Below are 72089 nucleotides of genomic sequence, written 5' to 3'. Positions count from 1 at the left end.
TTACCGACTGTACAAAGCAACAAGTTGTTTAAGGGGTTACCAGAAAAAATGTCTTCAGTGTCATCAAACAACATGTGTAGGTATGTTTAGTTTGCTAAATATTACTGGAATATCCTGCAGTGGGAGGAAGACAATAGGCATTAAGTGACAGTGTCAACCCCTGGCTCACACTGTAATTTCCTTTAGACTAGTTCTGAAGTTGTCATTTAAAATCAAAAACTTAAATCTTTCATTTATAATCAAAAACTTAAATATATCATTTATCTAAGTTGCCACACACATGTGCATGGAAGACAACTTCAGGACTAGTCTAAAGGAAATTACACTGTGAGATAGAGGGTGACGCTGTCACTTGATGCCCTTTTTTCTTCCTCCCACTGTAAATTGGATGATTGACAGGCAGACCACCAACAATGTCACGTCTATCTTTTAGCCTCCTGATCCAGCTCTTCCGCCTCATTTTCCTGAAAACCAGCTCAATCACAATCTTAAACTCAATCTCACAATGACTTGCATCTGAACAAGACGTCTGTATATATATTGTATGGAAGAGAAAAATGTATATATTAGCAAAAATAGCATATTAGCATAAATAGCCATAAAAAGTAATTAAAAGCTTCTGAAACATTAGATTAAGCATAAATTAGAATGTCAACCAAATAACATACTGTAAGTCAAGCAAATGGTTAACTAAAAAATCAGTCATTTTGCATTATTTTTTAAAGCTTGAGGCAGAATTGCCAGTGTGGGAAAGGACAGGACAGGACAGAACAGGAATGACGCACAGAAACTGCCCGTGCACCTGTGTGGACAAGATAGGAATCTAAGAACAAGGTGGCCTTGGTAGACATGTGAGAAACCAGCTGAATTGGTGAATCAGCAAAAAGACAGCAAAAGGCTTTTGCTATAAACAAAGTCACAAAGATGTAACGTATGAAAGTAAAATTAGTATATTCAGACACTAGCATAAATAAATATAGAAGAATATATTAGAAATTAACTTTAGCGCAGAAATTAAGGCAAGTCAAGCATGCCGAGAAAATGATTAAATAAAGGCATATGCCATATTTCTTTTTAATTAAAGCTTTTAACTGGCTCGAAAGTCAGAGAAATAGGAAGTGATGAGAGGAAAGCCCATAAATGGAAGAAGAACGTCTGTACTGGCCTTGGCCAGTAAAAGAAATAAGCAAAAACAGAAACTAAAAAATGGACAATAGACAGTGAAATAACAGAAGCCAGCTGCAGGGAAAGTCAGGAGATAATGATGGTTCCCATGAAAACTTGAGAAATTGGCCGGACAGGTGTAGAAGGGAGTCAGAGAAAAACAGTAAATGAGCTAATTGAGTGAGGTCGGAGTGATAAGAAATTGTTATATAAACTTCAATTTTTGAACTGTTCGGGGCTCAGCTGAATTTGGCTGTATTGGGTTGAGTCCATGTTGTTATTTGCGTTGTTTTTTTGCAATAAAGCTTTAAAACTCTGTCTGCCCATCCTGAGTCCTAATTGCCTTCATTTTCAGGTAAAAAGCCTTCTGGTGACAATTTTTCGCTACAACAATTGCAGATTTTTTCAATGCTTTCATTTTTTCAGTTGTACAGAGATCACTCAGGTGCCCCAAGTCTTTATGATCTTTGCTGTCTCCTTATTATAAAGTATTGAGACCATTGTTGTACTCCAGATTGTACTCATGTGCATCCTGTTTGATGTGTCTAGAACTTGATTGGAGTCATATTGTGGCAAACTGAATTGATCGGACATCATTTAGAAATTCACACAATATATAATGTGCCACAATTCACACTGCATGTCAGGACAAAAAAATCAAAACTTGCAGTCCAAGAAATAATAGACTGCTTTGATAAAATTGTGGTGAGGCATGGATCAAGAAAAGGGTGTAAGTCTATTTGTAAAGCTTTGAGTGTTCCCATGGACACAGCAGTCTAAGTACTTGTGAAATGGAACTAGTTTGGAACCACCAAGAACTTCCCTTGAGTTGGTCATCTGTGCAAGAAGAGGTGACCAAGATCCCAATGTCACTCTTAACAGAGCTTCAGAAGTCTGCTGCTGAGATGGCAGAGGAGAGGCAAGGTCACAGCCCAACAGAGGTATGTGGAAGGGATATGGATTCCAAAGGATGAAGGGTCAAAGAACATCTCTCAGTTTAGAATGATCTCACTTCTCAGTGTAGAAGAGAAGATATTCTATAGAATTGTTGCCAGGAGCATGACTGATGGCCTCCTTCAGAATGGTTTTCTCAATACCTGTGTTTTTAAAGGTAGAGTCCTGAAGGTGCCAAGATGTCTTGAATATGCTATTGTAGTGGCTCAGCCAATTAGTACAATTGGGCTGGATCTCATCAGTGCCTAAAGGTGCTCCACAAGCTTGTTGTGAAAGGCCCTCAATCAATACTAAACTCCAAGCCAGTTTAGAGACCAGTTGCTGAACTATTACAATGATTTTAGCTTGAGAGTCTCCAATGGACTAGCACAGGCTTTTAGAAAGGGATTGAACCATTTCAGTGATCCTCTTTGCATTGACAATGAATATGCTGGTAAAGTCCATTGAGGTAGCTTGCAGAGACTCTCTCTCTCTCTCTACGTCTGGCATATACAGTATCAACTGCCCATTAGAGCTTTAATGAATGGCCTTAAAATGATAACAACATTGGTGGGTTCTGAGGGCTCTAGAGGAGATGATTGCCTGAACCTGGATGGTGTAACACACATGCGAATAGGGGAACGTTGTGTGGCCCAAGTAAAGGTAATTCCACTCCAGGCCAGGGGTGGACGTGGTGCATTAAACCTTCTCCTGCTATCTCTACAGACCAGCCACGGGAAAACCTATCTGAATCAAGAATATCACTTCCGGTTCCGGTGCCATGAAGAACGTCACTTCCAATTCCGGCGCCCAGAAGAACGCCACTTCCAGTTCCGGCACCCAGAAGAACGTCACTTCCAATTCCGGCGCCCAGAAGAACATCACTTCCAGTCCCGGCTCACAGGCTGATGTCAGAGAAACATCACTTCCAGTCAACCTACATCACTTCTGGTTATCATACATCACTTCCTGTCTGACCGCTTAAAACCGCCATCTTTTCCAACCTTCATCAGTTCTGTCTTGGACTCTCTACAATAAATTACTCTGTTAAATGAAAAACAAACCTTTTCAGCTAGGAATATTATACGGGTGGCTGCCCCAAACCTTTTTTACGTGTGTCGAGTCTCTTCCTTTTTACAATGGACATGAAGATGGCCAAGACCAAATCCATGGTGGTTATGAGGTGTAAGTTCATCAAGAAGCATTGCTTCTTGCAGGATGAGGAATAGATGCTATCAGTTACACAGAAACCTGTCAAGAGCCTGAGGAAGATATATGAAAGTAGTCTAAGAAATTCTGCTTCCATCAGCACATCAGACAATCATCAAATTGGAAACCTGGCTTGCTGTTATTGATAAATGTGGCATTCCAGGCAAGCTTAAAAGTTTAATATATAAGCATGGCAATTTGCCCCAGTGGCTGGGTCTACCTCAAAACCTGAGTAATATACTCTGAATGGCAAAAACAACAAGCTTAAGCTTCCCATCAGTAGTATGAAAGGAAAGTGAGCCTTGAAAGGGTACTATTTCAGTACAGGCATTCCTGCAACCCTAAAGTCTCACAATGGGGTGGAGGGCAGCAGAGGCTGTCAATTTGGCTGAGGTACCAAGATATGGTGAGCACATTAGGACAGAAGTTTGCAAAAGGAGGTGTGAGCAGTGATTGAGGAGAAGCAAGCAAGCAGGGAAGTTAATATATAACAACAAGGAGCCTGGAGTAGATTGGAACATGCAATGGAGTGCTAAGTCGCATGACCTGAGCTTTGGAAGGCTGAGCCCCATTACTAGATGTTCTTGATTCAGGCTGTTCAGAATGTTCCACAAAACCCTTTAAAGCTATTCTGCTGGGAGATGGTGAAGCATGCCTGCTGTGCCCAGAGGAAGGCCTCCTGGAATATCAGTTGCTGTAAGACAGCTTTTAGTCAAGGGAGAGATTGGTGGTGGTATAATCAACAACAGCGAAGATCATCACCTTTATCAGAGCATAGGAGAAGCCACCAACCACAACTGGAATCCCCAACTTGGTATCCGCAGGTTTATTAGCTACAGCACTTGATTGAAAACCAAGTGTTGATCTAGAAAGACTGCTCAGGTTCCCAGAAGAGGTTGCGGAAACATCACTGAACCCAGACATTGTCTTGCTCTGTCAGTCCTCCTAGCATGTCATACTTAAAGAGCTTACTGTTCCAATGGAGGACTGGATATTAGAGGCCAATTAAAAGAAGAGAGAAAATATGTAGCACTGGAGAAGCAGTGCAGACACTGGCATGGTTCAAGACTGTTTTTGATTTTTGCTAAATTTTCAAATCTTTCTGAAAACACGCTTTCTCTTTGTCATTGTGGGGCAATGAGTGTAGACTGATTGGTAAAGATGGTACATTTAAAAATGAATCTACAGCAATAAAGTGTGCAGAAAGAGAAGGGTCTGAATACTGTCTGAATCCACTGTGTATAATCTTCAAAAAGCAGGATCAGGCAAAGAAAGTAAATATGAAGTGTGGCTTGATGGTTAGTGCACCTGTGTCATGGATGGAGTGACCTGGGTTTGATTTTCATTCTTGGTTTCTGTCACTGCAAAGTTTGAATCTTTGCCCTGTGTTTTTCTCCCACATTCCAAACACAATCAAGTCAGTTTAACAGGCAAATCAAAACTGACCCTCTGTTGGTATGTTCATGAGTGGATGCTACCATGGACTAGTACTATTTAAAGGGCTGTTGCATTTCTACTTAGGGCTCTGGACAGCTACAACCCCGAACTGGATAGGTATGGTGTGAGAAGGTTATGCTAAATATGTTAAATATAAAATAAAGAAACAAAGTAGAACGACAGAATGAAGAGCACTGTTTATTTTGTTTCCCTTATGCACCCTCTGTTTTTCATTGTGATGTAGTTGTGACTTAAAGGCAGTGGAGAAATGAAAGCTGATGGAGATAAAACTCATCATAAGCAAAAGAATGATCTGTGGTCTCCTGTTAATCAAGACTGTAGTATGCAGTGTAGCATTGCACCAGTAAAAGATAAGGAGAGTGAGGAGGAAAGGATGAAACTGGATTCTAGGCATTGATGGGGATTGAGAAAGTAGATATGTTGGAAAACTGAGTGAGCTAAGGAACATGACAAAGTGAAAAGTTATGAATTCTTCATTCTAGACAGACAGAAGAGGCTACTTAAATACGTTATAAGAGAAGAGAGTCTCTAAAGTTTAAGATAGATAGATAGATAGATAGTTTTGCGGTTAATTCATTTATCACAGAACATATTAGATTGTGAAAAACATATTCCAAAGCGCACCCTCAGCATCCGTACTAAAGGCGGATCACGAGGAATGTGCAGCCGCATTGGTCAGACGTGAGAGCGCGCAGTGATTGGTGAGATTCGACCCCAATTCCTCCTGACCCCGGAAGCCCACAAAATCAACCGTCTTTTACAGGAAGTGGACCGTGTCAATAGAAAACAGAAAAGCGACATTGAGCGGATTTTGAAGCGTTTCATGACACAGGTGACCGGGCCCAAAACACAGACGATGGCTTGCGGCTTGTCCTCGGGTTTCTTTAAAGAGCAGCTTACTGCCAGCGTGGAGAGAGAAGCAAGGGCGACCGCGCACGGTATGCTGAAGAAATTCTCCAAGTTTGTGGATGGTTGCTTTTCTGTTTTCCAAGCGAAACTGGAAGACCACCAGAATCAGGTTATAAAGATGAGAGCCGAAGCCGAGAACTATTTTGTCCTCTTAGTCGAAGAAGCGGTAAAAGCGGCGGCAGAGATTGTTGCCACAGAGCTTGTGGGTTTCTTTGACAAACGCGTTGCCGATTTCCAGCTGGAAATGTCTGTAAAGGATAAAGAGATTGAGTGCTTAAAGCTGCAGCTGGAGATTTCCCAATGCGAAGTGAGTGCGATGCGTGGACACCAGAATTTGGCAGGCGGCATGATGACGGCGTGGGCAGCGAGCGATACAGCCAGAGGTGAGCTGTGGGATGGTGGATTTTGCATAACCACTGTGAACATTGCTGTGGAGCGTCAAATAGACGAGCCTGACTTAAATGACGAGTGCAGCCACCATGATTTGTCCAGTTCAGTGTCGCGGACGCTGATGACTGTGCTGCCGGCATCTCGTGGCTCCTGCATTCGCTGACAACTGGCCAGTTTACGGATGCCAGTTAAGCAAACGCACGCACGTCTTTATGATGTGGGAGGAAAATCAAAGATTGAGTCTGATACAAAATGAATAGTAAGAGTATAATTGTTTTGTATATTGAGATTGTATGATTCCATAAGTCCTAAATCGATAATTAAAATTTGTAGGACATGACTTACGTGGACTTACATATGACCTTGTTGGCATCAAATATATGTACTGTATACACTCACAAATATATACATTAAGGGAGTTTTATAATGTTATATGTACTCTTACCTCCCTAGTTTTAACTAAACATATTCAGAAAAAGTATGTATCCTATAGACATAGCTTTTAATCATGATTAATAGCAATGTTAGACCCAGCCACTTGAAAAGAAGGAAGTAGCAGGTAGTCAATAACTCTCACCCAACACATGAACTTTAATTTTCAAAACTTCTGCATTTCTTAAATTTTAGGGGTTTTAAAGGAATGACACACTTCAGCACTGCATAAAAATGACTGTAATACAAACCTTGTGTCAGATGCTGGCATCCGGGCATTAAACATGGTGTCTGCTTCTTGGGTAAACATTTCTATTGACATATAGATTGGACTGTGCTGCCTGTACGTTTGGTCTGTCGTGTATTGTAATTGTACATTTTAGAGACTTTGCTCTGCAAACAGCTGGAGAGCAGAAACCAAATCCTCTAGATGTCTAGAGACAGGATCGAGGGAGTCCAAGTTTTCAATTAGTCCGCTACACCAGAAAACCGGCCAACGAAGGGAAAGAGTTTACAGGATTCTGTATGCAGGCACGCAAATTAGAAACCCCTGTATACCTGCTGCGTTGTTAAAAGAATACTCCTCCCAAATTATTATTATTATTATTACCCCATCTAGTTTATAGTGGTGGCTAAGACAAAAAAAAAATCTCATAGTTCTGTGGAGAAAATGACCAACGCTGGACAACGTCGGAAAATGTGGAAAACGTAGAACAACAACATTTATTTATATAGCACATTTTCATACAAAAAGTAGCTCAGAGTGCTTTACATAATAAAGAATAGAAAAATAAAAGACACAATAAGAAAAACAAAATAAATCAACATTAATTAACATCGAAATAAGATTAAGGTTCAATGGCCAGGGGGGACAGAAAAAACAAAAAAACTCCAGACGGCTGGAGAAAAAAAAATCTGTAGGGATTCCAGACCATGAGACCGCCCAGTCCCCTCTGGGCATTCTACCTAACATAAATGAAACAGTCCTCTTTGGATTTAGGGTTCTCACGGAAGGGCTTGATGATGATGATGGTCACGTAGACTTCTGCCTTCTAATCCATCCATCGTTGTTGGAGCATCATGAAGCTTTGAGTAGGTGGAGGTGGCGCAGGCCACCACCACAAAGAAACCTGAAAAAGAAACAGAAAAGAGAGTAGGGGTCAGTACAGTACATGTATAAAGGAGAACCAATTCTCATGTAAGTCATGTTGTCTGCTCCACATGTCCGTTATCCATTCATATTCTCAAAATGTGCAAAATGCATGCTGCTTTTTTTTTTCTTCTAAAGTATTGTTAATACCTACTTCTGTAAAACTCGGCATACAGTATGAAAAGGAAAAGCACATTTCCAAAATACTATACTTTTGAATTTAAACACAGGATTCCTGACCAATGAATGCGTGATATTGTAACAAGAGTTTTCTGGAAGTATTAACAATATTTTAGCAACAAAGCATGCATTTTGCATGGTTTAAGCATATGGATGACTTGTGTGTGGGGTATGCAACACGAGTTACGTGAGAATTAATGGTTTTTTGTTTCTTTTTTCCATGCACATTTTGACATTGTCCAGAACTGGTCATTTTCGAGTTCTGTACTGTTAGACTCTTTGTTATGCACTTTCTCCTTGAAAACATGAGATTATTTTTTTCCCCTCTGAAATCACAGCATATTATATGGGGTTAAGTAAAATATTTAAAAAAAAAAAAAAAAAATGTAAGTTTTGAGTGGAGTTTACCTTTAAGAAAGCGATGTTAACATTTATTTTGCCCAACAGCGCATGGCTTAGTTAGTTTTAATAAAGTAAAGCAAATGTTTAAAGTTCCGCATATTTGATTAAAAACTGATTAGTCGAAATAGTCTTGTGCAGATGTTGTCTGTAAGTATGGCTGTTACTACTGCTCTGACTGTCGTGCTGCTGCCCGTCATAACAATCCCATTGGAGCGGGCTGATCGGACTGATCCTCCCTCTCTACATGAAAGTAAACATTTTTAAAAATCCTTTATGTATTCTCATGGTAACTGTTATTAAAGTGTAACAATCAGTTTGAATATCTTCTTCCCACACTTCCGATGTGAATAAGTATAGAGTATTATACAACTAAATAAATAAAATAAACAGAGAAAGATCATACCTAACAAGCTATGCATAAATTTGTGGACATAGCCTGATATTTCACAGGTGAAAAAACAAAGTAATGTTGAGTAAGAATATGAGCAATGCAAATTTAAGCACTAAAGAAACCCATGTTTTAGTTATTGTCTGTTAGTTATTGCAGTACTTGTTTGGATTTTTCTTTTTGGTGTAGTTACCATGCAAATTGTTAATTTTTGAATTCCTTCCATGCAATTTCCTATGGCCCCAATAGCCAATCTTCATTACAGACGACGTGTCTGATTTGTGAACTAACAAAAATAAATTCTGTTTTTTTGGTAACAGTTATTCATGAAAATGTCTCCCTCAAATATCAAACTTCATCATCTGCTTTGTTCATCGCTTTCATACCATTTTTCAAGTTTTATATGAAGGGGGGTTGTCGGCAGGCACTGATCCAGTGCATTGCTGCACCCACCACACGACGAACCATCTCAGGATCCCAAATTAGGACCCAAGTGCAGTCTTGCAACGGGTGACACCTCAGCACCACACTAGTTTGAATGGAATGGAACAGTGGGAGGTTTTAGAGGAGACAGAAATACCTTTGCTGGGTGGACAACTGGTTTATGTGCAACACCAAATACTTACAGAGTGGCGACTTCTTTTTAATGTCATGAGACTCTTTAGCAATGGCTGTCCCATTTGCAAAAGAGCATATTTTAAATCGCCACAGATGCTCAAGTTGTAGTTGTTGTACTGTGTATGTGTACTTGCAATATGAGCGAGAATCAGAACAATAAGCGATTTGTAAAAAATGGTGTGTGGCAGAAACATTTAAAGTTGATTTTTGTGATCAGCCGGGCAAGTTTAATAAAATATACCTAAAAGCATCCAGAAAGCAAAACATGTATTCACGTGTGTAATTTCCACTTTTAAGGAAAATGCAGCTGCTTTCTTTACATGGATTAGTTGTTAACTTGTGCATATTAACTTGTAACTATACAGTAATCCCTCGCTATATCGCGCTTCGACTTTCGCGGCTTCACTCCATCGCGGATTTTAAATGTAAGCATATCTGAATGCATATCACAGATTTTTCGCTGGTTTGCGGATTTCTGCCGACAATGGGTCTTTTAATTTATGGTACATGCTTCCTCAGTTTGTTTGCCCAGTTGATTTCATACAAGGGAAGCTACTGGCGGATGGCTGAGAAGCTACCCAATCAGAGCATGTATTACGTATTAAATAAAACTCCTCAATGATATACAATATGCTTCCCTTGCGGTGCTTCGCACTCTTAAAAGCTCTAACAACATGTTTTGATTTTTGATTGTTTGCTTTTCTCTGTCTCTCTCACTCTCTCTGACATTCTCTGCTCCAGACGGAGGGGGTGTGAGCAGAGGGGCTGTTTACACAGAGGCTGTTTGCTTAGAAGATACGGACGCTCCTCTAAAAATGATGAACGAATGCCTTCACATTGATCCCTTCCTTGCGGCCGCTTTATCGCGGTGCTTCGGCATACTTAAAAGCCCAACAGCCCTATTGATTTTTGATTGTTTACGTTTCTCTCTCTGACATTCTCTGCTCCTGACGCGCACTCCTTTGAAGAAGAAGATATGTTAGCATTCTTTTAATTGTGAGAAAGAACTGTTATCTCTGTCTTTGTCTTGGAGCACAGTTTAAACTTTTGACTAAAGGTTGTTATTTCATGTCTCTAGGGCTCTAATAATGTTAAAAAACGTATTTAGAAGGTCATAAACAGGTTTTCTATGCTCTAACTGCAAAAATATTAGATTTATAAATTAAGAATCCTACTTTGTGGAAATTTTATTTATCACGGTAGAGTCTGGAACGGATTAACTGCGATAAACGAGGGTATTTATAAACAGTGTGGGAGATTTTCTAAGGGCTTAAAATATATAAAAATAACCATACAACATATGGTTTCTACTTCGCGGATTTTTACCTATCACGGGGGGTTCTGGAACGTAACCCCCATGATCGAGGAGGGATTACTGTATATATAAAATAGGATTTTGAAATAAAAAGCGTGCAGGAACTCTTTCACCTGTTCAAACATGATCATTTTAGAAGTCGTTTACGGATAAAACCAAAAAGTCTGCTAAGCAATTAAATGTAAATGAAATATTTTAATACGTTCATTTTCTGAACCAAGGCCTATGCATGAGACAGTGTGTGCAGTATGTCTGTATGTTGCAGGAGAAATTCATATCTCCAACAAATTTTGCCTTAGACTGTGTTAGAGCGGTATAGTATGGCTTTAAACTGCGGGTGGACACCAGAGGAATCCCATGTAAAGATGGAGAGAACATGCAGCATTCATGTTATGCCGCAATACTGACCACAATCCATCAAGTCTTTCTTAATTAAAATTATTACACCACTGGGCATTTGTATCCTGTTGCCTCCTCTTTCAAAATAGCTTTTGCCTGCTGGCCATTTTTTTTTTCTTCTTGGCATTTCTGCTCCCAGACCCTTTTCTACTCTCCCTGTCACTTTACTAAAAATAAATTCACATAATGACACCTTAGCCCTGTAATTTCTTATGCACAGAGTTTTGGGGGCGTTAGGCAGAAAAGGGTTTGTGTGCGTCTTCCCATCTTCAAACTCCTGTTTTTCATAATCCAACTTTATGTTTTCAAGGTAACCCAGTGCCCTGTTCACCGTGATCCAAACAGGGAAGCTCCACACTCAGATATATTTTTGATGGCTCTGGTCTTGACATATTTCAGTTCTTGTGGTCCATCTGTGACATTCCTTCTTTTTATCTCCAGCTTGGATTGGTCCTTAAGGCCTATAAAATGTGTATCTGTTCCACTCACCCCCACTCCTTATTTAAATTATACACCTCAAAATCTGCAACACCAGTATCAGCCCTTAATAAAGTATACTTTTGCAAGATCATGCTTTGCCTAGTCAGTCTTTTTGACAATGTGATCTAACCATGGCCCCTCCTTACATACCCTTTTTTTATTTTTAAAAAACCTAGAGTGCTTTTCCCCCAGCTCTCTTCACTCACCAAAACACCCCCCAGGGCCAGTACTATGCGCTGCTGTGAAAAGGAGGGCTGAATGCACCTCAAGGATACGTGGTTGCTCCTCTGTAACCCCCTCTTACACGGTGATACAATGGGAAATAAATACAATAGTTTTTGTTTTTGTTTGTTTTCTCACTGCCTTGTCTCTCTTCTCCCCCAGACATCCTCAAACACTATTCAATCTCTTTTCGCTGTTCCATTATTTCACTAAGTAATATTTTCCATTTGTTAATGCAATCTTTACTACTATTTTTTTTTTTTTTGAGACTTTCGAACTCTAACCTGCTCTGCATGTGTATCACGCCAATGTTTTTGAATTCTTTACGACGTTCTACTTTGTCTTTTGCTGGCCCTGGGCATGGTTAAATCTCTTGGCACAAAGTCTAGTCTCGCGGGACAGGCTGATTATTACTTTCCTTATTTTCAGAATTTGCACATAGATTATTTTTGTTCTTTTTTTGCATTCTTTTCTCTCCAGTGCTTTTGGGTCTCTTTTCGACATGCTGCTCTTTCTTCTTTGCTTAGTTGTTGACATGTCATCTAGAACATATAAAATTAAGAGCTGAGAGCACAGGAAGTGTGTCTGCCAAAAGCATTCCAACAACTGAGAGGTTAGATGACCATGGCCTTGTTTGAAAATGGTTGTAAGCATGACGTGACTTGACCATCTCGCTGGACGTGAAAGTGTCTCTCTGTCTCTCATCAAAAGATCACGTCTCGTCGCAGGGAAATAAGTCCCAAGATTTTTTTGTTATAATAGATCTCTGCTAATAAAACACTGCTCTCCAAAATATTTGATTTAAGTTTGTACATAGATCACATTCTTTCTCACGTAAATGATTTGTTATGAGTTTTGCTGCAAACCCTTAATGCTATTTGTGTCAGTCTGCCGCAATTGGCACTTTTCTTCGTATGTTCTGGGAATCACCCTTCATAGCTACTTTTTAGTCCAATGTTGCCACTTGTCTGTCTTCCATTGTGGGTGGTAATGTTCATCACTTGCTTCATTGTTTTATTCTACTTGATCTTTCCTCCCTATCACTGAACCTTCTCCATCAGAGGTTATTCTTCCTCGGCTCTCTTGCTATTAAATCCATTTTAACAATGTGTTGGAAATCTATAGACCCTCCTATCATTTTCAGCTTTCAAAGCCTCTTTTCATAATTTAACCCATTTTGTGCTTTCAGCAGTAAGCACTAATGGACCATTCAGGGTTAACATTAGCAAGTGGTAGTACTGTTTAAAGGTCATTCATTCATAGCTGTGTTTTGAGTGGTCACCACTGCTGATTGGGAAGGCACTTGCAAAGGAACTGGGGACCAGTTGACTTGGCTGGCTCCCTCACTTACCAGTTTGGGCTTCTTTAATGAACACAATTGTTTCCTGAAGAGGCATTAGCTCTCTTGGAAATGTGTTCTTTTGAAATTGCGGCATATTAAGTAACCAAACAATATAGTAATATAACAGAAAAGGTGATATCCCTCCCATTGTGATTACGGGGTACAAGAATCACATGAGAAAAAATATACTTTAGCTTACATTTACTGACGGTTAACGTGGTTACAGACGGGATGCATATGACAGACTTTATCCAGGTGGGAATCTGGATCAACACAGTCAGCCATTTTTCGTCCCCACGTTGGGAGGTTTTTTCGGAACTTTGCCGACTCGTGCCCCAAAGGGTCTGGCTGTTGTCCAAGCCTTTAAATAATGTCTTGCTTCACTTGCTGGTCTTCTCTGTCTCCAAACAAGGGCTGAACTCCTCCTCCACAAAATACAGAAATATCAAAATGCTTACATTCCGGTTCTCATTCTCCCAACAAGGAACGAAGATTGTGCTGACAGAGGACAGAAATACAGTATTCTGTGTTTAAGCTGACTATACAATCCTCCAGTTGTCTTTGGCTATCTAATCCAATGCTTGGCTAGCAATTCTAACTGCTGAACCCCTGTGTGCCAAATTTAACATGCACATGTGAATGAATCCATACCAGTGAGCATAGAGACAGTGACATTAATATTAAAGAAAAATGTAGTATAACAATATATATGTATCCGTTTCAATGACTAGAGAAAGAGATTGGAGAGTGGGCATGCTGAAGGAGGGTAATTATTTCATTGTGTAACTTTTTTTTGCACACTGTTTATCTACATTCAGTTATTTTACCCATCCATCCATCCATTTTCTAACCCGCTGAATCCAAACACAGGGTCACGGGGGTCTGCTGGAGCCAATCCCAGCCAAGACAGGGCACAAGGCAGGAACCAATCCTGGGCAGGGTGCCAACCCACCGCAGGACACACACCAAGCACACACTAGGGCCAATTTAGAATCGCCAATCCACCTAACCGGCATGTCTTTGGACCGTGGAAGGAAACCGGAATGCCCGGAGGAAACCCACGCAGACATGGGGGAGAACATGCAAACTCCACGCAGGGAGGACCCAGGAAGTGAACCCAGGGTTATTTTACCCATTTAATGAATTATTGACTACAAAAAAAGTTGTACTTAATCAAAGTTGTTATGGGTTTTGATTTGTTATGCTGTTGTTAAAATGATTAAGTTGACATTTTCGGTATAAATTAAAACAAGTATGCTACTGTTTAGATGGGTTTCTATATATTTGGCATGTTCATATGGCCCTAATTCATATCATACTATCCAGTTTGTCATTCTACAGTTAAATTATGATGCTGACTTGTTTTTCATTTTTCTTTACTTCCTATTTTTTTTTTTTACTTTTATATGATTATTCTTAAATTTGGTATTCTTAATATGTGTAAATTTGATTTTTTTTTTTTTTTTGTACAGGGGAGGTAGCAGTTGGTATTAAAAGTGTACCTCATATGGAAAGCATTGGCAAGGAAGATGGGATATTTAGTCAGTTGGCCTGTGTGTCTCAACTGGGAGGACAAACTCTGACTTTCCATGAAAATGAAAATGGGTTCTCTCGGCAGATCTCAAGCTGCAACGAGAAAGAGGGATCCAAAATAGAGCAGAAAACCACCCACATCAAAGTGAATGATTCTAATAAAAGTGAACCTCATGATCCAGCTTGTGATCTTGTTAAAGAAGAAAATTGCAGGACGGGCTTTGCTTACATTAAAAAGGAGGCTTGTGAGCAGATGTATGTCCAAATTAAACAAGAGGTCTGTGAGGAGGACTGTGTATACGGCCACACATCCGAGAATGAAAGAGTGCAAGTCCACAAACCAGAATCTGCATCTGAATGTCCCTTTCCTGACGTTAAAGAGGGTGCAAATGTTACTCACGGTCCCCATCAGCTGTCATCTGTAGACTTTGAAAGCCACAGATCCAAGTCACTGCAGTGGGAAAGTGAAAGATCTGAGGAAGAAGCTCCATCAACTGTCAGCCAGCTGCCAACAAGTAAGTCGGTTTATGTATTTCCTCGAATAGAAGTGTTTATACGCCCGAAAGCTGTTTTAAGAGAAGAATTCCTTCATGCACTTTACATACACTCTTGGTAAAAAGTACAGTTCTGACAAAAAAAAAAGTTCCAATTGTAGTAGTTATTTTTGTTTGCATTCATGACAACTGTCTTATCTATCTGTCAGTGTGTGTATAATTTATAATATGTATTCATATACAGAATGCCACACTTAATGTTTGGGACAAAGACACATTTCTCCTTGATTTACCTCCCTGCTCCACTGTTTAACACTACAAATAAGACCATTCTGACCTGATCAAAATGTACATTGCAGACTTTCCTTTAAGGGTATGTGCATATATTCTGTCACAGTATGTAGAAATTAAACATATATGGCTGGTCTATGTTTTTCTATTTTCCCATAATATTACTGTACTGAGTACACTATATTAACTTGCTAAAAAGCCAGATGAGAAAGAGAAGCAGCCACCACGCAGGATGCTTGAAGTGTGCTGATGTATGCCAGTCGCGGCTTCCAGCAATGAGTGATGTAGTTGACACTGATCAAAAGGACGGGCTGACAAGAAAAGAAAGGGAGGTGTCTTATACAAGAAAAAGATGCCATTAACATGTGCTATGAAGTCTTAGCAGTGAAGTGGAAGCAAGGAGGGAAGTTCTGCCAAAAACTGCTGTATCCATTCACAATACCTGCTTTAATTTTTATATTGGCTTTGATCAATCAAAATGGAATCCATTTTGACTAATAATCCAACCATTCCGCACAGTATGATATCTGCATTGGTAGATGGAAATTATTTATTTTACTGTCTATCAATGTGTGAATATGGTCCAGATGCATTAGGTTTGGAAATTCGGCATCAAATTGTCCCACTTGTAGTGAGACCATGGGCACAATACCAAGTTTTCTTATATAATACTAATGGTAACAATTACAAAGTTGTTGTAATATATATGATAGATATGCAAAATCCTTCAGCCTTTGCTACTACTTGCAAATTGTGCGCTGCATCAGAAATTTTTACAAGTGTATTTGAAGTTTACAGAAAAGGCATGTTAATTGTTAAATGGGGAAAGAGATTGGCAGAGTCTGCTTATTGCAGCAGATTTGGAACAAACCAGCATATGAATTCTGTTAGCATTTGACACTGTCAGACATGACATTCTACTGTCCAGGATGGAGAACATTTTGGGTACTCTCTGGCACTGCCCTCCATTATGTCTGACTGATTGGCAAGAATGTGTTAGGCCTTGCATCAGCAGGTCCAGCACATTGCCGGTCACACAAGAGGTTCCTTAGGGCTCTGTCCTTGGCCCTCTGATCTTATGTATCTATATGCTTCCCCTGTGCCTTATTATTCGTAGCTTTGGATTGGGTTGTCATTTTTATGCAGATGATGCACAACTCTGCTTCAATATTAAAAGTGAAACTTTGCCTTCACTGGCTTCCTGTGTCTACAGGATTGAATATAAAATTCCATTAATAACCTATGTAGATTTAAGTGGCCTCGCACCAGACTACATCAGTGACCTTCTCCATCGCTATACTCCTGTTCGCCCACTATGGTCCTCTGATTCTGGCAGTCTTGTTGTGTCCCACACTAACCTGCACTCTATCGGTGACCGGGCCTTCAGCTATATAGCACTCAGACTTTGGAATGACCTCCCGAAATTAATTGGGTCAACTGACTCCATTCATTCTTCAAAAAAAAAACAACTTAAAGCTCATCTGTTCAGGAAGGCTTTTAGCTTAACTTGACTTTCTGCCCCTTCTTTCAGTTTACCTCTCTGTCCAGCTGCTCCAGATAATTTGTGTTATCACAAATTATGTGATTTGTTATGGCTTTTCTTATAGTACTGAATTTAGTATTTTATTCTTGTTTATTGTCTTTTATTCTTTTAAATGCGTTGTATATCCTGTATTTACCTTCTTTAGGGCTCTATGCAGAAAATATTCGTATCCAATGTTACATATACCTGCTGTTTTTTTTAAGACTCTGTGAAGTGTCTTGAGCAGGGAAAAGGCCCTACATAAATAAATCTATTATTATTATTACTGACATAAATGGTTGGCGAGTTAACAGATTGTATATCACAGAAGCTTCATGTGGAGGTCATTTTAATGTTTATGAACCTATTACTACTATTTATTTTGTTCAAAATCAAAATGGGTTACACAAAACACTTCAATGAAGTACATTTTGTTGCTGATATGATTTGAGTGGATCATCCTTAAACTATACTAATAAATCTAGAAGACATAAGTGGCCCTCTACATATACAGGCAATATAGGATGAAATCATTTAAAATGATCTGCAGCTTCATATGCACAAACAATTCCTAGAGCAACCAAGTTGCGTTGCTACATATACACAACAAAATCAGACTTTAGATTGCTACATGCATACAAAAAACAAAAAAAAAAATCCTAAAGTGAACAAATTTTCAGTTTCTGTTCTGACCTTATTACCAAGGAAAATAACTGTTTTGCTTTAAACACAGAAGAAAATTAGAAAATATTAAATGTAAACAAATCATCATTAAAATTACATATTGATGTTGTTTTGTCTAGATTACAACTTATAACTGATAGGTAAAGAAATATGTTTTGTGAAAAATATTTTTTTTTTAATTCACTGCCCACAATATATAAAAATCGCATTAAATAATCAAAACCTTTTTTTTTTTTTCTTCCATATATACCTTTGTAATAAGTGGTCTTAGCACCTTTCATTCCATGTACAGCATAACCACAGAACACAATAGTTTCAGTAACTCACTGAATGCTACAAAAACATCAAACAGTACCTAATAATTACAGACCTTCCATGTTATACTGCACAATATAGGCAGATGATTATGTAAAAATATGCAAATATATATTCAAATATACACATTTCTTCAGTTGTGAGAATTTAGGCAGTTTAACAAAAATAAGTTTGTGCTAGCAGCAAGGCAGGAATTTAGCACAAACATTTTATAAGAAGGCAACTTTGTGAGGGTCCTTTCTGCAAAACACTTCAGACAGGTTTCGTATTTAGCATTTTTTTTTAGTGTATTGTTTCATTGGTTGGAGTTAAGAAATCAGCCCTTCAATCAAAATCTTGAATTGAAATATCCTTAAATTTGAATTATTATGATTATGGCAAGGCATTTTAAATTTTAAAGTTTCATTTTAGTTTCTATTTCATTAACACCAATTCCTGTTTTTGATATCTGTACATATTCTAACTATCATATATACTCACGTTTAACTTCTCCCACGTCTAATTCGGAGCTATAATTTCCATTATTTTATAATGTCGGTCGTATAAGTCGAATGCAGAAAACTCACGCTATTGTTTCATGAGATTATGATATGCTAACACCCACCTGAGAGAGTAACCACGGAGCACACTGCCTTTTTTTTCTATGTAATGTCTATTGTGCCTACGTGACCACACGGTAATACCCAAACTATTCCAAAGCGATTTTAGCACTGTTTTGTGTTTTTTGTATCTCACACCCTCAAACACCTTTATTGTTAGAGCATCCCATAACTATGATGGAGCGTTCAATCAGAAGAAAATATGAAAATGGTTTTAAATTAAACGTCATTGAAGTAGCGAAAGAAATTGGTAACTGCGCTGCTGCAACAAAATTCAGCTCGTCTGAGAAACCGGTGCGAGATTGGAGGAAGTAAGATTTTAAAAAAAAAAAAAAGTGTCATATTTTTGAACGGGCGTATAAGTCAGGGTCTGATTTTATGATCAATTTTTCTGGTTTCAAGACCCAACTTATACACGAGTATATATGGTACTCAGAATTCAAATTATACCTGAAGCTTTGAATTTTGGGTATTTTTCTTCAGTTTAAAATAAATATTTCAAAGTATAGCTGTATTTCTGCGACATTTCCAGGTTTTGGAAGGGTTAGAGCATTGAGTGTGGTGCATGTACCAAAAACAAATTAAGCTCCACAGTCCAGGTATCCTCCATCCTCTTCTGCTTATCCGAGGTCGGGTCGCAGGGGCAGCAGCTTGAGCAGAGATGCCCAGACATCCCTCTCCCCTGCCACTTCTTCCAGCTCTTCCGGGGGAAATCCCGAGGTGTTCCCAGGCCAGTTGGGAGACATAGTCCCTCCAGCGTGTCCTGGGTCTTCCCCGGGGCCTCCTCCCGGTTGGACGTGCCCAGAACACCTCGCCAGGGAGGCATCCAGGAGACATCCTGATCAGATGCCCGAGCCACCTCATCTGACTCCTCTCGATGCGGAGGAGCAGCGGCTCTACTCTGAGCCCCTTCCGGATGACTGAGCTTCTCACCCTATCTTTAAGGAAAAGCCCAGACACCCTGTGGAGGAAACTCATTTCAGCCGCTTGTATTCGCGATCTCGTTCTTTCGGTCACTACCCATAGCTCATGACCATAGGTGAGGGTAGGAACGTAGGACGACTGGTAAATTGAGAGCTTTGCCTTACGGCTCAGCTCCTTTTTCACCACGATGGACCGATGCAGAGCCCGCATCACTGCGGACGCCGCACCAATCCGCCTGTCGATCTCACGCTCCATTCTTCCCTCACTCGTGAACAAGACCCTGAGATACCTGAACTCCTTCACTTGGGGCAGGATCTCGTTCCCAACCCTGAGAGGGCACTCCACCCTTTTCCGGCTGAGGACCATGGTCTCGGATTTGGAGGTGCTGATTCCCATCCCAGCCGCTTCACATTCAGCTACGAACAGATTCAGAGAGAGCTGAAGATCACGGCCTGATGAAGCAAACGGGACAACATCATCTGCAAAAAGCAGTGACCCAATCCTGAGTCCACCAAACCGGACCCCTTCAACACCCTGGCTGCGCCTAGAAATTCTGTCCATAAAAGTTATGAACAGAATCGGTGAAAAAGGGCAGCCCTGGCGGAGTCCAACTCTCACTGGAAATGAGTTCAGCTTACTGCCGGCAATGCGGACCAAGCTTTGACACCGGTTGTACAGGGACTGAACAGCCCTTATCAGGGGGTCCGGTACCCCATACTCCCGGAGCATCAGGATACAGTCCAGGTATCTTCATCTTAAACATTTTAGTAAAATTCATAGCAAAAACAGTTCACACAATAAGTAAGATAAGAATTGACAGTACACACAAAAATAACTTCTTGCTGTCATGATACATTCTGTTTGGAATTTTGGAAGAAGGTTCCATTAACATGTTCACTTATGGAGTATAAATAGAATCTTCTGTTATTTATATAGCTGTATATAAAATTAAAACTTTAAATTTATGTAAATATCTGCTTGACTAATATAGAATGCTAACTTACTGAGACTGACTCTTGCAAAACTGTTACTAGATACACTACAGGTCAAACGTTTTAGAACAACTCAGTTTTTCTTCAGATGTAATCAGTTGAAATGCAGTGAATGATCTGAAATGGTACAGAGGTTAGCAGTAAAATGCCACAGTTTTAAATTTAAAGTTGCCTGATCATGTTTAAAGCATGTTGGATGGACATGCAGTAAGAATATTACTGTCCTCTGTGCACATGCTATAATGCACATACTGGTACTGTTATTTTCAATACCCCAGTGTTGAGCATTTAGTGTAAGAGATATTTACAAATTACTTAATTTAAATAGCCTGCATCATGAGTGAAAGCCATGTCCCAGTAGACGACTCTTCCGGTGATTTTTCTATTGCAGACTTCATTTGCGTAATCTTAGTAAGTCGAAGGCAGTCTCCACATAGTTTTATAACAGCGAGTTGTGTATCATGACATACTCAATGACTCACTGTGACAAAGTCGAACAAGTTTGATTTAGTGTAAAGTCGTGTGGGCTGGCTCTGTGTGTATGGCAGTTGGAATACAATGAGCACTCACCCAGAAGTGCAATGTTTGTAATGCAGTGACAAAGAATAAGACACTGCATTGTTTTGCATCACACCAACAGAACAGTGGCTCCATGTGTCTGATGTATCGTGTTTTGTTCAGTTGTCCATATGAAAGGGCAACAATCCTATACCAGAAATGAAACCTCTCCACTCTGATGATTCTCCTTCCAGACTTATGTTTCATCTCCCGTGTATCTTCCTCACTGCAGCAAACCACTCTAAGAGTGCCACAGACCATTTATATCATTGCAAGATGACAGTATCTGCAAAAGACCGAATTAGACCGTTACAGTCTTTGAGCTACATATTTCCCAGACATTTCCCCTGTATCTTGCATGCACCATACTCCAGTGTTAAACAGCTCTTAACATAATGAAAAGAACCTTGGTTCTGCAACTCTCAAGGCCTGAATGGTACAGAACAGTGGTCACAGAAGATTGTGTTCTTGAAGAACAGTGGGTTCCCGGTCATATAAACATGTGTAGGCAGGACTGCCAACATTCTATAACTATTTAAATATCTGCAAGAACTGCACGTTTGGTTTAGTGTCCCAGGGCCAAGAAGGTATCAGTATTGGTCTTTTTCATACAAAGATTGATTGTGGGGTGAAATCTGTGTTCAAGCAAACCACTATTAGCTTTCCTAGTAAGGCTTGGAGAATGTGGTCATTTATAACTGTAACAGAATCAGAATTGGAAAACGTTGTTAATCCAGAGGGAAATTGTTTATATTACAATTGTACACATAGGTGAAGGCACAAGTAACACTAAGAGTAAGTATAAAAAAATAAGCATATAAAATAAAAAATGTAAATATCAAAATTAAGTACAATAAATCATCATTTACTAAGCTCTACAGGTACATGCTAATGAAATACAATAAATACTATGCATGTGAGTTTCTTAGAAAATCCCTAGTATACTAGACAGTAAGAGTATGCTGAGCTTGAAGTGCTTCTCTTAATAATATTGCATGTTAAGTGAAAAACATTGCACATTCTGAGAGCACAAAGTTCTTCAAGTGAAAAGAGACAAGTTTTTGCACATCTAAGTAGTTGAAAATGTATTGGAATATCCATTAGAGAAAAGGGAAACCGTTTATTATTTGGATGAGTGACTGCATGAAGAGTTGTAGAGTCTGATGGTTGAGGGGAGGAAGGATTTCCCGTGACGTTCAGTGGAGCACTTGATGCTAGTCTGTCCACTACTAAAAACACTCCTCTGACCAACCACAACACTATGAAGTGGGTGATTAGGATTTTCAACAATAACCTGAAGCCTAGATGTCTTTCTCCAATCTGCCAAAGGGCAGAAAAACCTCTTAACAGAATTAATTTTGGTTTTTTTTTGAGGGGCACTGCCACTCTTGAGACACAGTCCCAACCATCCACATATAGTTTACATGCACTATCCAATGCATTTAGCCTCCTTAAAACCAATAAACCACTCGACTGACAACATTCTGCCAATGCCAAATTATCTGAATTTGACAGCGAATATCCTTATCATTCCCTTACTGATTACTGCCTGGCTTCTGAGTCATTAAGCAGTTTGCCTTTTAGGTCAAATTTCTCCATTACAATTCCTGTGTGCTTTGTTTATCACTGCTGTTGCAGCTGGGGCCTTGACATGCAGGTCTGTCACAGTCATATCCAGAAAGTCTTCCACTAACATTGCAAGATATCTCTCCTTTAAAGAGGTAATTCCCTTTCAAAGTATTGTGAATGTTGTGTGTAGAAGTGAAGTGATGTACACTCACCAGCCACATTATTAGGTACACCTTGCTAGTACCAGGTTAAATCCCCTTTTGCCTTCAGAACTGCCATAATTCTTTGTGTCATAGATTCAACAAGGAAGCATTCCTCAGGGATTTTGGTCCATATTGACATGATAGCAGCACCATGTAGGTGCTGTAGATTTGTCTGTTGCACATCCATGAAACTAATCTCCTGTTCCACCACATCCTAAAGGTGCTCAATTGGATGTAGATCTGGTGATTGTGGAGGCCATTTGAGTACAGTGAACTCATTGTTATGTTCAAGAAATCAGTTTGAGTTGATTTTAGTTTTGTGACATGGCATGTTATCCTGCTTGAAGTAGCCATCAGAAGATGAGTACACTGTGGTTGTAAAGGGTTGGACATGGTCAGCAACAATACTTGGGTAAGCTGTGGCATTTAAACGGTGCTCAGTTGCTACTAATGGGCCCAAAGTGTGCCAAGAAAATATCCCCTACACCTTTACATCACCACCAGCCTGAACCATTGATACAAGGAAGGGTGATTGCATGCAGAAATGGAGACTCATCAGGCTAGGCAATGTTTCCAGTCTTCTATTGTCCAATTTTGGTGAGCGTGTGTGAATTGTAGCCTCAGTTGCCTGTTCTTAGCTGACAGGAGTGGCATCTGCTGTGGTCTCCTGCTGCTGTAGCCCATCTGCTTCAAGGTTCAACATGCTGTGCATTCAGAGGTGCATATTTCAGTTGTAATGAGTGGTTACTAGTGTTACTGTTGCCTTTCTATCAGCTCAAACCAGTCTGGCCATTCTCCTTTGACCAATGGAATCAACAAGGCACTTTCACCCACAGAATTGCCACTCGCTGGATATTTTTTAGATGATTCTCTGTAAACCTAACAGATGGTTGTGCATGAAAATCCCATTATATCAACAGTTTTTGAAATACTTGGACCAACCCATCTAGCACCAACAACCATGCCATGTTCAAAGTCACTTAAATCATTTTTCTTCTCCATTCTGATGCTTGGTTTGATCTTCAGCAGGTCATCTTGACAATGCCTACATGCACTGAGTTGCCGCCTTGTGATTGACTGATATTTGATAGATATTTGCATTAACAAGCAGTTGAACCGGTGTACCTAATAAAGTGGCCGGTGAGTGTATAACCACTGTAATACATCTGGTCCCCAGCTTTTGCCACATGGGCATTGAATCCCAAATGGCCATACAGTGCATATAGGGTGTTCTGAATGACCATGCCCAGGCTTGAACACCATCCTCTGGTCTTTCTCCTGGAGTAGGCCGTGTTATCCTTCTCATTTGAACTATCGCAGAAGTTGAATTTTTTTATCACTTTTTATCTGACACCCCTCTTAGACGTGTTTGTAAAGGAGAAGAAGAACTCAAATTAACAAGCTTAAAGGCATACTGGGGTACACAAATTCCTCCACCTCACCAAGTCCACAGTTTTTGGAGGAGTTTATCATTACTATGTAATTTGTGGTGAATTTCATGAAGCATTGTTTTAAAGCATAGTCTGAATAAGCATGGAAGCATGATATTTTTGTGCACTAAAACTCTGTTTCTTTCTCTGTTTACCCCGACAAAGCAGTTGAAATACCACAGTGGATCCAGACAACATTTGCTCTGCATCATTGTCTTATATGTGGGAAGACATTCAAACAAAAAAGTTACCTAGAGAGACACCAGCGGATTCATAATGGAGAGAAGCCATTTCATTGTACGGAATGTTGGAAGGGTTTCACATTGAAATGTAAACTTGAAAAGCACCAGAGAATCCACACTCAGGAAAATCCGTACATCTGCACAGAATGTGGGAAGGCATTTATGAAAAAAAGTAACCTTCAACGACATCTGCGAATTCATACCGGAGAGAAGCCCTACAGCTGCACAAAATGTGGAAAACGGTTCATCCAGAAAAGTCACCTCCAGAAACATGAAGGAATTCATGCTGGGGAGAAGCAATATGCTACCTCGGAAACGACAGCAGGACCTGTCCATCTTCCTTCTTTGCCGACATTGACCGCACCTGCAACATCTTCACTGCCTGCCACCTGGACTCCTGCTGCTCCAGCTACATCAACGGTGGTATTTTTTCCGGGGCCACTGACGGTTTGTAGTGTTCAAAAATCATAGCAGCAGCCAGCTCCTGCACTCCAAAAATGAGTGGCATATATTTGTCTGCTAAAGAACAAGTCGCAATTGGCTGAGCTTGTATGTAATGGCAACTTGTCTTTGCACCAACATATTCAATCGATGTTGTGCTGCTATGAGTAATGGTGGTTTTCCACTGAATTTTGGGTAAGATCTACCAGGTCAATGAACATAGATTTAGACCAAGGTGAGGACACACCACAGTTGAAAGCAATGTACAAAAGGACAGGTAGAAGAGCATGCTTTTTAAAGGCACCATGATGTCAGTGATAAGCAAGTCAGTATCAGTTAAGATAAATACATCATGTCACAAGGGCTATATAGCACAAGAAGCATGACGAAAACAATGTGGACTTGTTGCTTCATGCAACAATAAATGAATCAGAAACAGTAAGAGGAAAACAGGTAAGCAACCTCCACACCGATCTGCAGCGTATAGTTCTTTTGGGCAGGATTGTGGTAGACTGTTATACCCACATCACACACGCCAACTTGTCCTAAAAGATTATTACGTATGGGATGATAGTCTTTTTTGGCATTCTTCTGCCATCATTTTATCTTCTTTCTTCAGCTCCGCTAAATTACTCAGTAAATAAAGTATAACGATAGGGTTAAAGTTTAAGATTTTGCTCCTGTTTTCTTGCTTTCCTCTTAGATACACAATATGTTGTATTTGTCAAAGCAGTGAGCTTTGTGTCGTCTTGTTTGCTAGTACAAAAACCGACATATGTCATTCTGAACTGGATTGAGTTGCTATGCCTCTAGCAAGGTTATCATACTGATAAAGCGACCACTACCTGGTCAAATCTGACTATTAACAATCTACTATTTAGTCTGTATGGCGCCGTCACTTGGGGAGCTTGATTCTCATTCTGGACCCAATACATTATTTCTCTCAATTACAGCAGACTCAGATAGCATTAGACTGCTTCACTTTCTGCACACTTTCTTGTGTTTTAGGTTTAATTTTAAAATAATAAATGTGCTATTTTTGCCCATCAACTTACACTCAGTAACCCATAATGAAAAAGTGAAGACACGTTTTCAGAAAGGTTTGCAAATATATTAAAAATCAAAACCTTGAATCTCTCATTTCTTTAAGTATTGACACTTTCTGCTCCAGCTCTCCAAACTTTGGTCTGGTGCATCCTGTTTGCTTTTAATATTTGTCTGGAATTTGATTGGAGTCCCCAAGTCCCAAATTGAATTGTTTGGACATTGATTAGAAGGGCACACCCCTGTGTGTATAAGGTTGCACAATTCACACTGCATGTCAGGACAAAATCAAGCCAGTGAAGTCTCTGCAGACCCTCACAATCTAATTGTGGTCAGACAGAACAGGGCATAGGGATAAAACCATTTCTAAAGCTTTGAATGTTCCCAAGAGCGCAGTGGCCAGAATAATTGTGAAATGAAAGAAGTTTGAAACCACCAGGACTCTTCCTGGAGTTGACTGACCTGCCAAACTGAGTAACCAGGCAAGATTGGCTGTGGTCAGGGATGTGACCAAGAACCCAATGGCCACTGTAATAAAGCTTCAGAAGTGCTCTACTGAGATGGGAGAACTTAAAGGACAGTATTTCAGTAACTCTCCATAAATCAGGTGCTTATGGTAGAGTGGCTAGATGGAAGCCATCCTTGAGTAAAAGGCATATGACGGCACACTTGGATTTTACCAAATGCTATTTAAAGAACTCTTGAGAGCTTGAGGAAAATATTCTCTGGTCTGTTGAGAAATAAATGTAACTTCTTGAGAAGAACTCCTGGCGCTATGTCTGTTGAGGAAGAAGGACTGTGCAACACCTACCTAATACCATCCTAACAGTGAAGCAGCACTCCATCGATCAGACGGAAGCTACTCTTGAGTCAAAGCCACATGATAGCTCGCTTGGAGTTTGCTGAACAGCTTTTAAAGGACTCTGAGGTCATGAGCAAAAAGATTCTCGGATCTGATGAAACACATTGAACGCTTTGGGCAGAACTCTAAGTGCTATATCTGATAAAGACCAGACACTGCTCAGCACCTACCTACAGTGAAGCATGGTGATGGCAGCATGATGCTACGGGGCTGCTTCTCACCAGCCAGGACAGGGAGACTGGTCAAAATTGAGGGAAGGATGAATAACGCCAAATATGGGGCAGTCCTTAAAGAAAGCGTGCTCCAGAGTGCACACGACCTCAGACTGGGGCGACGGTTCACCTTTCAGCATGACAGTGACCTGAAGCATATGGCCAAAACCATGCTTGAGTGGCTTCAGGACATGCCACTGATTGTCCTTGAGTGGCCCAGCCAAATCCCAGACATAAACCCCCCAAGAACATCTGCAAAAAGACCTGAAGATGTTGGTTTACAGACATTTCCAATCCAATCTAGTGGAGCTTTAGAGGATCTGATAGGAAAAATGGGAGAAACGGCCTATATCCAGGCGTGCTAAGCTTGTGGAAACTTACCCATGAAGACTTAAAGCTGTAATTGCTGCCAAAGGGCCTTCTACAAAGTTAAGGGTCTGAAATCTTACAAAAAGGAGAGATTTCAGTTTTTGATTTTTTTTGATACATTCGAAGCTGAAAACATGTTTTCACTTTGTCATTATGGGTTATTGAGTGTAGATTGATAGGAAAAAAAAGGTGAATTTATCCATTTAAAACTAAATCTAAACAACATTACTATGTGCCGAAAGTGAAGGTGTTGAATACTTTTTGAATCTGTATAAGGACTCAATTTTCTGTTCTGGAACATTCAGTCCTCATGTATAATTACAGTATACTGTGTACAGTATATGCATATTGCAACCTTTTGGAAAATGTTTAGTACTGATTGTCATGTCTCTTGGTTCACATCCCCTATTTGGATAATACTTTTCACTGAATGTTATATTTATGGAATCTAGAACAAAAGTAAAAACTGCTTCATTACAGGCTTCCTCTACTTTATCAAAATTTGCATATACAACATAAGTACCTCTTTTTATCTTCTGAATCTGAATTTTTACATAGATGAGGGTAAAGTCAGGGCCGATTTTCAAACCTGTGCTCGTAGTGCAAACACCCAGTCATCTTTACAACTTGCAGAACGGAATGTGACTTGGGGTTTTGGGGCAGGGTGTTGGTGTCACATGATGCCAGTCTCGGTCACTCTAAATGCTGAATCTGCATTTCTGTGCCTGCATACTCTTTCCATTCAGGTGGAAAGAATGTTTCGGGTTGCAAACCAACTTCCCAGATAAACAAATGCGTATTGCAACATTTGAGCCATTCTCATTTGATCTGACCAATGGCTGTTCAAATTTAAACCCAGCTGAATGTGGCTTAGTGGTTAAAATATTGGATTTTGACCCATAAAATCTGCTGTTTAGCTGCCATTACTGAATCAGTGTATGATCTTTGAAACTCCTTAACCTGTCAAGGTTGCGACTGTTTGAAGTACTGTAGTGCATTTATGTACTTGTAAAGCACCTTGGGAAGCATTTTGTATGGAAGGGGGCCATATGTTAGACAAAAATAGTTTTTCGTATTTAGTAAATTTAAGTCTTACAAACACAAAACTGAAGGTTATTGAAAGTTAAACAAAATGTTAGTGTTTTCCACACATTTTCCTTTTTTTTAATTATCTTTTTACTAATAGCTGAATCAGTAGTGTAAATCGTGTTGTTTTAAAAAGCGATCATTAACTGTGGATAGCTTGGGAACATCCCAGCAGGTAGTGGTTTAAAGCTTGTGCAGACATTTCCACCTTCTGAAATACTGTACGTCATGGAAGACTAGATGATTGCATGGATACTTTTGTTTTAGTAGTGCATACGTGAGGATGCCAGCAAACTGTAAAAGAAGCCAATTTAAGTGCCGATGATAATTTGTTTGTATGCATTTAAGTGCTACACCAGCGCCATCAGTAGAGGTCAAGAGGCATGTGTATCTTCCAGATCAAGTAAACATGTCCATGTTAATGTTTTAAACATGAGCTTCTCTTTGGCCACATCATAAAACCTGCCTCCATTTTATGCAGTGCAAATATTGCATAAATCATATACAGGTTTGTGAGCCATTAAAAGGAAGATGGCTAGACTTGTCCATTGATTCTACCCTTCTTCAGACTATCCTGAGGCTAGTATGCATCAAGAGGGCAGGGCAACCAATTTTTGTGTCCCTTTTTTCAGTCGTATTGAATAAGAGGGACGTCTTAGTGCAGCTGAAGTTAAGTTGTGAACTGAAGTGGATCAATCCATTTAACAAGAACACATTATGGAGAAAAACCCTCATTGCATGGGTGAATATGTGTGTGAGCCCCGTGATGGACTGGTGCCCCAGCCAAGGTTGGATTCCTGGTAATGTGTGGTGCCCAGTGATTAGATTGGATAGATCAGAGAATTTTTATGTTACATTAAACGTCTGGACAGTTTGTAATCTGGTTTGCTTAGTTTGCTCCAATTGAAGCCTGTAGCTGGTGGGCATTCTGTAGATGCTGCCATTGTACTTGCTCAAGTTGGATTTCTCCATCATGACTGAGGTATGAAATGCATCTCAAAACATTAGTTTCACATCATGTGCAGCTGCCTTCCACACTTCAAACAGATGACGTAACATTTGCCAATGAGGGCAAGCTAAATTAATAGCATAGACATTGCCACACATACTTCAGATTTTCTTAGTGGTGCAGTTTTTACTGGTTGAATTTAAAGTGGTAAGATAACAATGCACTAGGAGGTGATCCTTGGTAATCTTCAACTTGTAATGTTACAAATGATGATTTCAGCAGCATTTTCCTTATATCAATTATAGTACTTGATTCCAGTTGTTAAGTGCTCTGAGCATGGATTAACCCTTTTCTGATTGTGATTATCAAATATCCTTGATATGAATGTCACTTTGTAATTTTTGATCACTGTTAGTCACCATTGTCTATGTTGCAAGTTTAGAATATATGACAAAATGTTACAGCTCTTTAAAAAAAATTTTTTTTTGTCTTTACATGGCTCGTATGAATGATAACAAATCATGTTATGCAGACCAGATATGTCCACTAGAGAATTATGAAGCAGCTGTAACATTACATTCAAGGTGTTTACAGTGTGGCACGTTTCTGGATTTTATTATTTCCATTAAGTAGCCTTCATTTATTTGAGATTTGTCTCTTTCTCTTGAGGCCTAGTGTAGTGTTCCATGTCTTTCTTACTGTCAGTAGTGCACACCACAATAAAGAAAGTGAGAGTGATCAGTCTGAAGATGTCATTATTGCTTCCAATGGGAAGATGTGCCAAACTGAAGAGTTTACTTGACAGCTTGATTTATGAAGAAAACATTCTGGCATTTCATCAGAAGAACAAACTTAAAAGAGCAGTAGTTAATCTGTAATGCCACCATAGTATTGAAGACAAGCTGTGCAGCTGAGCCGTGCCACATACTGTACACCAGGGGTGCCCACCCTTTTTCGGCTTGCAAGCTACTTTTAAAATGACCAGGTTGAAATGATCTACCTAAATTAAAAAGTCTATATATATATATATATATATATATATTTACACAATGAGTATACTTTATACATAAAATATATGTTGTCGCATCTTGCATAACTGAATAACCTTTATGGCACAATAACAATTCAATACATTTATGGTCACTACAGTATTTGGATTTAATAATCGTCATGTGGGAAAAGGCTGACTAAATAAGTAGAGCCGAATAATGCAGTCAAGGAGGTAGCACATTTCCTCATGTTTGGATACTTTTCCTCTAAGTAAGTTCCAAAACTGTCCAAGAGCCCCAGGCTTAAGCTGAATGTCATCCTGTAGTGTCAAAATCTCATCCTCCACTGTAGAGGAGTTTTAGGTGGAACAGTGTTGCAATTTCTGGTGCGGGTGAATCACCCTCAACATCTTTTCTAAATGGATATCACTGAAATATAGAGATTGGCTCAAGTAAAGCTGAGTCTTGAAACTGTCTGTCGCAGTCTGACAGGCAATTTTCAATCTGCTCTGTGTAGCGTATGCTGTCAAGTTGCGCACACGCCTTCCATTGCGTCTCCAGCTCTGACGCAAGGTTTGGATGTTCCTTAAATCAAGGCGCTGCAGCTTTGAGGACAGATGTTGCATTTTTCGTTTGAAAGCATTAACTGAGCTAATCATATTGATCATGGAGTTCTCTTTTCCTAGCAGCTGTTAATTAAGCTCATTCAACATGTTGGCCAGATCGGGAAAAAAAATGGCAAGTCTAGCGGCCATTGATCGTTATTAAGTTGCTTGTATTCTGCATGTTTAATGACAAGGAGAAACTCCTTTTTCTCCGGCAAGGAGTCTTGAAATCACAACAGGAATTTCACCCTAGCCATCTGCCTCAATGAAGGCCTCTTTTATCATCTCTCCATTTCGGAAGGACTTCTTATGCTTAATGATTGAGTGACTCACCCGGAACGATGCATCGATGTGTCTGCTTTTGCTTTGAATTTAGCCGAGTGAAAAATTATGGCTGACCGATTAACTGCGATTTTAGTTCCCTCTCCTTTTTCTTTCTCAGATCGCTTTTCAGAAGGAAGTCAGTTTCGTAGTTTTTATGAACAGTTCGAAGTGCCTTTCCACATTTTCCTTCTTTGGAATAGCAATGATAGATTGACAGATCAGACAAACGCACTTCGATTGTGACATTGTGAGAGAAAAATCCTCTTCCGATTCCACATCCAGCCCATACCCTCCCCAAGCAATTTATATTTTTAAATCCCTTCTTTAGTCGATATAAATTAGAAGGCTAACTAGATAACAGCCGGAGTTTTGCAGTAGCTCGCGCGTTTGATCGTGCGGGATGACCAGTGTGTTCGAAGAAAAGAGATCTCAGACTGGCCGCCCTGTATGTCAATCAAGTGGCAAATGCCAAAGTGAGGATATATGATAGACTAACATTTAAGTTTTTTTTTTATTTAATGCAACGTGATCTACCTGCACTACCTTTCCAATCTACCAGTCGATTGCAATTGACGTCTTGGGCACCCCTGCTGTACACTCTCAGTATTAACAGTTTAGCCCTGGCAAGCTTTACTTGACTGGCACCCAAGACATTTGTAGGTTCAGTGCCAACGCTTGATCCTTGCACTGCTATCTCATTTTAAGCACATATACATGTTTTTCTAGCTCCAGGAAAACTTTAGTGTTTCAACATCATCTTGCTTATTTTCAAATTAGTATTTTATATCTGAAAGCATGTATGTAACTGTTAAATCTTTTTTTTTTCTTCAGTTAAAATTCATCTTAGTTCATATAATCTATCTTTCTCATTACTGCTTTTTCAGTTTGAAATGAACTTCTCAGACTACTTTAGATAATCTGTAAAAGCCCAGCATTTAACTTTTATTTAATAATGTGACAATATCTTTTCTCTTAAATATGATGTTCATGATGGTGTTTTAAATGTAAAGATATCCAGATCAATAAACTTTTATATTTCATTGTACACATTTATATGCTTTTTTTTTGATGATCAAAAACCCTTATTGTGTTTTAAATGATGCTGATGGCTTAAGGGATGTTGGGGAGAAAACTCCTACTTGGAAATGTACTTTTTTCATGTTAAAAATTAATTCTGCTTTTTGTTAGACAGGCTTGGAATTTGCAAAGCTGACCGCTGCTATTAATTGTAACACGTAAATGCAGAGGGTATGCAGTGTCATCTCAACGTAAGTACAATACAATTTATTTTTTTATATATAGCCCAAAATCACACAAGAAGTGCCGCGGTGGACTTTAACAGGCCTTGCCTCTTGACAGCCCCCCAGCCTTGACTCTCGAAGAAGACGAGAAAAAACTCCCAAAAAACCCTTGTAGGGAAAAAATGGAAGAAACCTTGGGAAAGGCAGTTCAAAGAGAGACCCCTTTCCACGTAGGTTGGGCGTGTAGTAGGGGTCAATACAATACAATACACAGAACAAATCATCAATACAGTATAATACAAATTTTAGAAATACGGAGTAGAATTTAACAGTAGATGATATCACATAATATGATTTGGATTTGTTTAAAGTCCTGGAGACCTCATCCATCAAGCTGCCTCCCCCATTTGGCCATTCCACAGCTGAAACAGTGCTGGGCCAGCCAATCTGATGAAAGCATCTCTCTTTCCCATGATTCCAGCGATCCTCCATCAGGGATGACTTTACCTTAGACAAGCAAAACAACCTGCCAGGTGGGCCGTGGCACCAAGTGCCACATTTGAGTACCGAGAAGAGAAACAGAATAGGTGAGGGTTAGTATCCAGTTATAACTGTCATATTTCTTATGTTTTAGTGCTAATGACTAACAACAGAGATGCAGTCTGTACAGTTAATCAGCAGCTCTAGTCAGGGTGTGCTAAACTGAAGTAGTGAGTCTTCAGCCAGGATTTAAAGGCTGAGACCGAAGGGGCATCTCTTATAGTAGAAGGCAGACCATTCCACAGTTTAGGGGCCCTGTAACTAAAAACTCGACCTCCCACTGTTAGTTTATTAATTCTTGGAATCATAAGCAGACTGGCATCTTGAGATCTTAATGTGCGCTCTGGTTTGTAAGTCATGATAAGTTCAGACAAGTAAGCCAGACCTTGGCCATTTAATGCTTTATATGTTAAAAGGAGGATTTTGAAATCTGCCCTAAACTTAACCGGGAGCCAGTGTAAGGATTTAAGAACTGAAGTTATGTGTTCATATTTTCTTGTTCTTGTAATAATTCTAGCAGCAGCAAGCTATGTAAAGAACAGTTTGAACATCCAGTGAACGCCGCATTGCAGTAGTCAATCCTACTAGAAATAAATGCGTGAATTAATTTCTCAGAATCCTGTTTATTTAGAAAGCGCCTTAATTTCCCAACATTTTTAAGATGGAAGAAACATGATTTAAACAACTTGTAATATGCGCTTTAAATGACATGCTAGAGTCAAAGATAACTCCTATATTGCAGGCTGATTCGGTAAAATTAATGGTGATTCCAACTGAGTTAAATGATGACAGAATATTGTTGTGATCAGCGTCATTCCCTCAAATAATTAACATCTCTGTTTTATCTGTGTTTAAAGACAAGTAGTTCTCATCCATCCACTCCTTTAATTCATTAACACAACTAATTAAAGACAACATCAGAGAAACTTCATTGGATCTAAATGAAAGGTATAATTGGGTGTCCTCTGCATACGAGTGAAAATTAACATTATGTTTCCTAATGATAATGAAATAGTAAAGGTCCCAGTACTGAGCCCTACGGGACACCATATCTCACTTCTGTGTATAATGATGGAGTCCTGTCAACTGTAGTATATGGCCGGGATGATGATAACAAATCATCGCAGCCAATACTCCCAATGCCGCCAGATGGAGCCCTTCTTGCAACATGGCAGTGCCCCGAGTTCCAGCAGGGCATCATGAACAGTGGAGTTTTACATCACAGCCCTGCTGGATACCAAGAGGGTTGCCAGGGGACGCTGCAGGAAGGCACAAGGATTTTTATTATAGCCCAGAAGTACTTTCTAGTCATGGGAATGGAAATAAAAAAGTACTTCCTGGATGAAGAAAAGAAATCACGTGGACTGAGAGAAAGAAGCGGGTCAAGGACTATAAAGGACTCTAGGAAACCCCAGCAAGTTTAGCTGAGTTGGGAGGAAGGGTGACAAAGTGTCTGGGAGTGGAGGATTGTTGTGATTGTATTGTGGATTATTGATTGCATATTGTGTATAGTAGACGTGGAGGTGCTTTGTGCACACTTTTATCTGGTGTCTGACGTGTGGTCTGAGGGTTCAAGGGGACAATAGTGCCCCCTATTTGTCACACAGAACATTTCTGTACATATTGGAATCGATTTGATAAATAAGAACTAAACCAAGCGAGCACGGTGCCTGTAAGCCCAACATCATTGTCTAGCCTGTGCAGTAAAATAGAATGGTCAATGGTGTCAAATGCTGCACTTAAGTCTAACAAAATAATTACAGTGGAGTGTCCTTCATCAGAGGATATCAGAATGTCGTTTACAACCCACGTTAGTGCCGTTTCTGTACTATGACCAGTGCGGAAACCAGACTGGAATTTCTCAAATAAATTGTAATGCTTAAGGTGTGACTGAAGCTGATTGGTGACTACTTTTTCTAGTATTTTAGAGAGAAAGGGTAAATTTGAAATAGGCCTATAATTATTTAGTATGTGTGGGTCTAGGTCTGACTTTTTAAGTAATGGTTTAATGACTGACACTTTTAGTGCATCAGGTACTGTGCCATGCAATAATGAACTATTGATAATGGAGAGACGCACAGACCTCTACAGGTTAGACAACGGCACCTTGACTGCCATTAGGTATTGGGATGAAATCCTTGGACCCATTGTCAGACACTTTGCAGCTTATGTCATGTCCAGGGCAACCCTTGTGCCGTAATTAATAATATAATAATTAAGTTATCTTAATTTTATAATAATATAATCATATATCACAGCTCCAGCTGATTCAAAACTCAACTTTAAGAGTCCTGACACAGACTGGCAACAGCGAGCACATCACAGCCATCCTGCTGCACCTTCACGGCTCCCTGTGTCTTACAGGATTAAATATCAAATTCTGTTCTTGACCTGCCCACTAAGGTCCTCTCATTCTGTGCCCCACACTAACCCGTACTTTGTGGGTGACATCAGGGCCTTCAGCTGTATATAGCGCCTTGACTGTGGACTGACCTCCTGACATTAATGATGTCAGCTGACTGCATTCATTTATTTAACTCATTTGTTTAGGAGGACATTAAACAGACCTGACATTCGGCCCCTTCTTTCGGTTTACCCCATCTATCTGTCCAGGTACTCAGGGCTTGCATTTTTACCACAATTTGTTATTTGTTCAAGATTTGTTTGTAGTATTATATGTTGTATTTTACTCTGAATTATTGTCTTTTATTCTATTTGAATGTTTTGTATATCTTGTATTTATCTGTATTTAGTGAGATATTATTTGTAGCCAATGTTATATCGGTCCTTTTGTTCTTTCTGAATTTTGGGCAGGGTGCTATATAAATAAATTGTGTTCTTATTAGTATTTTTCTTTTCTTTTGATAGCCCATCGTTTATAATAATACGTGACAAAAACTAGAGCAGTTCTATATAAGGCAATAGCACAATTCAGTGTAGAATATGTATTGCCGTTGTCTTCACATACATTTTTTAAAATATCGGATTGGCTTAAATGTTTATTCTAAATTTGGTTTAGAACAATATTGCTTTTGTAATATTGAAGAAATATTGCTTCTGTACATTTTAAAAAATATCACTTTTTATTATTAACGTTTTACTAAACTCTAACGTGTTGTAAACATTGTAATTATATTGTATATTTCGTTTCCTGAATGTAAACGAAAAACTTTTCAACTAACACAGATCTTGATGATTTTAATTTTGTCGACATGTTAAATGGTTCCCACAGTCCCGAACACAACGTAAATGTTAATAGTGTATTTCACAGAAACGATCCGTATTGTTCAGTTTTATGTATGACACGACGTGATGGCAGGAACCCTCTGAACTTCACAATGATGCGTATTATTTGGTTTCTGAACGGGTCTTTGACCCGACGTTACTTTCCGGGCTTTCCCGAGACCTGCCGAAACCTTCCAAATGTAATTTTACGAAGTCAGTCATGAAACGACGCAGACGTCATTTCCGGGTTGACATGCTCTGCAAGTGGATATTATTGGACGTCGGAAGTTCCAAGCGGCGGGCTTCTCTCTACCAGATCTGCGTGAACCGCCGCGTCGCTTTGCCCATCCCGCTAATAAGGCGCACACAGCAGAGGACTAAGCGCCCAATATGCCCTGGAAGGTTTTCTCTCCTGCTTTTAACAGGCAGTTGTCCGCTTTTGTTACACGAGAGGTGCGGATAGCTTCACGTTGCATCCAGAAGAAACTGATCCGATTTTTACTTAGAGACTTTAATGTTGTCTGCATAGAAAGACTAAGAATGGAGTGTGAAATGCAGACCCTCTTTGAGGAAGAGATGATGGCGGCGGTGGAGGTGATCATTGCGGAGATCGCAAACCACGTAGAGCAGAGTTACTCCACATCCCAGCTCGAACTGACTCCGGGGAACAAAGAAAGTGAACTCGGTCATCTCGGAGGACGCTGGAATTCTGTTATCATGGTGGAGACGGCCGGCAGACCGATCATCAGTGACGCAGGTGGGGATGACACCGGAGTAGGGGAGTGTGCGGAGTTGGAGATTAAATGCAGTTTGCGTTAGTTAAGTAACGTTAAGAATGTGGATTGTCATTATTTATTACAATGAGGTATTTTTTATCCTTTATTAAGCGGTTTGACTATCAAATCGTTTTAATCCGCTTCCCCGCATGGTGGAAGTACGTATTCATTACTGTGTGCTTAACTAAAGGGATGTTCCGTGACATGGTTTGATTTAATTGGTAGTTGCTCTTTTGCGACCGTGGGCTTCCCGCTCTCCGTTTTTTTAGTGTCACAAATTTAGAAGCCCAGCCTATTGTTATACCGATCAACACGAGCGGATTGGGTCTGTCTTTCAACCTTGGCATTGACACGATACAGTCCAGCCCACCCCTACACAACAACAACAACAACAACATTTATTTATATAGCACATTTTCATACAAACAGTAGCTAAAAGTGCTTTACATATTAAAGAATAGAAAAATGAAAGACAATTATAAAACAAAATAAATCAACATTAACATCGAAATTAATTAACATCGAATTAGAATACACTTGGTGGTATTATTGCTAGTCTGCCACGGAAACTGCAAAAACCAAATACACTACCACTTGCTCTTTTCAATGCACTCACGTAGATGATGTTGCAAGCAGGTGTCATATTTGCTGTTCTGTGTAGGCAGACTTGGCCTTGTACCCCCGACAGTGGTGGTGTATTACGTAGTTGTTCAATTGTATTTGCATAAACCATGGGGTTTAAAACTCCACTGTTTCATTTTATATTGTGTAGTACTTTAAAGGGAAAATACGACATTGATTGGGTTGTCATCTAGGTGGACTTTGAGCCTTATTTTGGCTGTCACGTTTGGTACTGTAGCTAGCTAACTTTGCGGTCACCTAGTGCTTTTGAAGTCATGAACCAATGCAGCATTGTAAAGTTAACGGATGACGGCTTCCCTCACCTGGGGCCTCATGTATAACGCCATGCGTATAATTTACACAAAAAAAATCCAGATGCATACATCTGTGCGTATGCCAACTTCCACGTTCTTCCACTACATAAATCCCGGTCAGCGTGAAGTGCACACGTCTGCCGCCCCACCCCGTCTCCTCCTAGAATTATGCCTCTTTGAATATGCCAATCAATATAAGTACTGTAGTCCCTTAAGTTAAGCATTCTGTGAAAAGGCAATGGCAAAAGCACAGGGTTAAATAGAAGAATTTCAGCAAATACTAAGTGGAGGAAAGGAAAAATGTACTATTGGTTTAAACAGTGATACAAACAACAAAAGGAAGTTGATCAAGTGACAGAGGGGCGGAGAAACTTCAAGTTTAGAAAGTCGCACAGTGCCCGAAATAAAAAAAGAATTGGTCAGATATCAAAGTCACCGTAAAAAGGTGAGTCATAGCCCACCATTTGAATGTCATATGGAAGCATATTAAGGTACAGAGAAAAGACAAAAAAATAGGGACACATTGGGGGGAAAAAAAGTCGAAATGACCACTTTAATCTCAAAATTTCCACTTTAATCATGTAGTTTATTTTGTCATTAAAGTAGAACGTCCTAAACATCATCATAAAATAGTTTAATTTACTAGTCTGTCAAATCCTGTCGTAAATAAAGTAGCATGTTAAATTCTTCGTATTCCTTGGGTTCTTTTATGTGCTCTATGTGTGTGAATCACTACATGCTTCTTAAAAGGGCTTTCTCTTCCTCCGACTGGACACGAAATCCATTACATTCGTGATATTACAGCTCTCTGAATAATTAAAATACTGAGATGTATACTTGATATCATTTTCATGATGATATTAAAGCATGTATTAAACATGGGGACACGGTGGCGCAGTGGTAGTGACGAGCTGACGCCCTGTCCAGTGATTGTTTATGTCACATGCAAGATGCTTGCTGCGCCGTGCACGACCTTCGATGAAATAATTTATTGCAGGACTGTCTCTTTCAAACATACTAACCCCCAATTCCTGTCCTTCCTTTTCTTTCTCCAAGTACCCAATTATCACACAATCAGCTAGTGCTTGGCGGTATGACCAAAATTCTATATCAGTGTATTTTTCGAAATTACACTGGTTTCACGGTATTCAACGGTATTTTTTTCCCATGCATGAGTGGATGTTAACCACATTTTCAACTGCAATTACTGCAGAAGACTGGCTAAGAATAACCTTTTCCACTGTCATGAGCATTGTACAAAAAAACATTTTATTGTGCACACAAATATTAATACAGGTTTGCGTGGCCCCATAAAGTGATAGTTTTCAAGGGGGTGGCACTAATGAAGAGAAGGAATCACATTGCATGACAGTTGCAGTCAAAATATAGAACCTTTTTATTGAACAAATTTTGCAAACAACTTAAACTATATATATTTACCTTTTTTTATTAATTTTATTGCAATCATTCCATACAAATCAATCAATTTTTACAAAAAGTAAAATTGAGTTAAGAACAAATCGACCCTATAAACTATATATATTTTCAACCATCCAAAGAGGCATTTAGAGTTAGTAAAATATCCAGAGGTGCTTGTCAAAAGTTGTATTGCACTGAACATGTCTTAGAAAAGGAATAAATAGTAAATATTTTTTGTAAACCAACTAGACTTTTTGTTAATGTTAACAATCTCTGTCCACTGACACGTTAAAGTGACTTTTTAAACAACTTTACCATCATTAAACTGCATAATATTTAAACTAATAAATAATAAAAATAAAATACATAACAGTGCAACTTCTAGTAATAATACTATTACTTCAAGGCTTCAAGCCCAGGTGCATTACACAGTATTCACCAAATAAAAATAAAACAAGTGCAACTTGGGGATGACATTTTTACTAACTGAACCATCATTAAGGCAAATTGCATTAATGTGGACCTTGCTTCAAGCTAAGCTATATACATAAGTAATAAAACTGCAACTTGCATTTATAATGTTATTTGTGATATAGCAGGTTCGCGGCTTCAAAAGAAAATATGGCCAGCTTTTAAATCCAGTTAGCTGTGTCCATCTCCATGGGCGTGATTGCACAACTGTGGGGCGTTGATGAGGTAATTGAGGAGATTCTCAATTGCTTCATTGGCTTCCTGCAGCATGTGATTAAGGCGCTGCATCCACAGAGACGTATCATTATGGGCCGACATGACAAGGTGAAGAAAAAAGAAAAGAGAGAACAGAAGGAGGTTAAAGAAGGGAAAAGGCAGTTATGGGAGACGAACCAAACACCAGGAAGGAGAAGGTAGCACGAGCTGGGGCTCCGTGAGGGAGCGCAGACTGAGGCGATCTAGGGACTGGTTTGCCCCACTGACTAAGTGTGTAGAGCAGGGCGAGCGAGAGGTAAGGCGATTTAATAATAATAATAATAATAATAATAATTCATTTTATTTATAAGACACTTTACATTAGTAGTAAATCTCAAAGTTCTACATAAAAATATTTAACCAAGACAATACAATATAAAACCAGAGATAAAACAACAATTAATAGTGACATTCTTGTTAATATGCTTTCGTAAATAAAAAAACGTCTTTAGCTGTTTTTTTTAAAACCGCCCACAATCTGTTGTGTTGTCAAGTTCTCTGGTAGGGCATTCCAGAGCCATGGAGCAGCGACTGCAAAGGCCTCCCAATCGATCCGAAGAGCGACTGAGTGAGCGCAAAGAAAGATGGGAGTTGTGCCGATCTCGGACGGTCTGGCTGCACAGTGTAGAGGCAGCCAAGATTGGGGTCAGCAGAAAGGAGTTTGTGCTGCAGAGGCTTCACCAGCAACACCAGTGATAGGTGAGCCGGGGAGACACAAGGTGGTGGGCTGCAATTTATTGAGGAGAAGACTACATTTTAAGGGATTTATTTATTATGGATTTTATTCCCACGTTTCACTGGTTTTATGGATTTGCTATTTATTTGAGTAATTTTTTGACTATTGCACATTGGACACTTTGTTTTACTTTGACTGTTTTTAATAAAAGCACTTGAGCTCTTTCCACCATCCCCTGGCTTCAATGAGGTAGGCTCATCTCGGGGTCATAACTATCGACCGTGTTGGTTCAACAGACTCCCATGTGGGAAGGAGGAGTCTGTAGGGGGCCGGCATCATCACACTATTACACAGTAACCAGGTACATTACACAGTATTGAAAAAAAAATAAAACAAGTACAACTTGGCTTGCAGTATTATCCAGTAGTAAAGAAACAGTATTCACAAATTTGAACATAATGGTCCACATCCGAAGTATCTCCAGACAACAGACATGACTCCCTTTTTCAGCAAAAACTTCTTCTGTGTCATCATGTTCAATTTTAGCGTCTGCTACAGCTTCAGTTTCAGAATATTCTCTGTCCATTTTCACTGCTCAATACCTCCACTAATGCATGTACTCCGTTGCATGCCTGTTTAGCGGTGTAGCAGTGAAAAATGTCCCCCCTTAAACAGTTTCCTGCTGCACCACATTCCGAGCGGTTTAAACCGGTGTTGCAATGTAAGAAAAATCCATATCATAGCAAAAATAAAAAATGGTTTTTGGTATGAACTGGTATACCTCCCAGCACTACAATCAGCTCTGTAATAAATGTCAAGCCATCTTTAAGCGTAGAACACAGATTTTTCAAAACTTTTAAGGAACATAGAAATATCTTCGTAGTCCATGTTTATTTATTCCATCCATCCAGGGTAGCACTAGTCCCAGCAAACATAGAGCACGAGGCAGGAACAATCCCCGCTGCGCCACCATGCCCACATGTTTAATTGTTAACAGTATACATTATTTAAATGAAGTTAAAAGAATTATCTGTATAATGTAAAATACATAGTTTATTGCATTTCATCTTAAAAATGATATCAAGTGCTCCAAGAAGATAGATCTTGGAAATCAACTTAGAAGCCATTCATCACCATCTGTAAATACACACTCTCTTCTATTGAATTGAATTGAATTCCTTTATTGTTATGTTATTGTACAATGAGATTTAATATGCGAATCTCCCATAAACCTATTTTCCTATAAAATGATAAAATAATAATAATATGGTAAATAAACAATATCAAATATACGATATGAAAGCATGAGTGGCTCAGGTTGTGCAATATTACAGCTGTAGTGCAAGTTTACAGTGAGGTAATTGTACTAATAAGCACAAATAGTTTCTGCCAGGAGCAATTGATGGACTGATTGAGGGCGTTTATAGTTCTTGGGATGAAACTGTTTGTGAACTGTGAGTTCTGTACAGGAAAGGCTCTGAAGCATTTGCTGTATGGGAGAAGTTCAAATAGACTAAGCACTTGGCCGAGGCAGCGTGTGCTAGAAGCTGTACCCCAGTAATCCTCTGCACTCTCGACACAGGCTGCCATTAAACTTTCCGATCAGCTGCTGTACAGCTGTGATTCTACACTCGGATGCGTTGGGTTAAAATACGCTGAGTGTTGCGCTGACAGTGACAACACTAAAGCAGCTATAGTATTTGAAATAGTTTGGTCATTCCGTGCACCATTATATGGATACATGTTGATTACAATCAGATGCCTTAAACTAATAAACGATATGCGGTTAATTTCCGTGTCTTTGATAAAGCTGCGTCAGGGATGTGAATCTAAAAAATAACGAGAAAATGTACAGGAACAGTAGCACTGCTTTGACACTGGGTGCCACCAGTTTGCAAAACTAAGGCATAAACTTGCATACGCAATGGATTGCGCTGGCATGAGAATATGTGTGGATTTACGCCAAGTATAGTTTTTAAACATCACAGTGTCCGCGTGGAGACAGGCATATGCAAAATTTTTGTGGACCGTTTATACATGATGCCCCTGCTCTAAATAAAGTTGATATTTTCATACATTATGTTGCATTCTCCTTGAACGGCCAAATTCGAAACCAGTTCCGATATTTTTTTTTTTTCCCCCCCTTTATCCCTTTAAAAAATCCTTTACACAAAGCTCCTGCATAACCAGAGACATAGAGCCTTATGTCCTGTATTAAAGCATATTTTTATCATTACACTGTAAACCACAGGTGTTAACTGTTAATTTCCTATCAACAAAATTAAAATGTATAGGTTTATTTTTCAGTGACCATGAAATATCACAATAAATCAAATTTCCTTAAAATACATACTTTAATAAAAATATACACAAAACTATCCATAATACATATGGCATAAAATAAAATAAAATGCTTCTCATAATTACAAGCTGTCATATTGTAAAGTACCTATGTAAAAAAACAAGGATTAATTAAAATAATGTAGTAGTTTTCACCATTTCTCTGAAATTATATATATATATATATATATATATATATATATATATATATATATATATATATATATATATATATATATATAGTGGAACCTCGGTTCATGAATGTCTCGGACCACGTACAATACAGGTTACGACCAAAAAGTTCGCCAAACTTTCCAACCACACACTCGGGTGAAGAACAAGCCAGTTTCCCTTCCAGTTTGTATGCACCGATGATTTCCACACGTGTTCAGTCTCTCGCTGTGCATTCGCTGTGCAGAGACAGAACACAAAAAGGCTGTAAGGCAGTTAAAGAAAGCACCAGGCTTGTTTTTAAAGAGACTGCAAGGTGAGTTTTCTCTGTTCAAGGTTTTGTCAGTGTTCTTCAATGTTTTTACATTTAGTTTACTATTACACTGTGCATTCTATGGTATAATGAACTATTTTTGTGCTTGAAAATCTTTTAAAAAAATATATTTACATACAGCTCGTACGGTCCGGAACGGATTAATTGTATTTACATACAATCCGATGGGGGAAATTACATATAATATATAATAAATACAAAAAAAAAAACTGCTGCAGCTTTCATTTGGCAAGCTGTAAAAAGGAAAATAAATTACAATCCCATTACATTTGCAGACTCTTGGTTATTCATACTTTATTTACCTTTCTTATTTATTATAAGGCAAGATCTATCTTTAACCACAGCCCACTGGTTGGTACAGGGTTCATTGCTTTCACTTGTTATTAGATGGTCACATATACAGTACATATAGAGGAAATTTAGAATCTGATTTTCACTGCACAAGGGGCTTCTTAGAATGCGTTACAGTTTTCTGCTGAACGGTTGGCAAATTGTGCAGTTTTGCATACTTTCCACGTATATATATGTTGGCTGGGAAAGTTAACTTGTGAAATTTTGCGATTAACATGGTCTGTTTAACACATTACAAAAATATTCTTGCAACCTGGGCAGGGAACGACGCATATGCCACATACAGTACTTTGGTCAGGGTGTAATTTTCATGTGTTTTTTTTGTTTTTTGTTTTTTTTTTAACATTACAAAACAATATTACAAAAAAGTTAAGTGTGTGCCAAAGTATTACATACACATTCAGTACCGTATTTATATACACACGTGGACAAAATTGTTGGTACCCTTCAGTCAATGAAAGAAAAACTCAAAATGGTCACAGAAATAACTTTAATCTGACAAAAGTAATAATAAATAAAAATTCTATGAAATTTAACCAATGAAAGTCAGACATTGCTTTTCAACCATGCTTCAACAGAATTATTTTAAAAAAAAATAAACTCATGAAACAGGCCTGGACAAAAATGATGGTACCCCTAGAAAAGACTGAAAATAATGTGACCAAAGGGACATGTTAATCCAAGGTGTGTCCACTAATTAGCATCACAGGTGTCTACAATCTTGTAATCAGTCAGTGGACCTATATATAGGGCTCCAGGTAGTCACTGTGTTGTTTGGTGACATGGTGTGTACCACACTCAACATGGACCAGAGGAAGCGAAGGAAAGAGTTGTCTCAGGAGATTAGAAAGAAAATTATAGACAAGCATGTCAAAGGTAAAGGCTATAAGACCATCTCGAAGCAGCTTGATGTTCCTGTGACTACAGTTGCACATATTATTCAGAAATTTAAGATCCATGGGACTGTAGCCAACCTCCTGGACGTGGCGGCAGGAGGAAAATTGATGACAAATCAAAGAGACGGATAATACGAATGGTAACAAAAGAGCCCAGAAAAACTTCTAAAGAGATCCAAGGTGAACTTCAAGCTCAAGGAACATCAGTGTCAGATCGCACCATCCGTCGTTGTTTGAGCCAAAGTGGACTTCATGGGAGACGACCAAGGAGGACACCATTGTTGAAAACAAATCATAAAAAAAGCCAGACTGGAATTTGCCAAACTACATGTGGACAAGCCACAAAGATTCTGGGAGAATGTCCTATGGACAGATGAGACAAAAATTGAACTTTTTGCCAAGGCACATCAGCTCTATGTTCACAGACGGAAAAATGAAGCATATCAAGAAAAGAACACTGTCCCTTCTGTGAAACATGGAGGAGGCTCTGTTATGTTCTGGGGCTGCTTTGCTGCATCTGGCACAGGGTGTCTTGAATCTGTGCAGGGTACAATGAAATCTCAAGACTATCAAGGGATTCTAGAGAGAAATGTGCTGGCCAGTGTCAGAAAGCTTGGTCTCAGTCGCAGGTCATGGGTCTTGCAACAGGACAATGACCCAAAAAACACCTAAGAATGGCTAAGAGGAAAACATTGGACTATTCTAAAGTGGCCTTCTATGAGCCCTGACCTTAATCCTATTGAGCCTCTTTGGAAAGAGCTGAAACATGCCGTCTGGAAAAGGCACCCTTCAAACCTGAGACAACTGGAGCAGTTTGCTCATGAGGAGTGGGCCAAAATACCTGCTGAGAAGTGCAGAAGTCTCATTGACAGTTACAGGAATCGTTTGATTGCAGTGATTGCCTCAAAAGGTTGTGCAACAAAATATTAAGTTAGGGGTACCGTCATTTTTGTCCAGGCCTGTTTCATGAGTTTATTTTTTTAAATAATTCTGTTGAAGCATAGTTGAAAATCAATGTCTGACTTTCATTGGTTAAGTTTCATAGAATTTTTATTTATTATTACTTTTGTCAGATTAAAGTTATTTCTGTGACCATTGTGAGTTTTTCTTTCATTGACTGAAGGGTACCAACAATTTTGTCCACGTGTGTATCACCTTTAAAAATTTTGTGAAATACAATTTTAATGTAAGGGTTTAGCATTCCGTATTACTTGGTTTACAATGATACGCCACATGTCAATACGTAGCACTGATGTTCAGTTTCTTCATTTATACATACTGATGTGGGTGCAGAGGAGTGGGCGGAAGTGGCAGTCCTGGTGCAATGCTGGAGTAAAGTTACAAAGGTAAAAATTTACGCACTCTCTGTCTTCTAAATAAGTTATCTTTTGAGTGGCAATAAAACCAAAATCGGTCTCTAGTACCTTTGTGTATAAAGTGCTGGTCTGACAGGTAGCTTACAGTGCCAACTGCCATCATATAACAAGAAAATTCTACAAAATAGAAGTATAATGATTGCTCTTGACTCTTGGCCTGTGTGCCCATCTTCAAGTCTGTGGTGGTGCATAAAAAACAAACATCCAGAAATTGTGCTTTATGAATAGTGAGGTATTGTATGTTGTATTTTAGCTGTTTGCAGATGTTCACTATTTAGATTTTGGAGTGTTTGGGGCTCTTAATACATAATCTGTTATTTGGTTCCTCATTTTCTTGACTGGCTTATTACTTTGCTTCATTTATGTGTGAAAGTTGTTCATCTCATCGGGATTCCAGCTGTAACTTGGACCAAGATGGAGATTGTTTTGGCAATCCAGTGGGCCAATTAAATTGGGGTGATATAAATGGCCGCATTGTATCTACTTTGCCTTTTAAGTTTATTTTCAGTTGACAGTTTAGAGCTAATGAATTAACAAAAAGAAGAATATATATCAAGGGATGTACAGTATGTTATGATTTACCTCCTTATTTGGGCAACCTTCTGATTAACTCATAACAGTTATTTGCTAACCAGAATCCCGCTGGTGTGTTTGCAAAACCTTAAGAAAACGGACATTTTGTTGTGTTTATATTAACTTTTGCAATCAATTTCTTTTTTTATCCTGTGTGCCTTTATTTGCACTCTTTTATACCAAAACTTTGACGCTTATTGTCTTTTTTTAATTTATAGGCATGGAAAGACTTGCTGCTTCTTCTGAAGTGATTCCATCACAAACTAAAGTGCCCAGTGTGAAAAAGGAGCCTTTAGATCAAGAAACCACCTCAACCGTGGGGTCAGCCATTGATCCCTCCTGTTTGTATGAAGATGGACACGCCACAAAAAATGAAACCCCTGACACCGAGTGTAGCACAGATGATCCAGGGTGCATTATTAAAAAGGACAGCAAAGACGATGTTGTGCTATTTGTTAAAGAAGAGGACTCTAACAAAGACTGCTACCAAATTAGCCCAGATAATCGCAGCCTGGAGCCTGATAATAATGCAGAAGGGCTTTATTATAGGGAAGCTTGCAACCAAGCATCAGCTGATCTTGGAGAAGACAATAGTGACCAAGAGCTGACTGACAGGTTAAGTTATGATGTCCAGCTGTCTTCAGACCCTGAGCACGAGGTTTGTTACCAGGAATCGAATGATACCATTTATGAGCTTCAGTTTTCTTCAGAGCATCATACTCATGAGTCACTTATGTTAGAAAAGGAAAAATGTGAAGAAGACTGTGACAGTCAAAAAGATGAATCTCCATACACTGCCTCTCCAAAACAACCACAAAATAGTAAGTTAACGTGTTGTGTGTAGTGGGGTAACAAATGGATTTGAATCCAAATCAAAGTAATCAACTGAAAAATGTAAATACAGAATAGAACAGGACTATGATGAAATATTAAACCTGTGACAAAGAGTGGGGATTTGGGGCAAGAGCAGGAGTGTGCCATTTCCTGACCAAATAAAATAAAACATGTATTGGCAACAGAAATATAAATGGGAGGACATCTCCCTGGGTTGGTATTCAAAAAGAAATACAGACAGGGGCATCATTAGGAGAAAGAACTGTACTAAACCTGGGCAGAAATGTCTGATATTCAGTTAGGGCACTGGAGGGCAGACATTCAAGCAGCTGATTATTGGCCTAAAAGAAGATATGACCATCTTAAGGGTTACAGAAGCCTGAGGGGAATCAAGGTAGTTCTTATCCTGTATACTTGGAGCAAATGGAAGGCCACCTCAGGCCTCAGGTTTGAGTGTAAAGCTACTTCCATGTCTGATGGACTGGCTTGAGCGTAGCCTTTACCACCTCTAATTAATTACATACATTTACGCAATTTTTTTTAATTGATTCCTATCACTAATATATATACGAGGTGTGGCAGAAAAGTAATGAGACTGATTTTTTATTTACCAAAGTTTTTATTTTTTTCAAACATCAATGTTGTCCCCTTCAAAGTAGTTCCCTTGGGCAGCTACACACCGATGGAGACGTTGTTCCCACTGTTGGTAGCAGAGCTGGAAGTCTTCAACCAGTATGGTCTTCAGCATGTCCGTTACACTCTTTTGGATGTTTTCTAAAGTCCCGAAATGACGTCCTTTGAGGACATTTTCAGTTTAGGAAAAGGATAAAGTCACACGGACTGAGGTCAGGTGAATAAGGGGGCTGGGGAACCACAGGAATGCCTTTTGAGGTCAAAAATTCTGTTATGGAGAGGGCAGTTTTTCGGCACCATTTTGGCACAGACCTTTCGCATGTGCAAATGTTCAGTCAAAATTTGATGAACGGTAAATCTGTTCAAATTTAATTGTTCACTCAACATTCTTAATGTTAAACGACGGTCTGATCTCACATGAGTGTTCACACGTTCGATGTTTTCATTGGTTTTCGAAGTTGAAGTCCTCCCTGAACGGTGTTCATCTTCAACATGTCTTCTGCCTTCCAAAAATGATTTGTGCCAGCGAAAAACTTGAGCTCGGGATAAAGAATGTTCCCCATAGGCCTGTTTTAACTTTTCAAACGTCACACTTGCCGCTTTAATGGCACAACGTTGCTCCAAATTCCGCTGTTCCATTTTGCGTGACGCACAACCAAAAACACAACTTCACTAATAGCAGTCACAAAAATCACGAAGTTAACGGAAGGAGTTGAAACTCGCACTGAGCTTTGGGAGGGTACTGATACACGTGCTCTATCAAGGACAACAGCGCAGCATTGCCAGATCGCTTGCAGTGTTGCCAGTCTCATTACTTTTCTGCCACACCTCGTATGTGTGTGTGTGTAATAAATATATATATATATATATATATATATATATATACACACACACACGCATACAGTTAGGTCCATAAATATTTGGACAGAGACAACTTTTTCTAATTTTAGTTCTCTACATTACCACAATGAATTTTAAATGAAACAACTCAGATGCTGTTGAAGTGCAGACTTTCAGCTTTAATTCAGTGGGTTGAACAAAAAGATTGCATAAAAATGTGAGGCAACTAAAGCATTTTTTTAACATAATCCCTTCATTTCAGGTGCTCAAAAGTAATTGGACAATTGACTCAAAGGCTATTTCATGGGCAGGTGTGATCAAGTCCGTCGTTCTGTCATTATCAATTAAGCAGATAAAAGGCCTGGAGTTGATCTGTTTTATATTCAATATAAATCACCACACAATCAACTCTGTAATAGACGTTAAGCCATCTGTAAGCTTAGAGCGCCGATTCTTCAAAACGTTTAAAGAACATTGAAATATCTTCGTAGTACATGTTTAATTATTCTATCCTTCACGACACTCCCAGTGAAGAATATAGATTATTTAAATGAAGTTAAAGTTTTATCTGTATAATATTATAAACATATTTTGCTGCATTTCACCTTAAAAATGATATCGTCATCATATGTAAATACGCGTCCGTACAGGAAAAGCTAAGAAACGTTTTGCCGTGGCTGAGGCAGCGTGTGCTTGAAGCTGTATACCGATAATTCTCTCTCCGATCAGCTGCTGCTGTGATTCACACTCAGATACAGTGATAAATACTCCGAGTCTTCCAGTGAGAGTAATATGGAAAAAGATGATCCGCTGTGGCAACTCCTAACGGGAGGAGCTGAAAGAAGAAGGTGCAGTGAGAGTAACAACGCTAAAGCAGTTATGGTATTTGGAATACTATGGCTATTTCCTGAACCATTATATTGTTACAAGTTAATTACAATCAGATGCGTTACACTAATGAACAATATGCGGTTAGTTTCAGTGTATTTATAAAGCCGCGTCAGAGAAATAATGAGTAACCACACAGGAACAGTAGCACTGCTTTGATGCTGGGTGCCGCCAGTCTGCAAAACCGAGCAGAGAACTTGCGTACGACAAGGCATGAGGTACCGTGGAAAAGTGCGTGGCTTTACGGCAAGTGTAGGTTTTATACATCGCGATTTGAACGTGGAAAAGTTCTTACGCAACATTTCTGTGCGTACGCACCGTTTATACATGAGACTCCTGGATGTCCACGGAAGACAACAGTGGTGGATGATCGCAGAATCATTTCCATGGTGAAGAGAAACCCCTTCACAACAGCCAACCGAGTAAACAACACTCTCCAGGGGGTCGGCGTATCGATATCCAAGTCTACCATAAAGAGAAGACTGCATGAAAGTAAATACAGAGGGTGCACTGCAAGGTGCAAGCCACTCATAAGCCTCAAGAATAGAAAGGCTAGATTGCTAAAGAACATCTAAAAAAGCCAGCACAGTTCTGGGAAAACATTCTTTGGACAGATGAAACCAAGATCAACCTCTACCCGAATGATGGCAAGAAAAAAGTATGGGGAAGGCATGGAACAGCTCATCATCCAAAGCATAGCACATCATCTGTAAAACACAGTGGAGTCAGGCAGTGTGATGGCTTGGGCGTGCATGGCTGCCAGTGGCACTGGGACACTAGTGTTTACTGATGATGTGACACAGGACAGAAGCAGCTGAATGAATTGTGAGCTGTTCAGAGACATGCTGTCTGCTCAAATCCAGCTAAATGACGTCAAATTGATTTGGCGGCGTTTCATGATACAGATGGACAATGACTCAGAATATACAGCCAAAACAACCCAGGAGTTTATTAAAGCAAAGAAGTTGAAAATTCTTGAATGGCCAAGTCAGCCACCTGATCTTAACCCAATTGAGCAGGCATTTCACTTGTTGAAGACTAAACTTCGGACAGAAAGGCCCACAAACAAACAGCAACTGAAAGCCGCTGCAGTAAAGGCCTGGCAGAGCTTTAAAAAGGAGGAAACCCAGCATCTGGTGATGTCCATGAGGTCAAGACTTTAGGCTGTCATTGCCAGCAAAGGGTTTTCAACCAAGTATTAGAAATGAACATTTTATTTCCAGTTATTTAGTTTGTTCAATTACTTTTGAGCCCCTGAAATAAAGAGATTGTGTTAAAAAAATACTTTAGTTCCCTCACATTTTTATGCAATCGTTTTGTTCACCCCACTGAATTAAAGCTGAATATTTATGGACCTAACTGTATATATACACATACACATACATGGGTATAGAAAAGAATGCCACCTTCGAAATATTCACTTTTTTTTTTTGCTTTACAGCCTTAAATGAAAACACACAAACCAACATTTTTTCCAGCTTTAATTACTCAATGCAATCTATAACATCCAAGTCAAAGTTATCACAGCTACAGTTCAGAAGAATTAAAAAAAAATCAAAAACAAGAAATACTGAGATTAATAAAGGATCACCCCCCACCTAAACTCAGTCAGGTGTAAGTGCCCACCATTTCCATTGCAGACCATGGATGGTTCCTGGCTGTGATCAGCTGTAATCAGTGTGATTAGTGAAGCATAAAAACAGCTGATCCTGGATCCAGCTATCCCTCCAAACTGGATGGGAGAGCAAGAAGGAAACTGGTAAGAGAGGCCACCAATAGGCCAATGGCCACTTTGAAGGAGTTACAGGATTTTATGGCTAAGAGTGGGCATTGTGTGCGTGTAACAACAATTTCACAAGCGCTCCACAATTGTGGCTTGTTTGAGTGGGTTGCTAAGAAAAAAACACTTCTCAAGAAAGGCCACATTAAGGCTCCTTTGAGCTTTGCCAGAATGCACTTTGAAGATTTTGATGCCAAGTGGAAAAAGATCTTATGGTCAGATGAGACTAAAATCGAACGGTACACCTGGCAGAAATCCAATGCAGCTCACCATCCACACCATACCTACAGTAAAGCATGGAGGTGGCAGCATCCTGTTGTGGGAGTGTTTCTCTACTGCAGGGCCTAGGGCTCTCGTTAGGGTAGAAAGAAAAACGGATGGCTCAAAATACCATCAAATTCTTGAGGAAAACCTGCTGCAATCTGCCAGAAAGTTGAAGATGGGCAGAATGTTCACCTTTCAACACAACAACGACCCTAAGCACATAGCAAAATTGACCACACAGTGGCTGAAGGAGAAAAAAGTGAATGTCCTTGTATGGCCCACTGACAGCCCAGACATGAATCTCATTGAAAATCTGTGGAAAGATTTGAAAATAACAGACCACCAACACTCACCATCCAATGTGACCGAACTTGAACAGTTAAACTGTAAAGAGGAGTGGGCAGATATTACTCAATCTAGATGTGCAAAGCTGATCGAGAAGCATCCCAACAGACTCAATGCTGTCATTAAAGCAAAAGGTGGTTCAAAAAAATGACATTGACATTGGGGGGTGATCCCTTATTAATCTCAGTATGTCTTGTTTTTGATTTTTTATGATGTTTCTGAACTGTAGTTGTGATATCTTTCACTTGGATGTTCTAGATTGCATTGAGTAAGTAAAGCTGGGAAGAAATATTTGTTGTGTGTTTTCATTTAGGGCTGTAAAGCAAAAAAAATGGAAATATTTTGAAAGGGGGGATTCTTTTCTATACCCACTGTGTGTGTATGTATATATATATTATGGGGTGCCAAACAGGCAAATATAATGATTTTCGGAATATATTTACTCAGTGTTCTGAATATATAACACCAAAACCGGATTATATGATGTCGGCGTCGGAATATATAAAGTCATTCCTGAATGTATAAGGTGAAAACTTGAATATATAAAGTAAGAGACAGAACACATAAAATAATTTCCGATTATATATAACATCAAAACCTGATTATATAGTCCGCTTCGGAATATATAAACTCATTTTTGAATATATAAAGTCAACATTGGAATATATAAAATCATTCCCTAATATATAAAATTTCCGTGCTTGTCATTTCATTCGTACTAGTGAAAGGTTAACTTCGACAGAAGCCACTCAGAGTCGATCAGGCTTGTGAGGTTCGTCCAAAAATGTGCCCATACAAAAAGAATAAATATAGTGTTCAAAATGCAGGGCACATACATCATTTTGAATGAATTAACTGAAGAGTGTTTTGTTTTTTTTAAATATTTTTCTGAAGATGTTTTTGTTAAATTAGTTCATTACGTTGTATTAGGAACTCATTGAGTTTACTAAAAATGTGCCTGAGTCGTTTCAATCAATATCAATATAATCTGACTTTAAATTTATATATTCTGGAATGACTTTATATAATCAGGCTTTGACTTTATATATTCGGGAATGACTTTATATATTCAATCATTGTAATTGCCTGTTTGGAACCCCATATATATATATATATATATATATATATATATATATATATATATATATATATATATATATATATATATATATATATATATATATATATATATATATATATATATATATATATATATATATATATATATATATATATATATATATATATATATATATATATATATATATATATATATATATATATATATATATATATATATATATATATATATATGTATATATATATATATATATATATATATATATATATATATATATATATATATATATATGTATATATATATATATATATATATATATATATATATATATATATATATATGTATATATATATATATATATATATATATATATATATATATATATATGTATATATATATATATATATATATATATATATATATATGTATATATATGTATATATATATATATATGTATATATATGTATATATGTATGTATATATATATATGTATATATGTATATATATGTGTATATATATATATGTATATATATATGTATATATATATATATATATGTATATATATATATAAATATATATATATATAAATATAAATATCCATGTCTGATTAACTGGCTTGAGGGGTTCGGAGGGAGGCAAGAAAGGGGCTGTTAAAGAAGGTGAAAGGCCCATGGAGGTAGTAAAGTTCAGTTGTTTTTTTTTTTTTTTGTAATCGCCTGTATTTATTTTCTTTTAATTGACTGTTTTTGCACATTTTGGCCTCTTTGGCATTATGCTGGGCTCATGGACAGTCGAAGAACCCCATTTACAACAGCATGGGAAAGTAGAATTTGTAGTTTTTATTGAATACATTTTCTGTATTTAACCTAACCCTAATTTTGATAACTTGGAAATGAAGAACAATTCCATTACACCTTACATTTTAATCTCTAATCACCAAAATCATAATTGTAAAGCAGAGTCAAAACTGAATTGCTAAATAGCCATCTGGAAAGTACACAGTAATACGAGGTGTGTCAGAAAAGTAATGAGACTGGCAACACTGCAAGCGATTTGGCAACGCTGCGCTGTTGTCCTTGATAGAGCACGTGTATCAGTACCCTCCCAAAGCTCAGTGCGAGCTTCAACTCCTTTCGTTAACTACGTGATTTTTGTGACTGCTATTAGCGAAGTTGTGTTTTTGGTTGTGCGTCACGAAAAAAGGAACAGCGGAATTTGGAGCAACGTTGTGCCATTAAACGGCAAGTGTGACGTTTGAAAAGTTAAAACAGGCCTATGGGGAACATTCTTTATCCCGAGCTCAAGTTTTTCAGGGAGGCCTTCAACTTTGAAAACCAATGAAAACATCGAACGTGTGAACACTCTTGTGAGATCAGACCGTCGTTTATCATTAAGAATGTAGAGTGAACAATTAAATTTGAACAGATTTACCGTTCATCAAATTTTGACTGAACATTTGCACATGCGAAAGGTCTGTGCCAAAATGGTGCCGAAAAACCTCACAATTGAGCAGAAGGACAATCGAAAAACGATTCCTGTGGTTCCCCAGCCCCTTATTCACCTGACATCAGTCCGCGTGTGACTTTTCCTTTTTCCTAAACTGAAAATGTCCTCAAAGGACGTCATTTCGGGACTTTAGAAAACATCCAAAAGAGTGTAACGGACATGCTGAAGACCATACCGGTTGAAGACTTCCAGCGCTGCTACTAACAGTGGGAACAACGTCTTCATCGGTGTGTAGCTGCCCAAGGAAACTACCTTGAAGGGGACAACATTGATGTTTGAAAAAAATAAAAACTTTGGTAAATAAAAAATCAGTCTCATTACTTTTCTGCCACACCTCGTAGATGTAATAATTAAAATGTAATACATTTACAGATAATTAAATTTTGGCTGGGTCACACTACTGTGATAAACATTTTTTTTACATCCAGTCACCCATTCAGCTGCAAAAAACAAAGATTTCAGAAGCCGACGATAAAGGCTAGTCGAAGCAGATCACCTTGTAGTTGTTTAGCATTCTTCATCATGAGCCATGTGTATAATAAAGAGAGGTTTACTACTACTGCTGTTTTAAAGTTTGCATATTTACGCCTGAATTGGCACCTTTTTCCTCTTCTCTCTTTCTTAAAGCACCTGTACAGGAAGAGCACACGTTTGATTTGTCATCAGCCATCCAAGCCTCGCAACAGCAAATGGATAAAGAACACCAAGTAGAAAGGGAGGAAAACCCATTGAGGTCCAGTGCTATATCAGCCAGTAAAAAAAAACTCCTGCAGTGTAGATCACAGCCAGTGGTCAAGCTGGTGCCAATAGACAGGGCTGGACATCTACTACAGGGCAATAATGATTCAGCTCTTCATTACTGTTCTATATGTAGTAAGGTGTTCAAAAGGAAAGCTCAGCTTCAAGTTCATGAAAGAAATCACACTGCCAAGAAAGCATATGCGGCCATTGTGTGTAATACCACCTTACCATCTAAAAGCGGTAAAACCAGTGACAGGCAAGCTGGAGATGTGTTTCCATCAAAAGATGATCATCTTCAGGATCTACACAATAGTGCTGACGAGGAACGGTATATTTGTCATAAGTCTGATCGGACCATTACTTTGAAAATGAAACCCAACACTGATACACCAGCTCAGCCTATAATCAAAAAACATATCTGTGCAATATGTGGGAAGATATTTCCATATAAAAGTTTTCTTGAGAACCATAAAAGGACTCATTTTGGACAAAAACTGTATGGTTGCAGCGAATGTGGGAAAAAGTTTTCCTATAAAGGGAGTCTTCAGAGCCATCAGAGACTTCATACCGGGGACAGGCCGTATGTCTGCATTGTATGTGCGAGAGGTTTCCGGCAGATGAGTCACCTGCAGCAGCATATGAGGATTCACACGGGAGAGAAGCCATACAGCTGCTCCAAATGTGGGGACCGATTTATACAGCTAAGTCACCTTCGGCGTCACGAGAAGGTTTACTCACACTGATGGCTGCGTCTCCTCCAACCTCACTCTCTCTCTTTCTCTCTCTCTCATTCTCACTCTCTCTCATTCTCACTTTCTCTCTCTCACTCTCTCTCTCTCTTTCTCTCTCTCACTCTCTCTCTCTCTCTCATTCTCACTCTCTCTGTGTCTCTCTCTCTCTCTCTCTCATTCTCACTCTCTCTGTCTCTCTCTCTTTCTCTCGCTCATTCTCACTCTCTCACTCTCTTTCTCTCTCTCACTCTCTCTCTCTCTCATTCTCACTCTCTCTGTGTCTCTCTCTCTCTCTCGCTCATTCTCACTCTCTCTCTCTCTCATTCTCACTTTCTCTCTCTCACTCTCTCTCTCTCATTCTCACTCTCTCTGTCTCTCTCTCTTTCTCTCGCTCATTCTCACTCTCTCTCTCTCTTTCTCTCGCTCACTCTCTCTCTACACCTTCATATGACTTTATTTGCATCCTTTTCTAAATTTTTTTAGATTTGGAAGGAGAGTTTGCTTAATTCTTCTAGCCAATATAATTTTATGTTAATAATATTAATAAAAGAGTTATTTCCAGTTATTTTTTTTCTGGTGACTGCAGTTGGACTCGTGCTTTATGTTCTTAAGTTTTAATTAATTGCATAAGGAGTTAATGGTCAGGGTTTCACTTTTTACCAGTCACTGTAGGAGACGCACAGTAATGACGTGCAAAAGTATTCATCCCCTTGACCAGCTGGCTAATCGCACTGCATAACAGATCCTGCGCTGCAGTTGTCTGATATTTTAATTTCAAGGCACAGAAACCCAAACTTGCTTTTCTTTTTTTTAATGTGACGATAATTTTATACTTGAAACAAAATCTTAAGAAGATAAAATGCCAACATGCAGTTTTCATAATCGTTTGCAGAGTTGCCCCTTTCCAGCAGTAGCAGCTTTTGTGGTAAGTGTATGTCCCAGCTTTGCCTTCTGTTCATAACTGATTTTAGACCTTTCACCCTTACAGACTTTCTTCAGGTCGTTCAGGATATATTGTGCTAGAAGCCCTAGCGGTAATATTTTAAAAGTAACTGGTAGAAAAAACGTAGTCAGAAATCAAAAGGAGTAAAAAAAGCAGGACGAGTCCTAAATCTCAGGGTAGTGCAGATTTGGCCCCACTCTTAGAAGTAAACACATTTGATCAATTTTCCTAATTCAGCAAACTGCTTCTAACTTCACTAGGATTTAGGAGAGCTTGTGAGCCGTCATTAATTGCTAGGAGCTGCCAGAAGATGGCGTTCAGTCCGAGGTCAGCATGCATGTCCCAGAAAAGGCAGAATGTTTGAAAATGCTGGACAATAATAAACTTTTAATACCGTATCAATTTAACAGAGATGAAATAGTATTAGTAACATTATAACATTCTGTGTTACGCGATTGATCTATTCTAGTGAAGAAGCCACGCACTATCAACTGAAATGAAAGTGTGGATATTGTTACGCTTTTTGGCCACAGAGTAAAGGTAGCTGTGCAAAGGTGATGATTTGAATGTTTTATAACCAAGCATTTCTCGAATTTTGCACCAAACTTTGAGCTCCCTCACAATGTGCGAGGTAATAACACAGATGTCTGGATTTGTCCACAACTCAAGATAAGATGATGCAAAAGCAAGCTGCATTCCTGCAAATCGGCGCACACCTAAAGATCATTGTCACCTGTGTGTCTGGGAGCACAAGTGACGGACGCCACACTATCAACACACAGGTGGTCATGGGCACTAACAGCACTGTCGTAGCCAGCATATTATAATGAACAGAAGTGGGGCAGGATGGGAGATTGACAGTGAAATGTCAGACAAGAGCTCTGTGGTCCACGGACCCCTAGAACCCTCACCTTATCCTTTACAAACCCAAGAAGGCAGAATAACGATTCTTGATTAACAAGTTTAATTAGTTGAAAGATAGGAAGGCTTTCCTGGTTTCAGTTGCCTACTTGTCTTATGTTTCCTCTCCTGGTCATCCCTTCAGACCTCCATAGTGCTTTATTGTAAGTCGTGACACTAAATCTGCACAGGACTGTGGGGGTATGGCATCTTACAACGTACTGTTGTGCCATCACTTTACATCACTGCAGCCACATAACTCAAGTAACACAAAATGACTGACCCAGGAATTATCTTCATATTAAAAGTAAAGATCTGTCATATTGTTGAAAATGTCATACTGTACTTCTGTGTTCATTCTGATATCTTTGTTGGATCTTCTTCTTCTTTTCTTTAACATTTGAAGTTCCTGCCTTTCATATTCTGACCTTCTGCCGTTGAGTGTCTGTTAATGACACTCATTACAAGGTGACAAAACTGATACTGCCAAGAAAGGACAGGACAGCAGGACATGACACAAAGTGGCACTAAACCGAGGGCAGGACTGGGCACTGAGTGGTCTGAGAATGGACAGCGAGCCCTGGTGAGCACTCAGCATACACTCGGTTTACTTTAATAAGTGAAAATGTGTTGTCATCTCACAATGACATGCTGAGAAAAGGTGTGCACTGAAACACAACAGGGTCCTAGTGAACTGATGTGACGCCATGGATTATTTAAGTGGCAGTGCGGGTGTCAATGGTGTACACTGTTAATTGTCATGAGACTAGAGAATCACAATGAACTGCTGAGAAAAACGTCTAGAAGACAAACAAGCATCCTTTGTACCGAGGAGTTCTGCCTGCACAAGGAGGGCCCATCTTTAGTTCCATCTTTCATGACATGTCAGACGTGCTTGAAACACAAAAATAAGTCCGCCTGCAGAGAAGAATCCACCCATTAATGACAGTGGATTACTAAAATGGGTTCCTCTGCAGATCCGCTGCACAGCCAATTGGATTGCAGGTTTTTGTCACCTGGTTTACTTCAGATGACTCCCCACCCACAACCCGAATCCTGACCATAGTGGAACTAGCTGTTATCACTGATGTATAATATAAAGCAACAACCTTCTCAATGGAGTGAAGCTCTGCAGCTGAAGTTTATTGGGATTATTAGAGTAATTCATGGAAATGACTTAACTGACAATTATCAAAGAGACCACCAGGGGTTTTCCTTAACTACCAGCTTTAACTGCACAGAACAAGCATCCATCCATTTTCTTAACCTGCTAATCCAGGGCAGATGGAGCCAATCCCAGGAAACATCAGGCTGGACAGGATCCCAGTGTGAACACACGGAGACACATCAGGGCTAACTGAGCATCACCATGCAAGGAGCAGCCAGGATGTGAACCCCAATGTCCTTACTGTGAGGCAGCAGTGCTACCACAGTGTCACCCACACAGATCGACCTCAGCCGTGGAGGACAGTCAGAGCTCACAAGGATCTGCTTCTCATGGTCATGAAGGTGACATGTTTAACATGAAGACACACAGACTAGACACAGAAAACGAGGACCAACGTATCAGCCGTACCTGCTGAACTGCATATTCTCCTCCATTCTGTGAAAGATAAAAATGAATAAACTTAATGAGCGAGACTTAAAAGACCCCCAGTGACCCCAAATTCAAATATTGTACCTGCATTTGTGATGTGTTGTGACTTTTCTGCAGATGAAGAGAGCTAAATTATTGAGTAAATAATCACGTGGTTCACCACAAAATATCATCTCTTCAGTTCTCGCTCACAATTTTAATTTACTTTCATTTTCCTCTTCTATAATCTTGAAAGATATTTGCATTATTTCATGGTTTGATCAAATTTCCCTTCTGAAAGACCCCTTCTTATTAGACAGCAGGTCAATGGACGTGAAAATGGCTGGGGTGCCAAGGCCAGATTTAAAATGGATTTCCAGAATTAACAGACTACGGGCACTTGGCTTTGAATTTGTGTGACGTCTGATGAAGACGGAATAGAATTAGTTAAGTTTATTATGAGTGGATGACCTACCAGTGAGATTTCTGCCCATGTTCTTGTGCCCACCAAAACATATAAATTAGTGACTGCAGCACAATAAGACAAGTGCCTATCATTGTGACTGTGGTGCCAGCTAGGGGCACATCACCCGCTGGCATTTCTAGTTTCTGGACGTCAACTTCATACAAGGTGTTTGCTCGCCACAAACTGGATGGTCGTTTGATATCAGAACTTTTGGTTTTATCTCCAGTCAGTCCTCAGCCTGCTTGTTGTTCTTTGTGAACCCCAGACCACCATGAAAAATGTTTACCTTGGTCTGCTGCTGCTGTTCGGTTTACATGAACAGACGGTAACGAGCGGATTTCGTCCCCACGCCGACCACGTCGCCTACTGAGCCCACGTTTGAATCGTCCGGTGTCGCATATCACTTGGGAGACGTTGATCTTAAGAAAGGGTGGGCGAGTATTCTGGATGATAAGCGCCCCTTTCGAAAGGGAGCCACCGGGTTCAAGCCCCCATACCCACCATATAGGGTTTACTTTAAATTATTTCTTAATTGCCCGTTTACATGCAGTGCACATCATCTTCCGATAATATTAAAGACCTTGCAGCAGGGGATTCGCTCACCCCGATTAACGGGCCGATTCAACCGAGCCGCTACAATACCGGCCGGTCTCAGGTGTATGTATACTCAGCAAAAAAAGAAACGTCCCTTTTTCAGGACTGTGTATTTCAACAATAATGTTTTAAAAATCCAAATAACTTTACAGATCTTCATTGTAAAGGGTTTAAACAATGTTTTCCATACATGTTCAATTAACCATAATCAATTAATTAACATGCACCTGTGGAATGGTCGTTAAGACCTTAACAGCTTACAGAAAGTAGGCATTTAAGGTCACAGCTCTAAAAACGCAGGACACTAAAGAGACTTGTCTACCGACTGTGAAAAACACCCAAAGAAAGATGCCCAGGGTCCCTGCTCATCTGCGTGAACGTGCATTAGGCATGCTGCAGGGAGGCATAAGGACTGCTGATGTGGCTAGAGCAATAAATTGCCATGTCCGCACTGTGAGACGCCTAAGACAGCGCTACAGGGAGACAGGAAGGACAGCTGATCATCCTCGCAGTGGAAGAGCCCGGATCTCAATCCCATTGAGCACGTCTGGGACCTGTTGGATCACAGGGTGAGGGCTAGGGCCATTCCCCAGAAATGTCCAGGAACTTGCAGGTGCCTTGGTGGAAGAGTGGGGTAACATCTCACAGCAAGAACTGACAAATCTGGTCCAGTCCATGAGGAGGAGATGCACTGCAGTACTTCAAGCAGCTGGTGGCCACACCAGATACTGACTGGTACTTTGGATTTTGAGCCTCCCTTCATTCAGGGACACATTGTGAAACATTTTTAGTTTATGTCTTATGGTGTTGACTCTTTTACTGTTCATACAAATATTTACACATTAAGTTTACTGAAAGTAAAAACAGTTGAAAGTCAGAGGACGTTTCTTTTTTTGCTGAGTTTTACTATAGTAATAGACCACTTTATTTAAGGGGTCCGCTGACCTGTCGCTGGTATAAAGCATAACTGGCCGCCAGGGTGGTGTGTCAGCTGCGGTAGCGCAACCACAGAGACCACCAATATAACCCTTCCGTGCATGAGATGTGCAAGTTCGAATCCAAACCGAAGTAGAGAGGTGTTAATATAGAAGGTTTGCCTCTTTATTTGAAGGGGTTGGCGATAAAAATAATGTATAGTGTACGCCGCTAAAGGGGCCGGCAGTGCGACAACGTGAAAAGAGAGCGACCCGAGCCGGCCAAGCGGTTCAAACAGACCGACCACCCCGGCCAAAAAGGGGCAGGCCCTGAGCTCAAGTCCAGGATTCACCTCCCCTAACATACTAACTGTCTGTTTATTTGCAGCGCGCTCCATTCTGTCAATGATATAAGAAATTTCTGATTACTTTCAGCCGGAGGATTAGCTCACCGAGGTAGACGCGCCGATTCTGCTCTCTCGCTGAAAAGCGCAAGTGCAGGGTTCGAGCGCTGTCCTCTCCAGTCGTTATAAAGGGGCCAACCAATTTATTTAGGGGGTCCGCAGACCTGTCGCTAACATTAAATGCGTCTGGCCGGGGTGCTCGGTAGTCAGATTCGATAGCTCAGTTGGGTGGGCCACTCGTGCAAGGCAGAAGAGTGCGGGTTCGCGTCTGCCCCAAATCATAGGAGCCATTACAATGGAGAGCAGCCTCTTCATTTACTGCGGCCATCGACGAATTAACGGTATAAATGATTTCTATACCATTCCTCTAACGAGAACTCCGCGGTGGCGTAGCGAAACAAAGAGTCGACCAAGCCCGATCCAAAGCGGAGGCACACACCCGATGGGGTCTGCTGCCAAAAGTGCAAACTGTCCGTTTATTTGTAGCGCCCTCCATTCTGTCAATAATATAGAAGACTTCTTGTAGGCTACCATACAACAGGATGATTAGCTCAGCGAACTAGACGTGCCGATTCAGGTCTCCCGGTAAAAAGAAAAGGCTCAGGGTTCGAGCCCTGTCTTCTCCAGCCGTGATAAGGGGCCAACCCATTTATTTAAGGGGTCCACAGACCTGTCGCTAACATTAAATGCGTGAGGTCGGCCTGCTCGCCAAGCGGACTCGGTAGCTCAGTTGGGTGGGCCACTCGTGCAAGGCAGAAGAGTTGCGGGTTCGCGTCTGCCTCCAAATCATAGGAGCCATTACAATAGAAAGCAGTCTCTTTATTTGCTGTGACCATCGACGACTTAACGGTATAAATGATTTCTATACCCTTCTTCTAAAGTGGACCCCCGTGGTGGCACAGCGAAACACGCAAACGACCCCCATGAGCCAAGACCGAGCCGGCCCCGCGATCGACACCGAAGGGGCGCACCGAGCCGAGGAGGACCCAGAAAGACGCTCTCCTTTATTTGAAGTGTGGAAGGAGAGACGAGTTGCCAAAAGTGCTGAAACTCCGAGGTGAAAAGGGCTCACAGAGTAGCTCTTTAGAATAAACACCTTCAGACCCAACAGGCAGTGGGTTCAAATCTCCCTCCTACCATCAGAAGAAAATAGGACCTGCAAACAGAAACCAATACTTAGTTTTAATAGTCATAATAAGAAGTAAGGTAAATACTAAGAACTACAAAAATATAATTATAATAGTACATTTTAATTATATAGTGCCTTTCCCAAGTTCAAAGAGCATTACAGGAATTCAGAAAAGCAACAGGGAATATATAATATTAGATACAAAATTACTGTATATCCACATAAAACACTAAATAAAAGATAAATACTGGAAAACAAGCTATTAGCTAAATAAACGTGCTTGGTGGACTGAGTGTTCTCTCGTTTGTCAAATTTCTTGTTCTTTTCTTCAATATGATTAATTAACAAAATTTTTGCAAATTTATTAAAAATAAAAAAACTGAGAAAGCACATGTACCTAAGTATTTACAGCCTTTGCCATGAAGCTCAAAATTGAGCTCAGGTGCATCCTGTTTCCCCTGATCATCCTTGAGATGTTTCTGCAGCTTAATTGGAGTCCACTTGTGGTAAATTCAGTTGATTGGACATGATTTGGAAAGGCACACACCTGTCTATTTAAGGTCCCACATGTCATGTCAGAGCTCAAACCAAGCATGAATTGTCTGTAGACCTCCGAGGCAGGATTATCTCGAGGCACACATCTGGGGAAGGTTAGAGAAAAATTTCTGCTGCTTTGAAGGTCCCAATGAGCACAGTGGCCTCTATCATCCATAAGTGGAAGAAGTTCGAAACCACCAGGACTCTTCCTAGAGCTGGCCGGCCATCTAAACTGAGCGATCAGGAGAGACGGGACTTGGTCAGGGAGGTGACCAAGAACCCGATGGTCACTCTGTCAGGGCTCCAGAGGTCCTCTGTGGAAAGAAGAGAACCTTCCAGCAATCTACCAATCAGGCCTGTATGGTAGAACGGCCAGACAGAAGCCACTCCTTAGTAAAAGGCACATGGCAGCCCGCCTGGAGTTTGCCAAAAGGCACCTGAAGGACTCTCAGACCATGAGAAACAAAATTCTCTAAGTCTGATGAGACAAAGATTGAACTCTTTGGTGTGAATGCCAGGCGTCACGTTTGGAGGAAACCAGGCACCGCTCATCACCAGGCCAATACCATCCCTACAGGGAAGCATGGTGGTGGCAGCATTATGCTGTGGAGATGTTTTTCAGCGGCAGGAACTGGGAGACTAGTCAGGATAAAGGGAAAGATGACTGCAGCAATGTACAGCAACATCCTGGATGAAAACCTGCTCCAGAGCGCTCTTGACCTCACACTGGGGCGACGGTTCATCTTTCAGCAGGACAACGACCCTAAGCACACAGCCAAGATATCAAAGGAGTGGCTTCAGGACAACTATGTGAATGTCCTTGAGTGGCCCAGCCAGAGCCCAGACTTGAATCCGATTGAACATCTCTGGAGAGATCTTAAAATGGCTGTGCAGTGACGCTTCCCATCCACCCTGATGGAACTTGAGAGGTGCTGCAAAGAGGAATGGGCGAAACTGGCCAAGGATAGGTGTGCCAAGCTTGTGGCATCATATTCAAAAAGACTTGAGGCTGTAATTGCTGCCAAAGGTGCATCGACAAAGTATTGAGCAAAGGCTGTGAATACTTATTACATGTGATATCTGTTTTATTTTTAATACATTTGCAAAAACCTCAAGTAAACTTTGTCCACGTTGTCATTATGGGGTGTTGTGTTTAGAATTCAGAGGAAAAAAATGAATTTAATCCATTTTGGAATAAGGCTGTAACATAACAAAATGTGGAAAAAGTGACGCGCTGTGAATACTTTCCGGATGCACTGTAACTTACTCATTACAATATGTTTTTGTAAAACGAATATCAACAGCTGCGCGATTGAAACATTTGTTCAAATCCTAGCGTTTCGCTCTTTTTCGATCGCTTAAAAGCAAGTGGGAAGTGGCGCAGTCAGCGGTTTACTGACAGCTAAAAGAGGCCGAGCATTAGTCCAATATCCAATAGAATTTAGAAGCGGACGGAAAAAAACGCCCATTACTCGAATCTCCAATATGCTTAGCAGATGGACGTACAGAAACGCCCCTTTCTGGTCCAACATCCACTTAAACATTGACATAGAAACGCCCCCCTGTTGAACTAACACTTATTAGTGTGCCGTATTGTTACGTTTTCAGGGCTACAGGGTCGCACCCACGAGACGGTGTCACGGGATAGCAGCGCCCTCACATGCAAGTGTCTCGGCTCTTACAGGCCGATGCCTCGCCTTGCATTACAGGTTACCGAGGTCCTTCACGCACTCCATAGCACGCGGGGCTGAGGTCCCTAATGGCGCAGCACACTCATTACAACAGATAGGAGCCATTACGTAGGTACAGTTGCCGTTGTAACTTTTTTTTATGAATTTAAACAGCATAACACCACAATATGTGTTTTTTTGTTTGCAATGTTTGAATAATAAGTAATGCCAAGTGTTGCGTGTTAGTTCTGTATGGCAGGTAATTCAATTGTAATTTTTACCATAAAGCGTTCTTTTTTGCCCCTAGTTTTTTTAAATACTCTTGCAATAATTTCTCCCACTTTAAAAGTGTTTTGAGCGCCGAGCGCGCAGTGCTGTATTGTTACGTTTGACTCTCACGGGCCAGTGCCCCTAATTTAAAAATAATAGCATATGCAAAGTTCACATCGCAGTTTGATAAGTTCTTAATATTCTGGTGTCAATCTTTTTAATAGGCCAAACAAAAGTGCGTTTACGTGACCAAACGAAGATGCGAGGTAATAATGAGGACACTTCAATTAAAACCCCATCGGAAGGACACTTAACTTGTAGTTCTTGCCATTCCTCATTTGCTACTTCTATAAACTTCAGAAGACATGAAAGACATTATTATTCCAACTGAAATGAACCCATATGTTGCATCGATGTAGCAAATGCTATCTTTTTCACTTCAAAACCAAACAAAGGTGTCAGGGTTCCAATTCATCAACCTCACAGATAATTTGCCTGTGGAGTGGCAGACTGCAAAGGGTTCATGGCTCTGGCAAAGCCAAGTGGGCAACCTGCTGTGGAGTGCGAGCACTTGCCTTGAGCTCCCTTTGCAGATGCTTATGTTGAGGCCATAGAGTATGCGTTGGAGGAAGGGCTCATTTCTAGATCCAGAAGAAATGGGTTTATTGAGTTAAATAATGCAGCATCCAGGGAAGGAGCAGGTACAGTGTACCCCTGTTTTCCATGAGAGGTATGGCTATTTGGGGAGATATGTTTGCTTCTCAGTAATTACAGGAAATAAAGGAAGCCTGGAGTTATTTGGTGCGGACGATGGTCACATTTGACATGAAGACAGGGAAGTGCTGGTGTCTTTGTAAATGTTCAAAACAGGTCCATTGCTGCTCTCACATTTATTTGTCAATGTGGTGGCTTTCCCTGGCCCCTAATCCTTGACTACCCTACTCTTATCCTTCTTCAAAATATCGATACCCTTTCTGTCCAAATGGAAGCCATGACAGAGGGAGAGGTGCTGTCTTTTCCAGAAAGAGTCCCAATGTCCCATTAACTCTATACCTGTCTATCCTACTCCAAGGTGTTACCTGGATGGCTGGGCAGGACAGGAAGACCTTCAGAGAAGTCCACCTTGTCAATTCTACATTCGAATGCAGAACAGATAACCTACCAACATGGACAATGACATCTAGATCTATCCCCACTCTGGCCAAGAGCCTATCCACACTTTTGGGGCATTCCTCCACCTGTGGACCCAGAAGACAATACACCATACTACAGTGTCTGCTCCCGGAGCAAACCTGCATTTCAATACCTCTACAGTCTAAGCCCACCATATAGCGGCCTACCACCTCAGAGTTTTCAGAGTCACTCTCCATTTCCACAAGCTGCTGAAAACGGTTTGACATCTCAAATTCTGGGGCCTCATAATCCAAATTGTATTAGCTCCCTTTTTAATTAAAAAATAAATTGTGATTCAAATGTAGTACAGTATTGCAGTTAGTTAGCACCTGTAATATGTTCCTCCCTTGTCTGCCTGTGTCTTTATTTAGAATTTCTTTCCTTTTGCCCTGACTGCCCGTCTAGAGGACTGTATCCCAAACAGGATGCCCCGTCTCAGTTTCACCCCCAGTGCTGCCCCATACGCTGTATTTAAAGAATATGTTCCTCATGATGAATGGATGCTTCTGCTCTCAGTCTTATACCACCTTTACATTGAATCTCTTTATTTTAAAAGGATTTCTATGGAGGAGGACTCGTTTGTCTTTGTCCTCTGTGACTCTTTTGTACGTAGACTTTACCAGAAGGCCTCAAATCCCGCAGACTTCCACTGCTTATCAGGTATTGTACTTTAGCATTTCTCCCCCTTCCTTGCCTTTCTGTCCGTCCTGAAAAGAGCTGACTAGAAACGATGAACTGACCAGAGACATTTGTGTGTTGCCTGAAACTACACATCTCACATTTATTTATCAAGTCGTGTGGTTATGGTTTGCCAACATTCGCATTATACTTTGCTTCCATATTATTTTTATGAATATATTTTTATATAATACGCCACCGTGGCTGTCCGTTTGTCGGCCCAGGATTTTAAATCACCTGCAGCTCGCAAACAGTTTGAATTATTGACCTGAAATTTGGTACTCATATACTACGGGACGTCTACTATCCGCTTTCGGGTGATGCTTGACCTCCAATTATTCCTCTTCTTATTTGTATTTTATTTTATTGTAGAATCAACTTTGGCAGCAGCCAGCAGGGTGACCATGTGGCGCATGCGTACGGGCGCCGTTCTCATCCCTACCACCTTCACCGTCACTTCCCCTACCTCTTCATTCTTGAGGCAGACTGAAGACTTAAGTGCCAGCTTAAGTGAAAAATTAAGGAAATCGTACTGAGTAATTGCAACACAAACACTGACTTAATCAGTTTTAACGTGAAAACATGCCAATGACAGAGGAGAAGAAGCGGGCCGCTAGGATGGAGAAAAGATGAGCTGCTCAGGAAGCAGCAAGCACATCAACCTCTGAGCAAATGAATGATAAACGTACAGAGAAAGAAAGAGGATGAAAACTAGAAATGCTCAAGTCAGGTGTACTCACTGCATGTTATCGTGCAGTCCGCCGTTACTGGTTATCAATAATACATTATTAAATATGCAATTTGACTCCTGCTTGTTCTTTTACTGTGTCGAATACAGGCCCAAAGTTATAGACGTACAGTACAGGCCCAAAGTTTGGACACACCTCCTCATTCAGTGTGTTTTCTTTATTTTCATGACCATTTCCATTGCTAGATTCTCACTGAAGGCATCAAAACTATGAATGAACACATGTGGAGTTATGTACTTAAAAAAAAAAAAGGTGAAATAACTGAAAACATGTTTTATATTCTAGTTTCTTCAAAATAGCCATCCTTTGGTCAAGTGACTACCTGTTGAAGCTCATCGAGAGCACACCAAGAGTGTGCAAAGCAGTAATCAGAGCAAAGGCTGGCTGTTTTGAAGAAACTAGAATATAAAACATGTTTTCAGTTATCCATCCATCCATCCATCCTCTTCCGCTTATCCGAGGTCGGGTCGCGGGGGCAGCAGCTTGAGTAGAGAGGCCCAGACTTCCCTCTCCCCGGCCACTTCTTCCAGCTCTTCCGGGAGAATCCCAAGGCATTCCCAGGCCAGCCGGGAGACATAGTCCCTCCAGCGTGTCCTGGGTCTTCCCCGGGGCCTCCTCCCGGTTGGACATGCCTGGAACACCTCACCAGGGAGGCGTCCACGAGGCATCCTGATCAGATGCCCGAGCCACCTCATCTGACTCCTCTCGATGCGGAGGAGCAGCGGCTCTACTCTGAGCCCCTCCTGGATGACTGAGCTCCTCACCCCATCTTTAAGGGAAAGCCCAGACACCTTGCGGAGGAAACTCATTTCAGCCGCTTGTATTCGCAATCTCGTTCTTTCGGTCACTACCCATAGCTCATGACCATAGGTGAGGGTAGGAGCGCAGATCGACTGGTAAATTGAGAGCTTTGCCTTATGGCTCAGCTCCTTTTTCACCACGACAGACCGATGCAGAGCCCGCATCACTGCGAATGCCGCACCGATCCGCCTGTCGATCTCACGCTCCATTCTTCCCTCACTCGTGAACAAGACCCCGAGATACTTGAACTCCTCCACTTGGGGCAGGATCTCTCCCACAACCCTGAGATAGCACTCCACCCTTTTCCGGCTGAGGACCATGCTCTCGGATTTGGAGGTGCTGATTCTCATCCCAGCCGCTTCACACTCAGATAAAACAGAGATGTTAATTGTTGGAGGGAATGACGCTGATCACATCAATATTTTGTCGTCATTTAGCTCAGTTGGAATCCCAATTAATTTTACTGAATCAGCCCGCAATCTAGGAGTTATCTTTGACTCTAGCATGTCATTTAAAGCGCATATTACAAAGTCGTCCAAAACATGTTTTTTCCATCTTAAAAATGTTAGGAAATTAAGGCGCTTTCTAAATAAACAAGATTGTGAGAAATTAATTCATGCATTTATCTCTAGTAGGATTGACTACTGCAATGCGGTGTTCACTGGCTGTTCAAACTGTTCTCTATACAGCCTCCAGTTAATCCAAAATGCCGCTGCAAGAATTATTACAAGAACAAGAAAATATGAACACATAACTCCAGTTCTTAAATCCTTACACTGGCTCCCAGTTAAGTTCAGGGCAGATTTCAAAATCCTCCTTTTAACATATAAAGCATTAAATGGCCAAGGTCCGGCTTACTTGTCTGAACTTATCATGACTTACAAACCTGAGCGCACATTAAGATCTCAAGATGCCAGTCTGCTTATGATTCCAAGGATTAATAAACTAACAGTGGGAGGTCGAGCTTTTAGTTACAGGGCCCCTAAACTGTGGAATGGTCTTCCTGCTTCCATAAGAGATGCCCCTTCAGTCTCAGCCTTTAAATCCCGGCTGAAGACTCACTACTTCAGTTTAGCACACCCTGACTAGAGCTGCTGATTAACTGTACAGACTGCATCTCTGTTGTTAGTCATTAGCACTAAAACATAAGTAACGTGATAATTATATTTGAATACTAACCCTCACCTATTCTGTTTCTTTTCTCGGTACCCAAATGTGGCCATTGGTGCCACGGCCCACCTGCCAAGTTGTTTGCCTGCCTATGGTAAAGTCATCCCTGATGGAGGATCACAGGAATCATGGGAAAGAGGGGTCCTTTCATCAGATTGGCTGGCCCAGCACTGTTTCAGCCATTAAATGGCCAAATGGGGAGGCAGCTTGATGGATGAGGTCTCCAGGACTCTAAAAATATCCAAACCTAATTATGTCATATCATCTACTGTGAAACCGTACTTCTAAAAAAATTTTTATTATTATGCTGTCTTAAGGAATTGTTTTGTTCTGTGTATTGTATTGTATTGACCCCCTACTTTTGACACCCACTGCACACCCAACCTACCTGGAAAGGGGTCTCTCTTTGAACTGCCTTTCCCGAGGTTTCTTCCATTTTTCCCTACAAGGTTTTTATTGGGAGTTCTTTCCTTGTCTTCTCAGAGAGTCAAGGCTGGGGGGCTGTCAAAAGGCAGGGCCTGTTAAAGCCCATTGCGGCACTTCCTGTGTGATTTTGGGCCATACAAAAATAAACTGTATTGTAACACTCAGCTGCGAACCGATCCAGAGAGAGCTGAAGATCACGGCCTGATGAAGCAAACAGGACAACATCATCTGCAAAAAGCAGTGACCCAATCCTGAGTCCACCAAACCGGACCCCTTCAACACCCTGGCTGCGCCTAGAAATTCTGTCCATAAAAGTTATGAACAGAATCGGTGACAAAGGGCAGCCCTAGCGGAGTCCAACTCTCACTGGAAACGGGTTTGACTTACTGCCGGCAATGCGGACCAATCTCTGACACCGGTTGTACAGGGACTGAACAACCCTTATCAGGGGGTTTTCAGTTATTTCACCTTTTTTTGTTAAGTACATAACTCCGCATGTGTTCATTCATAGTTTTGATGCCTTCAGTGAGAATCTACCAATGGAAATGGTCATGAAAATAAAGAAAACACATTGAATGAGGAGGTGTGTCCAAACGTTTGGCCTGTACTGTATGTCAAGGGACAAGTGCTAAAGTACAATACCTGATAAAAGTGTTGAAGTGTTTGAGGACTTTGAGGCCCTCTAGTAAAGTCTACACAATAAACATTTTCAGAATGTGTTGAATTAACACCATTGTGGACCAAAACTCTGAATGTTTACCAGACAGCACTGGGGTCTCAGTACTTCCTAACCCATCATCGGCTGTATTTGGAGGACTCAAAGGTGGAGGGGACAAATGGATCATACCAGCCTATACCGCACACTACTAGCATGTACAATTATCTTGCTTAACTGGAAGACCCCCAAACCACCCACTTGAATTACTGAGAAACTAATGTTGTATATTATTGGAAATTAGAAAACAAAATCTAATTCATCGCTACAGGGTCTGTCCAAAACGTCTTTAAAACTTTGCAGCACTTCATTAAACAAATCTTTGAATAGGCATACATATTGTGTAGAGGAAAATATAGGGGGGCTATCCTTCCTTTCTCTTATGTAGGGGTTGAATTTTTGCTCATGTTTTGCTAAGTTTTCTTTCATCTCTGTCTTTTATGTTTTAAAATTTCTGTTTGTTCTTCTAGATTAATTTTGAAATGATTTGGTGTACAAATTCTCTGTTTTATTGTACACTGTTA

The 72089-nt window shown here is 40.0% G+C and overlaps 2 protein-coding genes across 3 annotated transcripts; both read left to right on the top strand.

Moving 5' to 3' along the window:
* The first annotated feature begins 5468 nt into the window (after window positions 1-5468).
* LOC120537033 (zinc finger protein 845-like) lies at window positions 5469-25540 on the top strand. The gene is made up of 3 exons (XM_039765636.1): window positions 5469-6056; window positions 14464-15039; window positions 24271-25540. Exons 1-3 carry the CDS (start codon window positions 5588-5590, stop codon window positions 24816-24818), a joined length of 1593 nt encoding a protein of 530 aa, XP_039621570.1. The 5' UTR covers window positions 5469-5587; the 3' UTR covers window positions 24819-25540.
* A 10956-nt stretch (window positions 25541-36496) lies between these two features.
* On the top strand, window positions 36497-56554 carry LOC120537031 (zinc finger protein 568-like). Of its 2 annotated transcripts, none has more exons than XM_039765634.1 (3): window positions 36497-36991; window positions 47026-47628; window positions 55606-56554. In XM_039765634.1, the coding sequence occupies exons 1-3, from the start codon at window positions 36625-36627 to the stop codon at window positions 56460-56462; spliced, it is 1827 nt and encodes a 608-aa protein (XP_039621568.1). In that variant the 5' UTR covers window positions 36497-36624; the 3' UTR covers window positions 56463-56554. The 2 variants fall into 2 exon arrangements, with proteins under 2 accessions (XP_039621568.1, XP_039621569.1); XM_039765635.1 differs by lacking the exon at window positions 36497-36991 and adding an exon at window positions 40583-40789.
* Window positions 56555-72089: the final 15535 nt, after the last annotated feature.

The sequence above is a fragment of the Polypterus senegalus genome, chromosome 10, assembly GCF_016835505.1.
Source record: "Polypterus senegalus isolate Bchr_013 chromosome 10, ASM1683550v1, whole genome shotgun sequence".
Classification (NCBI taxonomy): domain Eukaryota; kingdom Metazoa; phylum Chordata; class Cladistia; order Polypteriformes; family Polypteridae; genus Polypterus; species Polypterus senegalus.
This window is presented reverse-complemented; position numbering and strand designations above follow the sequence as displayed.

Excerpts from the sequence above, each read along its gene's own strand:
- LOC120537033 (XM_039765636.1), top strand. The coding sequence starts at position 5,588 with ATGACACAGGTGACCGGGCCCAAAACACAGACGATGGCTTGCGGCTTG. Across the intron at positions 6,057-14,463 it reads AGCGAGCGATACAGCCAGAG|GGGAGGTAGCAGTTGGTATT; the intron begins GTGAGCTGTGGG and ends TTTTTTGTACAG. Across the intron at positions 15,040-24,270 it reads TGTCAGCCAGCTGCCAACAA|CAGTTGAAATACCACAGTGG; the intron begins GTAAGTCGGTTT and ends ACCCCGACAAAG.
- LOC120537031 (XM_039765634.1), top strand. The coding sequence starts at position 36,625 with ATGCCCTGGAAGGTTTTCTCTCCTGCTTTTAACAGGCAGTTGTCCGCT. Across the intron at positions 36,992-47,025 it reads ACCGATCATCAGTGACGCAG|GCATGGAAAGACTTGCTGCT; the intron begins GTGGGGATGACA and ends TTTAATTTATAG. Across the intron at positions 47,629-55,605 it reads TCCAAAACAACCACAAAATA|CACCTGTACAGGAAGAGCAC; the intron begins GTAAGTTAACGT and ends TCTTTCTTAAAG.